The 72,089-nt window shown below is 39.6% G+C and overlaps 1 non-coding gene and 1 pseudogene across 1 annotated transcript; one reads left to right on the forward strand and one right to left on the reverse strand.

The window, feature by feature from the left end:
- Positions 1-15,775: 15,775 nt before the first annotated feature.
- On the reverse strand, positions 15,776-21,344 carry LOC138837907 (F-box-like/WD repeat-containing protein TBL1XR1 pseudogene; annotated as a pseudogene).
- A 9,609-nt stretch (positions 21,345-30,953) lies between these two features.
- On the forward strand, positions 30,954-31,058 carry LOC138837923 (U6 spliceosomal RNA). Its single transcript, XR_011375507.1, has one exon. It is a non-coding gene; the product is annotated as a U6 spliceosomal RNA (small nuclear RNA).
- Positions 31,059-72,089: the final 41,031 nt, after the last annotated feature.

The raw sequence follows: 72,089 nt of genomic DNA on the forward strand, positions 1-72,089 counted from the left end.
CTTTTTAATTTTCTTGGTCATGGGGCTTGAATTCTGGGTCTGGGCACTGTCCTTGGGGCTTTTCAGATCAAGGCTAGCAGGTTACCAGTTGAGCCACAGTGCCATTTCTGGTTTTCTGGTGGTTAATTGGAAGTAAGTGTGTCATAGGTTTCCTGCCAGGGCTAGCTTTGAACTACTATCCTCAAATCCCAGCTCCTGAGTAGCTAAGATTACAGGCATGAGCCACTGGCACCCACCTAAAAATGTTACTGATTTAAAGTTCTGTGATTTAGTTGAGGGAGTAACATGAGTGTGTATAAAGGTAACATTCATTTCCTAAAAAATGGGGAAATGTCATTCTTTCTGATGGAGGCAAATTATATTAAGTGAAGTAAGCCAGGCCCAAAGAAACATAGGTCCCATGGTTTCCCTTATTTGCAATATCTAGTATAGGTATGAGTCAAGCGGAAAAGGTCAGATAATGTGATGTTACGAAAACGAACCCTTAAATATGTATTTTAATGTTTTCGTTTCTTTCATGCATGTGTTTCTAACGCATTGATAAGATTATTTCTTTGTTGCTTTGTATGTCCCTCCCCCACAGTGTAACCCCCGCTTTCACTTTATTTGATGTCAGTATAACATGTGGAGGAGATGGGGACAAACAAGTCGTTTAAGGATTTAGGTGGACCTGTTGCAACAAGGAGAATTACAAAATGTCATGTCAAAGCAAGCTTTACATTGTCGGTGTGTGGGGGGGAGGGGGGTATGATTGGGTGGGGGGGAGGGGGAGGCTGGGAAGGGAGGTGAAGCGTAAACAAAGGAGGAGGTTGCAATGCTTGGTAAGAAATGTATGCATTATCCTGCCAATGTAATTGTAACCCCTCTGTACAGTATGTTCTCAAATAAAATTAAATTAAATTAAAAAAAAATAAAGGTAACTTTCAAGTTACATCTCTAAATAATTTCAGAGTTTCATTTTCATATTTATTTCAGTTATTAATAACAGAAACTCCCAAAGTAACAGAATAATCCTTCATTTTCTCCTTCCCATAGGTACTATTGGAAGAGAATGAGTGTGATTTAAGACAATATGTACTTGAAATTATAAAAAAATTATTTTAATGATACATAAAGAGCCAGATAACACAACGTGCTTTTCATTTTCTAAAGAAAGGAATGTCGAGAAAGTATATTTATTGGCAGGCTTTTCACCTGAAAAACAAAGAAAAAAACAATATCATAAAAAAGCTGAAGGGGATCAGCAACCATGTAACTGTGATATAGCATTGGAGACTTTAAGACATGAACTGGTTCAGGTAAAGTAATACGTTGGAAAAGTTATCTGCTCACTAAATTTATTCATTATACATTTTTTCATTTTATTTATATGTCACTTAATATATAAATACACACATGTTTGTGCAATATATATATCAGCTGTATTTGTCCAGTGAAATGTATGGTTATGTATGGTTAGGTAATTTCATCATGTCAAGTTCATGGACTTCCATAAACCTTAACAACCCTGCAACAGCACTGCATATGCAAACTTAAGTGTTTAGCATTTTAAGCTAGATCTGGGTTTTACCAAAGCTTTATATATAGGGTGTCATTTTTTTCATTTAGTCTTGACACAAAATGTGTGTATCCTAGAAATGATGGTATTAATAGCTACAATAATTTAGTGTAAATCTTTACATTGAACACATGCTCAGTATGAGTTGTTCTTTCTTTCCTTGTCTTATTTTATCTTTAGGAAGTTGATTTGAGTTTTGATGTTGTGTTTCTCAGAAAAGTATTCCACCACTGGAGTCACTCCACCAATCCTGTCTTGTTTAAGTTACTTTACTCACAGAGTAGCAATTTTTACACCCAGCCCAAAAAAACAGGGATCATGATTGCATTCCAATATCCCTACCTAGTAAGTTGATATGGATGATACTTTCCTTCCTAGACTGATTTAGAACTGTGATCCTCTCAAATTCTACCACTTTAGTTAATTGTGTGAGCTCCAGTTCTCCCTACTTCTAGAAGATAGGAAAGACATAAATGATTACAGGTAATTTGAGTGAATCATTGGCTAATATAGGTGATTTGATATTAAAGTGTAGGGTAAGTTTGAAAGTATAATCACAGTAGTCAGATATTTTGCTAAGTAATTTTGTTTCACATTAATAAAACATCTTGACTAGAATTAAGGATTTACTTTTACTGTCTGTCAACTTGTATGTCATTTGGTAAAATAAACTTCACGTCTTCCCGGTGGGATAAAGAACTTTGAATAGTCTGATGTGCTGGATTACATCTATAATCATGGTTAGCAATCAGAAATAAATAGATCACAATTTGAACAAAAACTAACCAAAAATTTAGGAAGTCCCAATCTCAACAAACTAGTGGATCATGTTGAATCATGCCATTAATCTCAGAACCACAAGAGGCTAAGTCTCTGCCTAGTACTAGTGTCACTTGGGTAACTGGGACACTTGGAGGCAGTCACCTCTACTGATCCAGAAACTGGGCTGAGTTTTAGCAAGAGGAGGGGGGAGTCTGCCCCACATTCCTAGGGTGGACCTCACAGAATGTAGTGAGCATGCTTGCTTTCCTCCTCCGAATGGCTTAAGATGCCACGCTACGGAGTGTTCATTATTTGATCCCAGTGACCTGTGTTAGAGGTGTAAGGAAACATTAAATAAATTTCACATATGCCAATTAAGCTGCTCTCCAAGCCTGTGAGTTCAACTCAGCAAGTGTTCATTATTTGAGAGTTGAGAATACTGAGGTAGGGGAGAGAGGGAAGGTGAGTGAAAGAGGGGAGAGAGAGAGAGAGAGAGAGAGAGAGAGAGAGAGAGAGAGAGAGAGAGAGAGAGAGAGAGAGAGAGAGAGAGAGAGAGAGAGAGAGAGAGAGAGAGAGAGAGAGAGAGAGCTGGGCACTGGTGGCTCACACCTGTAATCCTAGCTACTCAGAAGGCTGAGATCTGAGGATAGCGGTTCAAAGCCAGCCTGAGCAGGAAAGTCCGTGAAACACTTATCTCCAATAAACCACTCAAAATCCAGAAGTGGCGCTGTGGCTCAAGCAGTAGAAAGCTCGCCTTGAGCTCAAGAGCTGAGGGACAGTGCCCAAGCCCAGAGTTCAAATCCCACAACCGACAAAAAAAATAAAAGTGAGAGAGGGTAAGGAAGGACGGAAGGAAGGAAGGAAGGAAGGAAGAAAGAAAGAAAGAAAGAAAGAAAGAAAGAAAGAAAGAAAGAAAGAAAGAAAGAAAGAAAGAAAGAAAGAAAGAAAGAAAGAAAGGAAGGAAGGAAGGAAGGAAGGAAGGAAGAAAGAAAAGAAAAGAAAGAAAGAAAGAAAGAAAGAAAGAAAGAAAGAAAGAAAGAAAGAAAGAAAGAAAGAAAGAAAGAAAGAAAGAAAGAAAGAACGAGAAAGAGAAAGAATGAAAGAAAGAAAAAAATAAAGAAAATGATTGAGAATGAATTGTTTGGAGTCATTATTCATATGTCAGAGGTACTACCTGTATTTGGTGTTAGGTCTGCCCCAGGCCATGCAGACCCTATTCAGACACATTCCCACTTCTTGGCTAAGTTTCAACCCTTCATGTGTTGCCTAGTATCTGGCACACCTGAAGGCAGCCACCTCCCCATCCTGTTAAGTCACAACCTGGTCAGCCTCTGGTCACACTTTCCTTCTGACCAGAGGTGAGTCCCAGAACTTGAAGTCACATCCAGATCTAGTGTGGTCAGAGTTTCCCTCAAATGGCCACACCTCATCTGGTCCTTCACATAGATACATCCTTGCCTGAGGTTAGGTCGCCCCATTTTTTTTACATGCATTTCCATCATGTATGGCATGGGCAGCAGTTCAGTAAATAAACTACTTTACCTGAGTGAATACTGTGTGGTGTTCTCTTCATTGGGTACCTAATGAAACTCACTTAATTAATATACTTTACACTTCAGAGTTTCTAGTTATGAATCCATGGTTATTTTTGTGACACATGTGAGATCAGTATCTACAAAACATATTTACTAACATCATTTAACAGTATAATTCTGCCTGGAATCTTTAGTACCAGCTTAATTAACCATAAAGTCTATTTTGTTTGCTTTGCTTTGCTTTGTTTTTGCTTAAAGTAATAGAAGAGTTGGTGAGACAATCTGTGTGAAGCCTCAGGGTCTGTGTTGGAGGGGCAGAATGATGCAGGCTCAGGCCTCAGGATTATCTGAGGACTGTATTTGTGTATGTGGAAAGCTCTTGGCATGCCAGGCTAGAGAGGGAATATGTTCTCTCACCCTATCTCAAAGCTCATGTCAGACTCCTGGGAGATGAGGAAGTAGCTCTTCTGCTTACTTAAGTATAGACGAACAGCTAGTCAAGCATTTTCCTGAGTACAGGGAAGTGGCTGGACCTTGCTCTAAAATAGTTTAGATAAAAATATACAAAGACATTGTCTCATAGTTTAAGCAAAATTGTAGCTGTTGAAATTCTTTGTGTGAATGTCTCCTGACTAAATCTTGGCAAAGATAATACTTGCTTGTCTTGAAATATCCACGAGCAATAAATCACAGCATGCAGTGGCAATTGCTGTTTGCACTCTGCATCCCCTGTCTCCTGGTGATTTTGTGACCCTTACTCAGGGACCCCAATGCCTTAGACATTGACAACTGGCACCCAAACAGGGAACCTGCAGTGTTGAATTCAGGAAGGTATATTCAGGTAAATACTTTTTAAATTACAGGGTGATGGGACAAGTTAAGTCTACTCCGTACTTACATATGCTAAAACATTTTCTTGCTGATTATGGTGTAACTATTTCTTCTTTTGACATAGAAATGTGTATTAATGTAGTTAGGGAATGGAATCCTTGGTTCCCCGCTGAAGGGAAATTAGATGTTGATAATTGGAAATGAGTAAAATACAATGTAGAAATAGCTGTTCGAGAAGGGGAAAGGATTCCTGTTAGATTTAGGTCCATTTGGGCTCTTTTACATACCTTTTTTAAAGCTTTAAATGAGAAAAGAGGCCACCCCTTCTATTGTAGATTTACAATTGCACTCTGAGGTTAAGGACGCAATAGATAAGGATGCATCACAATTAATGGAGAAAAAACAAGAGGTAAAGAAGCCTGAAAAGGAACAATCTGAAAGCGTAAATAGAATGTCTGAACAAATGGAATTGATTTTTATCAAGATTACAACATATGGAGTTAGAAATTAGCAGAGTGAAAGAGAATCTGAGGAAGTGAAAGTAAAACAGCCTTCTGCTCCTCCGCTTGCCAAAGCAATTTTTACCGTGTTACTCCCTCACAAAACAGAAGGCTTAGACTGTGAGTTTGATGATGAAATGCATATTTTTTCTTATCCTGTAATTTGACCACACCCTGTGAATGGTTTAGCTCAACCAGCCAGATATGAGGGTGTTGCTGTCAATGATATTGGTAAACTTAAGAAGGCAGTGAGGTTGTATGGTCCTCAGTCTCATTATGTTAAAGAATTGCTTAAGGGGCTTGCCCGACATTACAATAATTTTGCTCTCGAGGATTGGAAGATGCTTTGTAGAACCTAATTAAGGATCCTGAGTACCTACAATGGCAAATGTGGTTTACTGAGTTATGTACAGAAAGGACTAGACAAAATCCACAAAGCAATAATCCGCGCCTGTAGGTCATAACCTTTCCCATGTTGAGTAGAACAGAACAATATGCAGATGCTCATATACAAGTGAACTCTCCTGAAGAGATCCATGAGTAGTTACGAGACATAGGTATTTAGGCATGGGAGAGGATTCAGCTGGTAGGAGAGCATTATGGCTCCTGGACGAAAGTAATTCAAAAACTTAATAAATCCTATATTGAATTTTTATCATGATTGAAACTGACCTTGGAACTTACTGTTGTGGAAGAGGCTGCACAGCAACAACTGCTGGGCATGTTGGCTTATGTGACTGTTAATGAGGACTGTAGATGAACCCTATTGCCTATTAAATATGGGGATGTAAATACATATTTAAGGGCGAGTAAAGACATTACATCTGAATCCCGGCTTATGCAGTTGTTTGCTGAAGCTATGCCCACTACCTGCCATGCTTTACAAACCAAACCCTCAAATCTAAAATGTTTTGGATATGGTCAAATGGGACATATAAAGAAGAATTGTAAAAAGGCTACTGACGTTAACAAGAGAGGAACAGGAATTTGCCCTAAATGTAAAAAAGGAAAGCACACTCTTTCCGAGTGTGTAGATCAAAAATAGGAAATAAAGGAATAACTATAAAAATGCTTACCCTATGCAGAGAAATTCTCCGTCTGGCCAGCCCTGGGCCCCAGGATTAATAACCGAGGGCAGCCAACCATTTTTCTTCCTCGTCCCTGCCACAGCCCACAGCGCCACAATGAACATGCCGATTCATTCATCTACTGAGAGGAATATTGGTTTAAAACATGCTTGCATGTAAGTATCAATTATGGTCATTCAAAAATGACAAATGTCACCTCCCCAGACATACTAAAATCATGATTTCTAAGTAAGATAGGATATTATGGTGGTACAAGTGTTGAGATATATGGATGAGTCTGATGTGTATCTTGCACTGAATTAGACAGGAAGATATCCAATATCATATACGATAAAAAAAAATGGTAGTGAAAATATATTCCCTTGAGAAAGATATAGGAAGCTGCGAGAAGTATGGAGAAATTCAGATAATTTTGAAGGATTTAGAAATGCAAGCTCAATTATGTCTCTTTAAGTGGAAGGGCGAAAGAAGGGGAAGAGAAGAAAATAACTGAAAGCAGATCATTGTCCCAACTTAGGGTACAATATAACTTCCAAGTTAAAGAGAGACCAATATAATATGTCCCACTTAATTTAGATACATGCAAAATATTTACTTGGCGTTTTCCCACTTTAATGCTCCAAAATAAATGAAGACTTATAAGAAACTTTATGTGTTGTCGTTACTTCAACCTGAACAATAATTGTGATGAGTCCTCTTTTTCTCAGTATGCTCTTGGAAAATACTTCCTAAATTAATGATGTTGTGACTGATTAGAGAGTCAGTTTAACAGGTTTCTACTTGTATGATAATCCCAGAATAGTTTAATGCAGTTTTTTCTCAAGGTATCCAAGTATATTATCTGAGGCTGTACTTTGAATACACCCTCACACCTGAGCACATTATTTGAAATTGTACATCAGCATTTTCTTGGCACATTCTACTTTGTACCTTTGTCTCTTTGCATGTTCCTTTTGATTTCACAGTTGCTCTATTTCCATTTATTATGTACAAACTGCTAAGAACATTGTTCAACTACCACTTTTTGTTTGCAAACACCCAGTCTATGTATGAAGGTACTTTGTCCATGTTAACTAATAGGGTAGTACTCACTCTCTGAGGAAAAAAATTCCACAGTATAACTCTATGCCCATATTAGAGGGTGTAGAATTTAAGGCATTTTAATACAAACAGTGATATCTGAATTGAAAGGCTCCTTATGGATATTTTCTTGGAGCTCATTAGATTACCCAGGAGAAATATAAATATCCACACACTTTGGAGCTAATTAGTAAGTAACTGAATTAACACTAGATCCTAGATGTTGTGTTATTACAAGTCACCATTGTATTATTGTTACATCAGGATCCTTCCCTAAATTCATATGTGTATCAGAAAATGAAAGAAAGGCATTAAAACAAAATGTCTTATCTTTTTAGGCATTTAGTCCTTGTGGTGAGTGTAATGTCTGAACTCTTCCATTCAATGAAAGCTTGAAGTTTATAAGAGCACTTCCTACATATAAGAATTTGTGGCAGGTTCATTGAGAGGGTTATTTCAGCATGGAGATATCCATAACAAGAATTATATTTAAATAGAGTATATGACAGTTATGACGTATCAATGGTTATTAAGGCATTTTCTATTCTAAAGAAGAATCAATTTGTGGAGTCTTCAGTAACATCAGTAAAACTGTATGTTCAACCTTTACTTGGTGGTACTTGTCCTACGTTTATAATGAATAGCCTGATAAGATAACCAAACATATCTAACAATATTTCAATAAAATTCCAAACTGATGTAGATACATGAGTCACTCATTGGAACTGTAGGGCAAATTAGGCTTGTCTGTGCTATAGTTCAATCCATAATCTCCTGGTTAAACAGTCTTCAAAAATATTCACAGAATATATCTAAGTAAAGGTCATGACAGTTACATCTGTATAATACTTCTAAGGTCAGGATAAAAGCATTTGTTCCCAACATTTAAAATCAACAGGATCTGTTGAATTCATGGATCTAGAATTTGATGGCTTCACATTCATATCTCAAAATTTCATCAATATGACTTACATCTCTACCAGTTCACCAAAACACTGTTTTTATTGAACTTGTCTATCGGGCTAGGAAGTTGGCTCACTGGTAGATTGCTTGCCTTGCATGCCTGAGGCCCTGGGTTCGATTCCTCAGCCCCACATAAGCAAAAAAAAAAAAAAAAAAAAACGGAAGTGGTGCTGGGACTCAAGTGGTAGAGCACTAGCCTTGAGCTGAATTGCTGAGGAACAGTGCCCAGGCCCAGAGTTCAGGTCCCATGACCGGAACTCCTCCCCCCCACAAATAAATAAATAAATAAATAAATAAATAAATAAATAAATAAATAAATAAATAAAAACTAGTCTATGTCCTTTTAGTTTTCAAATCCAAATAGCATATTTCCTTCAATGTCTCTGTAACAGTTTTGACCTTTTCTTCCTGCAAATTCTTTCCTTTCTTCACTTCTGTAAATCTGTTTTTTATTACTTTCTTGTCTCCTTATCTCTTTCTTCCAATATTGTCCACATTGGTACTCACATTGCTACACTTATGTCATAACTTTTCTTTTCCTCTTCCCTTTAAAAATGCCCCCAATTTTATCATTCTTTTTCATATTCATAGTCATGGATATTTTGATGATATCTAGACAGACTTATCTTTGTATCTGTTTAATATAAACTTTAGAACTATCAGAGAGTTTCTTCCCATACTCCATCATTTTCACCTGTAATCCTTATCCCCAAGAATATCACTAACACATTTGCCTGGCCATAAATGTAGAACCCTTTAGATTTCTTCTTACCCTTCTACTCCACCCATTATATAAGATGAACGTTCAAGATTTTCTCAGTTTCTGTTACTAATTTGATTTCTTTTTTCTTTTCTTTTCTTTTTTCTTTTTTTGTTGTTGTTCGTGGGGCTGGAACTCTGGGCCTGTGTGCTGTCCCTATGCACTTCAGCTCAAGGTGAGCACTCTTCCTCTTGAGCTACAGCATCATTTTCGAGTTTTCTAGTGGTTTTCATTGGAGATCAGAGTCTCATGGACATTTCTGCCCGGGCTGGCTTTGAACCGTGATCCTCAGATCTCAGCCTCCTGAGTAGATAGGATTACAGACATGAGCCTCTGGGGCCCAGCACTAATATCATTTCTATGTACTCCTTTCTATGCCACTGACACAAGTCTATTTCATGTACTCATCACTGGTCACCTAGTCTTAAAGAACTATTTGCAAAGTATGTTTTTTCCCCATAGTCTTTTCATATTAGTAATATCCATCAACAAATAACTGCTTCTTGTAAGTATGCAGAGGGAAGAGCTCAGACACAAATTCTAGTATCATTATTTACTCACTACATTGACTGTTGGCCTTACATTTCTCATTTGTAAATGGATGTAATCTACCAGAAATATTGAAGAATACATTTGCTTACTCCTAGAGCAAGAAAAAAGAAAAGTGAAGAGTCCTTACATTTTCCACCTTAGCTTACAAATAAGGAAAGAGTCAAATTCAGTTTGTTGGTATAAAGTCACAAATTGTTTCATGCAGAAATAAAAATAAATTTTAACTCCTGGCTCTAAGGGCTGTGTCTTTTTAAGGCAACTACAGATATGTAAGTGTATTATGTAAATTGGGTCATGTGTCTACAGTTGCATTGAAGAACATACTCAACATATCACTGGAAAACATTCATTATTGAATAGTATCTATATGAGAATGTTACTTGAAATAATCACACTAGGTTGAAAACTAATCTTAGTCCATCAAAATTTTCTTATTGCTGTATGTGTTGCCAAGTGTTCTTCATAAATTTATACATAGATTTTCTTCAGTGAACTGGATAGGAACTAAAACTGAACAAGGATTTCTGCCTAATGAGTGAAGCATGCTTGACGTATGTGTTGTTAACTTCTAAGGATATATAACTAAGCCACTGGCTATGTGGGTGGTGAAAGGCTTTCTCCTAAGTTCCCAAGGCTAGAACAAACAAGATCATTTGATAACAAAGCACTCAGCTTATTATATTTTATCTAAGTGGGATAATAAACATGTGGAAATAAACGATTTTATTTATAAGCAAACAATACCACCAAGAAATGTGAATATACATTAGAGAGACTGCAAGAATAACATTAGGGATTTACTGTCTCACCTGATTATGTGATTGTATTTCTTGATATTTAAACTCTCCTCTTGTTATTCTTATTGTATGTAATCCAACTCTGTTTATTGTTATGTATTCAATGTGGGAAATCTAGCTTCAAAGATGTCTAAAAATTTTTCTTTTTCAATCATAACATTGTCATTATCAGGGTCACTGTGGTCACCATCATCTTCAACAAAATTACTATTAACATGATAAGTGCTAATTATTGAAAGCCTGGTATGTGTCTATGATTTTGTATTATTTGTATTTTGATTAATAATTTTAATATTACCACTGTGCATGCATCCATGTTAAAATTTTGAATAAATTAAGAAACAAAAAAACTAAGCCATGTCAGGTAGCTTGACTATGTGATTATAACAAATTATTGAACAGATTTTTGAAGCATTGCACATTCCTAACCAGTATGAACTAACTTCCTCTCTCCCTGTCATTACACACAAATAGTTAATGGTTTGAACAGAATTTTTTCAAGTAATATACTATAAATATTACTACAAGATCATGTGTATATCTAAAATTACCTTGAAAATAATATATTCTACTTTCTATTGATATATTAGTCATTTTAATCTAGGAAAATTTTGGAAAAATAGACTATATATCTTTGAAATTAAAAGGGTAAAAAATAGTAGCATAAAAGTTTTTAAGGGAGTCTATATATTCAGAAATATATATGTGTGTGTGTGTAAATGTTATGGGTAGAAATTCATACATTTTTAGAGGGATTTTGTCATCTCATATATATATATATATATATATATATATATATATATATGGAATTGTGTAACAAACATCTTAAAACATAATTAAAATTAAAAAAAATCATCAAACCAAGTGCCAGTAACTCAAACCTATAATTCTAGCTCCTCTGGCTGCTGAGATCTAACAACTGTTTTCACATCTAGCCCCAACAGAAAAGTTCATGTTAGATTCTTATCTCCAATTTACCACTCCAAAACAGCAATTAGCCCTTTGCTTCAAGTAGTACAGTGCTGGCCTTGAGCACAAAAAGGCTTAGGGACAATGTCCAGGCCATGCAAACAACAACAACAACATGCATCACATTAATTTCACAAAACATGGATGCTCATGAAGAACCAGCTTATGACATGGAAACCTTTCAGAGAAGGTTATACTTGAAACACCCTAGACTTCAGGATAATAAAGCTCTGAATTTATAGTCTTTAAATGTATGTCCTATCTTGGCTATTATGATTTAAGTAAAATAGCAGAAGAATAAAAAAACAGAAAAGATGACAATATCATAAAAATGTAGCTGTCTATTTTGGCAGCTATATTGCAGAATTTCTTGACTATCTTTTAAATCAGCTGGGAAAAAGTCATTAACTGTATCCAAATGAATAAATTGTCCATATCAAAATAAAATTACTATCAATAATCACAGCTGACTTTCACATTTATTTTCAGTGCAATTGGCCATGCATCCCTAAAGGAAAATGCAGCTTAAAAATACTCAAAACATTTGTGTATATTCCTGGGAGCATGTTTAAAAATTATTGCACAGATTTTTTTATTTTTATTTATTTTTTTAAACAACAAGAGAAGTCAAACACAGATGTGGATCTCTAGCAATAAAAGCAGGATATCAAGTGCCAGATACTCAGCATATTAGGTTTCCTACATAAGTCACAGGGCTGTTAAGTTCTAAATAACTCTAACGTGATCCAAAACCCTAAAAACAACTGGCACAAAACCATCGTGAATGACTATCTCCCTGGATGTAAATTTTTAAAAACATTACAGTATCATAGTATAGTGAAATTATTCTTTTCACCAATAGCAAATGCTACCCTACCTTAGTAAACTAAGACTTGCTTCAATCAATGCTATTTTGTAAAATAACAAAACAACAGATGCTGAAAATAAAGAGTTGCATTACTTGGGTTAAATCAATTTATAGTTCAACTTAGAACATAGGTTAAACTTTTACTAGTAAAGCCCTCAAAATAATTAGTAACAGAAGTAGTGTTATAAATTTGCTAAGCTTGATTCTTAATTAAAAATTTTTAAGATAAAAATTTGACAACTACTTTCTTTAAAATTGATAGTCCTGGATTCATATGCAGATCATGACAAACCTTCTTAAATCATACACATAGGCATGGATCATGCTAACATTTATCTATTTCTTTACTTTTAGCTGCATGAGCACAAGAGGAAATTTGATTTTATACCTATATTTTTTAAGAAAATACTTGATATAAACAGAGTAAGGGACAGGATATAGTAGTGATTTCTGGGGAAAAAAATAGCGTAAATCTATCTATATATAGACATATATATGTAGTCACGAGTACCAAAAATGCAGAGTCAAAGCATCAGTGAGGTTAGTGCAATCACTTTTTTTTTTCTTTTTCAAATTCTGAATTACTGCTATTTAAAAACACCTTGAAGCAAGTCTTTTGTCTTAAACATTGTTTTGAAACTAAGGTAGCAAACATTTTTCCATGTAATGGCAGTTGTTATATGCCATTATCTTGCTTTGTATAAAAGAAAATAACATGAGAGATTTTTAATACTGGAGTTTGGTTACATTACATATTTAAGCTTCTATACAGAATGATGGACACTTTGAGAAGCTATTCCTCATCCAGAAATATTTTACTCTCTTAAAAATCAAAGCAAAACAATTTTTTAAAAGCCCCAAACTACTTTGCTCCTTTTTGCAATAGTGCAAATTTTATCCATAATTTACTTATGGTTACAAAACATCAGAAGATTTTTTTGTATCTTCAATGGTCCTTAAAGAAAAGCAAAACATTTGTGCCCCTCTAGATTTTAATTGGCAGAAATATGTCCCCCAAAATAACCTATTGTATTTAAGCCACATCACTAAAATAAAATATAGTGAGACAGAGAGAGAGAAAGAGAAAGAGAAACAGAAACAGAGCATAATATCCTTCTTAATGGATGTCTCATCTAGATTGACATGACCAAAGTCCTATGCTTTCATTTAATGTCCAATGCCACTCTCCACAATATGCACCAGTTGAACATATGCTCTGGGAGCCAAAAATGGACCAAAAATCTACCTCTTCTAAAGAACGCTTTAAATTATTTTTAAGAAAATTTTTATTGTTTAAAAGGTGAAAAAAAATATAAACAAGAAACTGATTCACTCCCATACTTCATGAATCCATAAACAAACCAAAAACAAAATTTGGCATAAGAACAGACCTCAGGACCAATGGAATAGAATTGAAAACCCAGAAATGAACCTACAGACCTATAGCCATCTAATCTTTAATAAGGGAGCGAAAACAATAGAATGGAAGAAAGAGAGCCTCTTCAGTAAATGGTGCTGGCAAATTGGTTAACTATTTGTAGAAAACTAAACCTCGATCCTTATATATCACCTTGCACCAGAATCAACAGCAAATGGATCAAAGACCTCGAAGTCAAAGCAGACACTGTGAAAACAATACAGGATGGAATAGGAGAAACCCTAGGTCTCCTTGGTGCAGGCTGAAATTTTCTTAATAGAGACCCGGAAACAACAAATCAAAGAAAGGTTGGATAAATGGGATTGCATGAAGTTGCTGAGCTTCTGCATGGCAAAGGACATATATAGCAAGATCAATAGAAAGCCCACGGATTGGGAGAAGATCTTCACTAGCCATAGAACAGACAAGGGTCTCATATCTAAAATATACTTGGAACTCAAATAATTAAATCCCCCAACAACAAATCCTCAAAGAACCAATTGCCCAATAAATAAGTGGGCTAAAGTCTTAAAGAGAAACCTCTCTGAAGAAGAAAGAAGGATGGCCAATAGACACATGAAGAATTGCTTAACCTCCCTAGCCATAAAAGAAATGCAAATCCAAACAACATTGAGATACAACCTCACACCAGTTAGAATGGCAAAAATCAAGAACTCTAACAACAACAGATGCTGGAAGGGATGTGGACAGAAGGGAACCTTACTTCATTTTTGGTGGGATTGTAAACTTGTTCAACCACTTTGGCAAGCAGTATGGAGGTTCCTCAAAAGACTTCACATAGAGCTCCCTTATGACCCAGCAATCCCACTTTAGGGCATATACCCAAATGTTTACAAACAAGACCACACTAAAGCTACCAGCACAACTATGTTTATTGCAGCATTATTTACCATAGCTAAGATATGGAACCAACCCAGATGCCCCTCAGTAGATGAATGGATCAATAAAATGTGGTATATATACACAATGGAATTCTATGCCTCCATCAGAAAGAATGACATTGCCCCATTTGTTAGGAAATGGAAAAACTTGGAAAAAATTATAGTAAGTGAAGTAAGCCAGGCCCAAAGAAATAGGTCCCATGGTTTCCCTTATTTGCAAGATCTAGCATATGTATGAGTCAAGTGGAAAAGGTCAGATTAGGTGATGTTAGGAAAATGAACCCTTAGATATGTAATTTAATGTTTTTTTTTTCTTTCATGCATTTGTTTCTAAAGCATTTATAAGATTATCTCTGTGTTGCTTTGTATGTCCCTCCCCCACAGTATAACCCCTGGTTTCACTATATCTGATGTCAGTATAACTTGTGGAGGAGGTGGGGAAAAACAAGTCTTTTAAGGATACAGGTGGACCTGTTGCAACAATGAGAAGTACAAGTTGTCATGTTGAAAACGAGCTTTACAATGTTGGTGCGGACGGGGGGAGGGGAGGAGGATTGGGTGGGGAGGCGGGGACCATCTGGGAAAGGATGTGAAGGGTAAACAAAGGAGGAGGCTGCAATGCTTGATAAGAAATATATGCATTATCCTGCCCATGTAATTGTAACCCCTCTGTACAGTATGTTCATAAAAAATTAAATTAAATTAAAAAAAAATTAAAAGCAAGAACAAACTACTGCTGCAAGTTTTGTTACATCCATTTTCTCTGTACATACAAACTGCTCACTAATGAAGGGAAAAAAGAATACAATCAATGGTGTCTGCTGATTGATTCAAAGAGGAGAAACAAGGCTGTCATTAGTATCCAAACTCTGGTACCTATATGGTCTGCTTTTATAGCGTATATTTATTTCTCTCTTCTGTTTTTTTTTTTATCCCAACTTCTAAATGCTATTTTAGGGGCACAGCAGATTAGATTCCAGCACTTGGTGAAAATAATTCACAAGCTGTGACAAAACTCTGTCATCTTCAGAGTGCAATTTTGTATATATACATTGCATGGTTATACTTCTCTTAGATTTGTCTGTAGTGGAATGGCCATGGTTTAGGTGGGACTGTAGCAGTATATGGGCCACGGACAGTCATTTTGGCTATGTACACATTCATAGTCAGTCCATGGCTTCCAACTAGTAGCGCTATTTCTGAAGGTCTAATACACAAACTGAACCAGCTGATGCACTGGCTCAAAATTTGTCTACTGCTGCATTCCAGCAAACTTCAAAAATTCCACCTGTTCCCCTATAGCTGTGAACTAGAGCAACTGTCTGTGTTCCAGATGTGCACACATTTGTCAAAAGAACCACTTGCCAGATGCCTGCCATCGGGACTGAAAGCAACACTGTACACAGGTTCTTGGTGTTTTGTCAAAGTATGGATGCAAATCCCTAGTTCTACGTCCAATAACATAACAGTAGAATCAAAGGACGCACTTGCTAACATAAGGTTGGCATTTGGATTATTTGTCCCTGGTCCTGTTGGACCATTTGATAGTATAAATTTCTTTATTATGTGCTTGCAAATCATGTACACAATTATTTTGTTTCATGCTCCATATCTTCAAAGTTATGTCATCAGAACAGGAGGCCAGAAGATTGACAGTGGGGTTCCACTTGATAGCATTTACTTTATTTGTATGTCCCTGGAATGTTTTAATAGATATCTGTTGTCCTAATTTGCAGACATGAATGGACATATCTGTACTACATGAAGCAAAGGTGTTGTTGATCTGCCAGCAACATCCAATGCTGGTGCCCAATGAAAAGGAAACTGATGCTTCGCTTCACAATTATTTGGGTTTTCAATTCTATTCCATTGGTCCTGAGGTCTGTTCTTATACCAGGACCAAGCTGCTTTGATTGCAGTGGATTTAGTAGTAGAGTTTGAAATTTGATATTGATATTCCTCCAGCACTGTTCTTTCTGTTGAGGATTGTTTTTGCTATTTGGGGTCTTTTATTATTCCATATGAATTTTTGGATTGCCTCTTCTATTTCCTTGAGGAATGATGTTGGAATATTGATAGGTATCGCACTGAATTTGTAAATAGCCTTGGGAAGTATTGCCATTTTCACGACGTTGATCTTTCCAATCTAGGAGCATGGAAGTTTTTTGCCAATTTCTAAGTTCTGTTTTGATTTCCTTTTTCAAGTTTTCAAAATTTTAATCACCGAGGTCCTTCACTTCTTTGGTTAAGTTAATTTCTGGGTATTTTATTTTTTCTGGGGCTATTACAAATGAAGTTGCTTTCCTAATTTTAGACACACTTTTCTCATTGTTGGCATACAGAAAAGCCATTGCTTTTTGAGGGTTAATTTTATACCCTGATATTTTGCCAAAGTTTTGAATCACCTTGAGCTCCCCTATGACCCTCCAAACCCACTTTTGGGCATTTACCCAAATGATCACAAACAAGACCACACTAAAGCTACCAGCACGACTATGTTTATTGCAGCATTATTTATCATAGCTAAGATATGAATCCAAACCAGATGCCCCTCAGTAGATGAATGGATCAAGAAAATATGGTATATATACACAATGGAATTCGATGCTTCCAACAGAAAGAATGACATTGCCCCATTTATTAGTAAATAGAAAGACTTGAAAAAAATTATATTAAGTAAAGTAAGCCAGGTTCAAAAAAAGATAGTTTCCATGGTTTCCCTTATATTCAATAAGTAGTATATGCATGAGTCAAGCAGAAAGGTCAGATAAGTTGATGTTAGGGAAATAAACCCTAAGATATGTATTCAAATGTTTATTTTTTTCCTGTGATTGTTTCTAACACGTTTATAAGATTATTTCTGTGTTGCTTTGTATGTCACTCCTCCACGGTATAACCTCTGCTTTCACTGTATTTGATGTCGGTATAATTTGTGGAGGGGAAGGGAAAAAATAAATCGCTTAAATAAGGATACAGGTGGACCCATTGCAACAAAGAGATGTACAAGTCGTTATGTTGAAAACGACCTTTACAACTTTGGTGGGGGGGGGTAGGAAGAGAGGAGGTTTGGGTGAGGAGGCAGGGTAAGATGGGAAGGGATGGGAAGAGGAAACAAAGAGGAGGCTATAATGCTTGATAAGAAATGTACTCATTATCTTGCCCATGTATTTGTAACTCCTCTGTACAGTATTTTCACAATTAAAAAAACATTAAGAAAAATAAATAATTAAAAATAAAATTGGATAAAAATCAGCCCAGTTTAGTTTCAGGCTCCCCCCCCCCCCCGCGCCCCACATCCTTCCTCCAACAGAAGGGATTCAAGACCAATTGGTGAAATGCCTTGCTAACAATCAAGCCCTGGGAAAATGAAGCTCTAAAAAATTACTTCAGTTAAAAGAAATATTGTCTTAAATTTTTGTTTGAAAACTTTGGAAAATGTACATACAACTGATTTTGATTTTGGGGTGCTTAAAGATTTGAGTGTGTTTTGTATGTGTTTGTGAACATGTTCATGATAGAAATTGTTAGCATTTTGTAAAAATTGTGTGAGTTTAAGTTTAAAATTCAAACGGTTATGAGATTTGGACATTACCAAAACATTTTTAAAGCATTTTCACATTGTTTAAAATAGGTTTTTTAAGGATTCTTTAACTTAAAAATTAGAAAATCTGGTATTTTCAAATGCATAAAGCTGTTTATACAGTAATCAATATATCTGGCTTAACAAAAAGGAGAAACTTAGAAGCTAACAGAATACCTATCTTTAGGAGTGAATGGTGAACAGGCAGAAGTGCAGTTTAGCTGGTCATGCATGGTGGAACAGGCCATGGGAGGAGTCCACGCATGGTGAAACAGGACAAGCTGGCAAAAACACAGTTCATCTAATGCTAAAGAGTCAGATTGGGTGCGTGCCCTTTCCACAGGAAGGGCCAAGTGGCCCATCTTTATTCTGTCACTATTTCCTGCAGATAGACACTGGAGACATGATGGTAAAAATGAGTGATGTGAAGATCCGATTAGCATTGCTAAAACTGCCCCTTGGATGTGTTAAAATTAAAAGTAAGAAGGGCTTAAAAAGAGGGTTAAAAAGTTTATTTGTTCAACGTGATTTGCTCTCAATGATATTCTGCCATTGGATATGTTTTTTTTTTAAGGCATAAAGGTGTTAAGGCTAGATTCTTGGTAAAATGATGGTGATTGTAATTTTTGATTAAGAAAATATGTTATTTGAGTTTAAACGATTTCATGTGTATCTGTTTTAAAACAAGCAGCCAAGAGAAAATGAGTAACACACCTAGCCTTTAGAGTTCAAGGGATTTTTCAAAGTGCAGCTAAAAACTAAAGTACAGAATATTAAAACAGATTAATAGGAGGCTCATAAATTAGGAATGGATTTCTGTATATAAAGTTTAAAAGTAAAATTATTCTAAACATTTCCCTCAAAGTACAAAAAGGAAAAATTAGGATTACCAAAATAATTGCTTAATTACTATTTCACTTTGCTCTCATAGGTATTTTTTTTAACAGTTCCCAGCAGGCTCACAAAAAGAAGTGAGGATTCTTGTAAGTTTGTCAGATGTAACTTTGGTTCTTAGTAAGTTTCAGGTAAGGATATGCTTAAAAGCTACTTCTATGTTGATCACCTTCTTGCTTTTAATTGGAGTAAAGTGGCATTTTTGCGACTCATTGATTTGCAATTGGTTTGAATCCAGCCCGGGCAGGAAAACGTCCGTGTGAGACTGTCGCCTCTATTCAGCCAGCAGAAGGCTGAAAGAGTAAGCAGAGCTGCTTTAGGATTTAAAGTGGCAGAATGTGAGCCTTGAGCTGTAGAGCTTATGGACAGCATTCAGGCCCTGAGTTCAAGTCCAGCAACCAACTAAGGGAAATGCCAATGAGGCATTTTTCCCAGTGTGGAGAAGACACTCCTGGGACAAAAGCAATGGAGGAGCATCCAGAGATTGTAAGCCACTGCTTGAATGGCAGAAATAATGTCAGATCATAGAGTCATTTGTATGTGGCCCTTCAAAAATTGGTTAGAATCAGGAGGTCATGGGAAGATAGTTTGTAAGCATGCCTAAAGTCTATGACTACCTTGTAAGGGACAGGAACTAGTCAGTCATCTGTGATAGCACTAAAAATCTAAGGTTGTAAAATGTGGAGGATAGTTTAGATTCCAACATCTGTATGTGCCCAAAACTCTAATTGGCAGTAACTTTTGAGCTGACTCCAGCTACATGAAATTCATCTGCTCAGGAAAAAGTTTGTAAACCTGAGAGTGTGTTTCTATTGATATCTGTCTGAAGGCCTGCATAGGTAACTCAGACATTCTTAGGTTACTAGAGATCACATTACTAAGCCATCCAGAAAGAGCCTTTTGCAAACCAGAAGACTAAATAATCTACTCTGCTGTAGTTAGAAAAAGGTCTGTGAATTTGTCAAAAGTTAAAATGTTGTTCTTAATGACATCTAATCCTGGTAACCTCTTTGTAAAATAGGCTAAGAATATAGGTTCCTGGTTAGGTAGGATCAACACCCCTGAGTCAGCTTGAAGAAGTGACAGAAGATGAATCTTTGCCAATCATCCCCTTTTAAGAACAAGAGATCACAGTCACTTTTTAAAAAATGTGGCAAAATAGACAGAAGGAAAAGACATGGGAAAGAATAGTACAAGCCTGAGCTCTCTATATCTGCCTAGAAAATCCTAGCCTTATTAAAAGAACTATCTCGTTTAAAAAATTGTTATCTTGGTCAATTGTCCTGGGATATTTTCTAAATAGTCTTAAAAACTAGTGGGGTCATAGCCTGCCAAACCTATGCAATGTATCCATAACAGGTCTGTGTAGGAATTTGTAGCCCAGCATGAGGTGTGACAGTCCCTTGGAGCCACTGAGAAACCCTGCTACTGCTGCTGCTGCTGCACACCCTAATGAGTAAAGTTCAATGACAACTTGACAGTCACCTGGAGGAAATCTATATCATCACCCAGACCACCCCCACCCTGGTAAAAGTAGACTCAACTCCTGCCTGATTCCATCACCTGAAAATGTTTCCTGGTTGAACGCTGCTGATACTAAAATCTTGTGGGACATTCTTTTGGTGATATCCAGTAACCTTTCTATTCCCACAGTGGATATTGGGGTCAAGTATATCACTGGCTTGACTTACATACATAAGGGTCACAGCCTAGTTTGGCTCAGGTATGGTAATAACCTGCTTCCTCCTGGGTGTGTTTTAAAGATAAAAGAGAGATTTTTTTTAAATCAATGGAAGTAGGAGGAGGAATGAGAACCAGCCCTAATCTTAGCCTTAAAATCTAGTAAGCTTTTCATCCCATTGGTGCCTTGAGGCTTTCTGAGATAACTTGGTTCCACAAGTTGAAGGAAATTGGGCAGTTTTAAATTCTAGCCACAAAGGAGCTCAAGGAATTGTAAAGAAGCGGAGTGTAGTAAAGAAAGACTTAGGAAAGGAATTAGGGAAAATTGGTATCCTCTAGATAAGAAAGGATTTAAAAAGTAAGGATTGTCTTAAAATGTTCATAAAGAAGACAAACATTAGAAAGTTTAAGTATGTACCAAATGGTGTGAATATGTATTAAAATTGGAGCTTACGAGTACAGCTGGTATAAAGGTAAGTTAGGTGTGGTATACGGAGTGAGGATTGCTGGAAGAAAATGTAAGGGCCTTTGTTATTGTTAATTTTGTTACTCACAATCGGACCTTGTAGACTGGTGTTCTTTGTAAAAACAGAATCAGCACAGTCCATCTATTAGTTATGAGATCCCAATACCAAACTTTAAATATAGAAGACTGTGCCAATTAGGAGACCATGATTGGTCCCCGATGTTCTAGAAGAGGAGAGAAAGAAGAGCCAAAGTAACTCCAATTTGAGATTAACCACACCATATTGTGCTAAGCTGCCCTCAGAGTAACCCCAAGATAGAGAAAAAAATACAGGATGTCACCAACCCTGCCCACACTTAAGAAAGAAGAACAGTTGCCCAAGTGTTCCAGGAACAGGATAAACCAATAGTTCAGAAAGAGGGCAGAGCAGTTAGGGTGGATTCAAACCAATCATGTAACTGCTTGTGTGCAAATTCCCTAAACTTGTTTGTTCAGTACTATAAAAGCTGTGCTGATTTTGTGCTCAGGGACTGATGTGTGGAGGAAACAAGCTTGAGCTTGAGCTTGCAAATAAATGTCTCTTTTGCTGTTTGCATTGGTCGTGGTCTCTGGTGGTCTTTCATGGGTCCCAAGTCCATACAACAGGGCTTGATACAAAATGTCCCTTCCCAGGGAATTAAATGATGGCATTTATAACTAAAAGTATTTAGGGTCATTATTAACATCTAACACCTGCTGAGGTTTTTATTTATACTTCTCTTTCTTCCTTTCTTTCTTCCTCCCATTCTTTCTTCCACCCTTTCTTTCTTTTCTATTCTTTTTTCCTTCCTTCCTTCCTTGCTTTCTTTCTTTCTTTTTTCTTTCTTTCTTCCTTCCTTTCTTTCTTTTTTTCCTTCCTTCCATCCTTCTTTCCTTCCTTCCTTCCTTCTTTCCTTTCCTTCTCTCCTCCTCCTATTCTATTTTTCTTTCTTTCTCTTTCTTTTCTCTTTCTTTCTTCGCTTTTTTTCTCTTTTAGGAAATGAGTGTGAATTTAGATATTTTGTTGGCTGAACAAGTATTCTACCATTAGAACAATCCTTTTTTCAATGTAGTAACTTTGCTCATAGATTATCAATTATGCTGAGGGCTGAACAGATGCTAAGTTGTTCACCTCTGTCTGCAAAGTAACTAGTATCACAAATGCATTCCAACATGCCAGGCTTTAAGATGTTATGAGAATCTTATTACTTTCCTTGCACACTGGTTCTGAACAGTGATCTTCTCAATTTCTACCCCTTTAGTTAGTGATGTGAGCTCCAATATCCTGCCTTCAGTATAGATTGTCTATGTGAATGATTGAAGGCAATTTCACTTTAATCTCTTTTTTTGCCAGTCCAGGGGCTGTTATAATTTTATTTCTAGACAATTTTTGTGTATATGTGCACATTAGCATTAAAATGTTGCTTTTCCCTCTTTTATTCCTTTTTTATGTTTCTTGGTCATGGGGCTTGAATTCGAGGCCTGGGCGATGTCCCTAAGCTTTTTAGATAAAGGCTGGCACTTTACCATTTGAACCACAGTGCCACTTCCGGTTTTCTGGTGATTAATTGAAGATAACAGTGTCACGGATTTCCTGCCAGGGCTAGCTTTGAACTACCACCCTCAGATCCCAGTTCCTGAGTTGCTAGGATTACAGGCATAAGCCACTGGGTCCCAGCTAAAATGTTACTTAAGTTCTATGATTTAGTTGAGGGACTAGCATGAGTGTGTAGAAAGGTAACTTTCAAGTCATCTCTCTTAATAATTTCAGAAATTCATTTTCATAATAGTTATTGCAGTGATTAATAACAGAAGCTCCCAAAGTAACAGAATGATCCTTCATTTTCTCCTTCCCATAGGTATTATTGGAAGAAAATGAGAGAGATCTAAGTCTAAGTCAATGTTTACTTGAAATTATGAAAGGTGATTTTGATTACACATAAAGAGCCAGATTACACAATGTGCTTTTCATTTTCTAAAGAAAGGAATGTCATACAAGTATAGTTATTGACAGGCTTTTTCATCTGAAAAACAAAAAAAACCCAATATTATAAAAAAGCTGAAGGGGATAAGAAATCATTTAAGTGTGATATAGCATTGAAGACTATAAGACATGGATTTATTCAGGTAAAATAATTATGTGGGAAAGGTTATCTGTTCACTAAATTTATTTATTGTAAATTTTTTATTTTTATTTATATGCTACTTAATATATATATACATACATATATATGTATATGTATATATATATACATATATGTATATGTATATATATATATATACGTATATGTATATATATATATATATATAAAACAGCAGTATCTGTCCAGTGAACGGTATGGTTAGCTAATTTCATCATGTCAAGTTCCTCAAAAGGATGGACTTCCATAAACCTTAACAACCCTGCAACACCACTGCACATGCAAACTTAAGTGTTCACCATTGTAAGCCAGACCTGTGTTTTATGAAAGCTTTGTAAATACTGTGTTATTTTTTCACTTAGGCTTGACGTAAAATGTGTTTGCCCCTAGAAATAAATGATGGCATTATAACTACAATAATTTAGTGTAAATCTTTGCATTGAAAACATGCTCAGTATGAGTTGTTGTTTCTTTATTTTTCTTATTTTATCTTTAGGAAGTTCATTTCAGTTTTGATGTACTATTTGCCAGACAGGTACTCCACCACTGAAGTCACTCCACCAATCCTTTCTTGTTTAAGTTACTCTACTCATAGAGTAGCAATTTTTGCACCCAGACTAAAAAGCAGGGATCGTGATGGCATTCCAATATCCCTACCTAGTAAGTTGATATAGGTGAAACTTTCCTTTCTAGACTGATTCACAACTGTGATCTTCCCAAATTCTACCACTTTAGTTAATAGTGTGTGCTTCTGTTCTACCTCTAGAAGATATGACAGAAATAAATGATTACAGGTAATTTGAGTGAATCATTGGCTAATAGGTGATTTGATATTAAAATGTAGGTTAAGTTGGAAAGTATAATCACAGTAGTCAGATACTTGGCTAAGTAATTTTGCTTCACATTAAAAACACATCTCGACCAGAATTAAGGACTTATTTGCTGTCTGTCAACTTGTATGTCATTTGGGAAGCTTCATGTCTTCCATTTGTGATAAAGGACTTTGAATGGTCTGATGTGCTGACTCACATCTATAATCATGTTTAGCAATCAGATATAAATAGATCACAATTTGAACATAGCCTAACCAAAAATTTAGAAAGTCTCAATCTCGACAAACTAGTGGATCATGTTGAATCATGCCATTAATCTCATCACAAGAGGCTAAGTTTCTGCCCAGTACTTGCGTCACTTAGGTAACTGGCTCACTTAGAGGCAGTCACAACTCCTGATGCCGAAACTGGGCTGAGATTTAGCCAAGAGGAGGGAAGAGTCTGCACCACATTCTCAGGGTGGACCTCGCAGATTGCAGTGAACTTTCTTGCTTTCCTCCTCCAAATGTCTTGAGATGCCATGCTGCTGAGTGCTCATTATTTGATTCCAGTGATCTGTGGTAGAGGTGTAAGGAAACATTAAATTAATTTCACATTTGCCAATTGAGCTGCTCTTCGCAGCATGTGATTTCAACTCACCAAGTGTTCATTATTTGAGAGTTGAGAATACTGAGGCGGGGGGGGGGAGGGAGGGTGAGTGAAAGAGAGGAGAGATAGAGAGAGAGTGAGAGGGAGAGATAAAGAAAGGAAGGAAGGAAGCAAGGAAGGGAGGAAGGAAGGAAAAGAAAGAAAAAAGAAAAAAAAGGAAGAAGGAAGGAAGGAAGGAAGGAAGGAAGGAAGGAAGGAAGGAAGGAAGGAAGAAAAATAGAGAAAAAGAAAGAAAGAAAGAAAGAAAGAAAGAAAGAAAGAAAGAAAGAACGAAAGAAAGAAAGAAAGAAAGAAAGAAAGAAAGAAAGAAAGAAAGAAAGAAAGAAAGAAAGAAAGAAAGAAAGAAAGAAAATGAAAATGAATGGTTTGGAATCAGGAGTCACATGGCAGAGGTACTACTTGTATTTGGTATTAGGTCTGCCCCTGCCATGCAGACCCTATTCAGACACTTGTACATGTCTTGGCTATGTTTCCACTCTTTATGTGTTACCTAGGTATCTGGCACACCTGGAGGCAGCCACCTCCCCTTCCTGCTACACCACAACCTGGTCAGCCTCTAGTCACACTTTCCATCTGACCAAAGGAGAGTCCCAGGCCCTGAGGTTACATCCAGATGCAGTGTGGCAGAATTCTCCCCCACCTGGCAATAACTCATCCAGTCCTTGGCCTAGATACTTCCTGGCCCAAGGTTGGGTCACCTCCCCCCCAATTTTTTTTATATGCCTCTCCACCATGTATGGCATGGGCAGCAGATCAGTATATAGACTATTTACCTGACTGAATATCATATGGTGTTCTCTTCATTAACTATCTAATGAAACTTACATAATTAATATACCTTATCCTTCAGAGTTTCTAGTTATGAATCCACGGATATTTTTCTGACATATGTGAGGTCAGAATCTACAAAATATATGTACCAACTCATCATTTAAACTATAATTCTGCATAGAATCTTTATTTTTAAATATTTTTATTAATGTGAAAATACCATAAAGAGGGGTTACAATTACATGGGCCAGATAGTGAGAACATTTCTTATCAAGCATTGTTGCCTCCTCCTTTGGTTCCCCATATCATCCCTTCCCCTCTCCACCCCCCCAAAACCCCACACCCCCCCCTACAAGTTGATGTTAGGCAAAATGAACTCCAAGATAAGCATTCAAATGTTTTCTTTTTTCTTTCTTGTAATTTTTTCCAACATATTTATAAGATGATATCTTTGTTGCTTTGTATGTACCTCCCCCAGGGTGTAAGCCCTGCTTTCACTGTATTTGATGTTGATATAATTTGTGGAGGGGAATGGAAAATAGGTTTTAAATAGGGTTACAGGTGGACCTATTACAACAATGAGATGTACAAAACGTTATGTCAATTTTTATTTAATTGTGAAAATAACATACAGAGAAATTACAATTCATGAGCAAAGTTATGAGTACATTGCTCATAACGCATTGTTGTCTCCTCCTTTGTTTCCCCTTCCCATCTCACACCACCCCCACTAAAGTTGTAAAGATCGTTTTTTGACATAATGTGTTGTACATTGTTGCAATGGGTCAAGCGCTGTAAAACCATCTGCTCCTGGGCTTTTCTTAGACGGGAGGTCTCATTGCTGTTTCTATTACAATGCTTGATTTAGGCTTCTTAAGATGGTTTAACTCATCTTGGTTTAGTTATGGCATGTCAATATTTGCTAGGAAAAGGTCCATTTCTGCCAAGTTCTCGAACTTATTACCATAAAGTTTTGAGAAGTATTCCCTTATAATGTTCTGAATCTTGGTTGTTTCTGTGGTGATGTTTCCTTTCTCATCTCTGAGTTTATTTATTTGGGTGTGTTCTCTTCTTCTGATAAGATTTGCTAAGGGTCTGTCAATTTTGTTAATTTTTTCCAAGAACCAACTCTTTCTTTTGTTGATTTTTTTCTATGGTTGTTTTTGGATTCTAATGCATTTAATTCTGATTTAATTTTAATTATTTCTTTCCGTCTAATGGATTGGGGTTTATCTTGCTGCTCTTTTTCAAGGAGGCTCAGATGTCTCATTAAATTGTTGGTTTCAGATCTCTCCAATTTGTTGATGTAGGAACTCAGAGCTATAAACTTGACCCTGAGTAGTGCCTTTGCTGTGTCCCAGATGAGCTGGTAATTTGTGTACTCATTTTTGTTTAATAACATGAACATTAAATTTCCTGTCTAATCTCTTCCCTTACCCACGGTGGTTCATCAGTGTGTTGTTCAGCCTCCATAAGTTACAAGACTTTCTTTGGTGGCTTTTTCTGTTGAGTTTTAATTTTATGCCCTTGTGGTCTGAGAGAATGCACGGCATAACTTCAATGTTTCAGAATTTGGACAAGTTTGCTTTGTGGCCTAAAATGTGGTCTATTTTAGAAAATATTCCATTGTTTCTGAGAAGAACATGTACTCTGATGCTGCTGGGTTAAATATTTGGTAGATGTCTGTTAAATCTAGTTGATCCATGCAGTTGTTTAGATTTGCACTTTCTCTGTTGAGGTTTTGCCGAGTTTATCTATTTAGTGAGGAAAGTGGTATGTTAAAGTCCCCAATAATTAATGTCTTTGGATCTATGTGTGATTTGAGGGAAATTAGTGTTTCTTGGTTGAATTTGAGTGTTCTGTTGTTTGGCGAATAGATAATTAGAATTGTAATATCCTCCTGAAGGAGAGATACCTTAATTAGTATGTAGCTACCTGCTTTATCTCTTCTCACTAATTGTAATTTGAAGTCAATTTTATCTGATATTAGGATTGCAACTCCCGCCTGTTTATTGGGGCTGTATGCTTGGTAGATTTTGTTCCAGCCTTTCACATTCAAAATGTGTTTGTTTTTATGGGAAGATGTGACTCCTGAAAGGAGCAGATAGATGGATCTTGCTTTTTAATCCAACTAGACAGTCTATGTTGCTTAATTGGAGAGTTAAGTCCGTTAATGTTGAGAGATAAGACTGAGAGGTATTTGGGAGTTCCTGCCATTTTATACATCAGGTGGTATAATTGTGTTCTACACATTTATTGACTAGTTACCAATTATTCTCAAATTTTAATACGTTAAAATACTTTCTTTTTTTCTAATTTTCTTGCCAGGAAATCAGCAACAGCTCAGTCAACATTTCTCTCATAGGACTTTTCACATAGGTTGGTTAAATATTGACCTGAGCTCCAGTCTTCTGAGGACTCACTCATCTGCTTAGGAATTGATGCTGGCTGTTGGAAAAGAACTCAAGGAAGGATGCCATTTAAAGCCTTATATCTTTATTCTTTACCAAGTTATTCTCCTGCTGTTTTGGTTGTTGAGAGTGTATACAAGAGCAAGCATTCCATGGAGAGCAAGGAGACACCATATGAACTTTACTTACTGAGATTTCTGAGTGATTTGCTGTCACATGTACTGCATTTTGCAAGTCGAATCTGTCAAAACCTACCAGTTTTAAGAGATAATAGGAGCGTTAAAAGAACTCTTAGAGACAAATACATCTTCAACCTAATTGGTTCCAAGCATTCAGTCTAATGCATATTCAGCAGGTACTGAAACTTGTGTTGGCTGTATCTATGTGTCTTTCTCATGTGTGCATGTATACATGTGTATATGTATGTGTGTATTTGTGTGTATAACATACATGTGTACATATATAAGGGCAATTGCACACATATATGCATATATAAATAAATGTACATATACAAATATATGTTCATATATATATACATATATATCAGGTGTTCAGTGATTGATTTAATCTAGAGTTTACAGCACATTGTCATTCTCACAAAATGTACATGATAAACTGCTCTGAGGATCTGTGCTCACTTCCCTCATTACCTTATTTTCATCCCTGTGAACAACGTCAGCCTACTTTCCATAGGATAGCTTTGTTTTTGTTACTTGCAGATAATAAAAGAAAAAGGATGTTTGTAAAAGAAAATGAACTTTTAGGTCACAGGTTAAAGTATCTTATCCGTCCCAATGATTCCTATGAGATAAAATTTATAATAGTACTAAAAGTGAAAAAGAATTCCTGGATCTGTTGTTTTGCCATTTAGAATGGCAAAGAATAATTTCACTGCACTGTTATAACTCTTAAAGAATGCAAGAGTAACTGATGCTACCTATCATATTTCCACAAAACCAGTGGATCCTGAAGGATAATAGTAGACCAGCAGATATTCTAAGAAGCAGACATGGAGCATGAAAGAAGAAGAGAAGGAATGAGAGAGAGTGAAAGAGAGAGAGAGAAATGTCATAATTATTAAAGTGCATAACAGATGAACAAGAAATGTATGAGAATATTCATACTGCTATTTTTAAACTCTACAGGTACATTTGAAGATATTTGATATATGATAACCCATCAACATAAAATATAAAGTGATTTTGATAAAAATAAAGATTACTCAGAAGAAATTATAAATGCAAAAACAATCTTCACAGAAGCAAACACTCAGAGATATTTCATGACTTTTAAAAGGACAAAGTGGCTGAAGTTAGTATAAATTTAGAAGTATGACAATACATAAAAATATAAAAAGATATTCATATAGTTCATTATATAACCCAAAGCAGAAAGCAAATGTTGTTTGGATGATTTTTTTTAAATACAGGCTCTCAGGTGCTGGGTCGGTGGCTCAGGGGTAGAGTGCTTGTCTCGCATGCATGAGGTCCTGGGTTTGATTCCTCAGCATCACATAAGGAGAAAAAGACAGAAGAGGTGCTGTGGCTCAAGTGGTAGCACTAACTATGAGCTGAAGAGCTGAGGGACAGAATCCAGGAACCAGAGTTCAAGCGCCACAACCAACAAAAACAAAAACAAAAAACTAAGCAAAACACATTCTTCACTTTTGTGGCCTCAACTCTGTAATACCACTGATTCAGCATAGGGCTAAGATTTTCGGTGTGGACATTTATCAACACTCCTGATTCAGACGCTACTTGAGAAAATTTTTAATCAATATTGCATTAATTTTGCTCTTTGTAAATTCACATGCACCTGTAAAAAATGGTTTTGCCATCCCAGTAACATTCTCAAAGTACCTCGTAATGACAACTTACAAAAATTTGTATTATATTATAACAAGGAAAACAATGCTACAAATAAAGAAAAGCAATAATTAAATATTAATGATTAATAAAATAAAAACCAAATCCCAGTGTTTCCAGTATTTCAAGTGTACTGCATATTAGATTTTACTATTTCTCATATTTCTGTACATTTAAAACTGGCTAAAATTATGATGTTCAACAAGAGTTTTATAGGCTATGAGAAGTCTTTAAAGTTACCCTCTAAGATTACTATTTATGTCTCATCTCATAATTTATATATGGCTTATATCATCATTTGTTCCTCACTAAAATATAAAGAAAGGAAGCCCTAAAGTTTTAACAGAAACTTTGTAGTAAAAGTATTAACTCTTGCTCTGTTTCTTTACACAAAGTCTTTGCAACTTCTCATTAGTATCCTTTCTATAAACTCTGAAATGGAGATACTTAGTAGTATATATCTGCTACCATAAATCTTAAATATTTATGGAAAAGTTTTATGACCTGACAAAAAGTCTTAATTTTGGCATATATAAGCAAATTCCCAAAATTAAACATATTTAAAACATTAAATTTTTTGGAGGGAGGTCCAGTCGTGAGTCCTGAACTCTGGGCCTGGGTACTATCCCTCAGCTCTTCAGCTCAAGGCTTGCACTCTACCACTTGAGCCACAACAGCACCATGTCCGTCTATTTTTTCTGCTTATGTGGTGCTGAGGAATAGAACCCAGGGTCTCATGCAAGCAAGGCAAGTGCTCTACCATTGATCCACCTTCCCAGCCCAAAACATTAAAACTTTTAACAAACCTTAACACTTGCTGCTGTGTTCATTATGACAGGGGGCTTGTATAGAATAACTGAATTCCTCTTGCTACACATCTCTTGAACAACAAATATCCGGAATTATTATGTTTTTGACATATCAATCTTGACTTTATTCTTAAATGTGTGGTTATGTAAGAAATATATGGTTCTAAAATTTCACGACAATACTTTAGAACTTACTTTTTGTTGAATTATCTAGTTTAAGAAAATCAATTCCACCTTATATATAAAAAATGTTCTGTGTACAATTTGGTAGCACATACTCTAAAATTGAACAATATGCAGAAGATTAGCATGGCCCCTGCGCAAGGATGACAAGCAAATTCTGAAGCAGTCTATATTTATACAACAGATGCTGGAGGGGATGTGGCCAGAAGGGAACCCTACTGCACTCTTGGTGGGAGTGTAAACTTGTTCAACCACTTTGGAAAGTAGTATGGAGGTTCCTCAAAAGACTCCACATAGAGCTTCCCTATGACCCAGCAATCCCACTTTTGGGAGCATTTACACACATGTTTACAAACAAGACCACACTAAAGCTACCAGCACGACCATGTGTATCGCAGCACTATTTACTTTAGCTAAGGTATGGAACCAACCCAGATGTCCCTCAGTAGATGAATGGATCAAGAAAATGTGGTATATATACACAATGGAATTCTATGCCTCCATCAGAAAGAATGACATTGCCCAATTTGTTAGGAAATGGAAAGACTTGGAAAAAATTGTATTATGCGAAATAAGCCAGGCCCAAAGAAACATAGGTCCCATGTTTTTCTTATTTGCAATATCTAGTATATGTCTGAGTCAAGGAGAAAAGTTCAGATAAGTTGATGTTAGGGAAATGAACCCTAAGGTATGTATTCAAATGTTTTTTTTTCTTTCATGAGATTGTTTCTAACACATTTATAAAATTATTTCTTTGTTGTTTTGTATGTCCCTCCCCCACAGTATAAATCCTGCTTTCACTGTATTTGATGTAGGTATAATTTGTGGAGGGAAAGGGGAAAAACTAATCGTTTAAATAGGGATACAGGTGGACTCATTGCAACAATGAGATGCACAAGTCGTTATGTCGAAAATGAACTTTACAAATTTGGTGCGAGTGGGGGAGCGGGGAGGATTTTTTGGGGGGAGAGGGGGAAGGGGAAAACAAAGGAGGAGGCCACAATGCTTGACAAGAAATGTACTCATTGTCTTGCCCATTTAATTGTAACCCCTCTGTACAATATTTTCACACAAAAAAAAGATTCCACATAGGGCTCCCCTATGACCCAGCAATCCCACTTTTGGGCGTTCACCCAAATGATCACAAACAAACAAGACGAAATTAAAACTACTAGCACAACTATGTTTATTGCAGCATTATTTACCATAGCTAAGATATAGAACCAACCTCGATGCCCCTCAGTAGATAAATGCATCAAGAAAATGGTGTGTGTGTGTGTGTGTGTGTGTGTGTGTGTGTGTGTGTGTGTGTGTGTGTGTGTGTGTGTGTGTGTGTTTGTGTATGGGAATTCTATCGTCCATCAGAATGAATGCCATCACCCAATTTGTTACAAAATGGAAAAACTTGGAAAAAATTATATTATCTGAAATATGCCAAGTCCAAAGAATCATAGGTCCCATGCTATCCCTTATTTGCATTAAGTAAATATATGTCTGGGATAAGCAGAAATGATAAAAAAAACTATGTGCATATGACTATATAAGATGATGTTAAGCTAAATGAAACCCAAGATAGGAACACGGTTTTCTTTTTCTTTCTTGCTATTGTTTCTAATGTAATTATAACGTACAATGTGATTTTTTTATTTTTTATATGGTCCTCCCACACAACATAACCCCTGTTTTCACTGTATTTGATGTCGTTGTGCCTGCATATTGTATATACACTTCTCTAATTTGGGGAGGGAAAGGGAAAAAAACAAAATGCTTAAATAGAGATACAGGTTGACCCATTGTAACAATGAGATCCACAAGACACTATGTTGAAAAACGAACTTTACAATTTAGGCGGGGTTGGGATGGGGGGTGGTGAGGAATGTACTTGTGAAGGTGGAAGGGAAGGGATGGTGGGGGAAAAATAAAGGGGAGGTAACAATGCTTGGTAGGAAATGTACTCATTACCTTGCACATGTAACTGTAACCCCTCTGTACAGTATTCTTACAATAAAAAAAGTTTAAAAATGTTCTGAGATGGAAGAGTTTACTTCTATTATTTTACCTATATAATATCGTTAACAAAGAAATTAATGCAATACACTGACATGAAGATATTTTGAATGTGTGTGTGTGTGTGTGTGTGTGCACATGCATGCTTGTGCGTGTGCATACCTGATTGTTGGCGTGCGCAGAGTTTGAACTAAGGGCTTCAAGGACTTGCTAGGCCTTTTCTCTCTAGATTGGTCAGCTAATATATTAGCTACATCTCCATTTCTGGCCCTTTTCTAGTTCATTTAAATTTTTGAAAAATAATCTTATGGGTTTGTTTTTTTTTTTTTTTTTTTTTTTTTGCCCTGATTGGCTTGCAACACTTATCCACAGATCTCAAGCTCCTAAGTAGATATGCCGAGTGGACAGGATTACAGGTGTGTCCAACCAGCACACGGCTTTAAGAATAATTTTAAAAGTAGAAGAAACTGTACTTCACGGAGTCCTCTTTTATCATTTCCTACTTTTAAAGCATTTTGGAGTGATAATATGTGAATTTATTTCGTTTTGAGATTCTTACAAGACAATAACTGATGGTATTTAAAAGTTTAATACTTTTTAAAAAGGATACTAGAACCGTGGAACAGAAGAAAATTGGCTCTCTTTGGACCTCAATTTATAATCTCAGTTTGTGCATGATAATCCAATGTCACCAACACAGTCTGTGTTGAAGACAAAATGTGACAAAAAGCAATTACCACGGTCATAATTGTTATGTTATTAGTTATTGGACAATATGAATATTGAATTGAGAGTATAAGAGAATGGAGAGATTTTACCTACCATTTTTGTATTGCTGAAAGGCTTTTGGAAACTTTGACTCATTTCCTTCCTCACTGTGTCTTTAGGCTATGCACTTACTGCCTTTAATTACAATTTTCTCAACACAAATCTCCATCTTGATACAGACAAAGGCCTGGATGAGCTTCCAGCTCCAACTTAGGCCTTGAGAGATAACAAGACAGTCATTTAGCAGGTCAGAGGAACCTGCCCAGACCTACCAGGCTCAACCCCTCCCAGGAAATAGTCACCCACCCCAGGCAGAAGAAATTCTGCCCCCAGGAGTGGCTTTCTTCATTGGGTAAACAGAGCCAGAGGCTGCCCCTCCCTACAGCAGCCTAGATAATCAATTGAAATTCAGTAAACATAATCCTGAGAAAGGCTCGAGGCTGGACTCTGAGAATGTCTCAGAAGCTAGACCCTCAGGGAAGAACTACTGTTTGCTGAAAGGCCTCAACTCAACCCAGAACCTAGCCTTATGTCATCATCTCCAAACTAGAGGGCACAGCCATCTCCCGCTTCTGCGATACTCAAAACAGATCCCTCTCCCACTGAACTAGCCTTGGAGGAGGATCACAAAATCCTGGGTAAAGCAGAGCACTTTTCAGCTTGCCCAAACAAACTGACTTAAGTAACTTGATCAAGCCGCAGGAAAACCAAACACCACAAGCAGACCAGAGACTCCACCAAGAGACTGGTTATGGACACAAGGGAGATACAGAATCTTCCCAACCCCCACCCACCAAAAAATCAAAGACCTTTCTTCTTTTGAACCTTACTTTTAATTTTTTTTAATTTTAATATTTTTAAATTGTTGTTTTATATCTTTTTTTTCTATACTGACGTTTTGATTCCTTTCTTTTTCTTTCTTTTCTCATTATTTTCACTTCTCTTTCATTCTTTTCTGCATGACTTAATTGCTGTTCTGCTCACCCTCAAATATACGCGTCGCCGATTATTAGATCTTATCGTCCATTGTGTATACACTTAATCCAGAAATTTATTACTCAATTCAAAACCTCTTAGACTTAAATTCTTTAACAGCAGTATTACCTCTTCATACCCATATAGTATTTTAAACATTTTTATTTTTCTAGTTGTTCATGTCTCCTTTCTATCCCTCCCCTCCTCTCATCCTGTCCTCATTGTTCTCTGAATACTATCACTGCAGTTTTTAAGGGTTTTACTTTTTAAATTTTGTTTTTCCATTTTTTCTTCTCTCTTTTCTCTTTTTCTTCTTTTTTTCTTTTTTTTCTTTCTTTTTCTTTTTTCCTTTTTTCCTCTCTCTGCTATCATTCTGTCCAATCCATTTCCCTCTTTGATATGAGGACATTGTTAATTCCACTCTCCCTCACCTTCCCACATCCCTCTAATGCTATTTTTCTCCACATTTTCCATAAACCTAATAATTTCTGGTTGCCAAATTGTCCTTTGCTGTTCTTAGGCCATTAAGACATAGTTGTTCAATGTTCAATAGATTGTATCTCTTGAACAAGATTGTATCTGCAGACTTTTGACTGTGCAACTACAGACTTTGTTTGATAGTTACCTTAAAATAGTGTTCTAACACAAAACTGGTGTTATTCTCATCCCAAATGGGCAGAACAAGCTGGAAAAACACAAGAAAAAATGGCAATCCTGGAGATCTCAACTCCCACTCATGACAATCAGGGGACAGAACAGATAATGAACAATCCAGAGGAGAGTTCCCAAAAAGCTCTACAAACACTACAGGTAAAAGGCGTAAATGAAAAGAGTGAAAACATGCAAAGGTCTCAGTGTGAGTGGGAGACAGAGGAGGCAAACCAAAGATCAATACAGGAGTCTCATGAGCATGAGGAAGCTACTCAAAGATTGATACAGGAATTTCCTGAGCAAATTGAGAACATTCAAAGAGAAATAAAGGAATTGTGTGAGCAGGTTCAGATCAGTCAAAGAGAAAGATAGCAATTATGTGAGCTGGCTGAGAACAGACAACGAGCAAGTCAGCAATGGCGTGAACAAGCTGAGAACACTCAAAGAAAACTACAGGAAATGCATGAACGTGAGGATGCTAATCAATGAGAAATACAGGAACTGAGAGATAGGGCTGAGAATAGACAAATATCAATGGAGGCATTAATGGAATACAAAAACAGAGAGCTGAAAGAAATCAGGGAGACATGGGCTGGTAAGGGGACTCAGTGGTAGAGTGCTTGCCTTGCATGCATGAGGGCCTGGGTTCAATTCCTGAGCACCACATAAGCAAAAAGAAAAAATGCCAGAAGAGGCACTGTGGCTCAAGTGGTAGAGTGCTAGCCTTGACCTAAAGAGCTGAGGGACAGTGCTCAGGCCCAGAGTTCAGGCCCCATGACCTGATCCCCCCCCCAAAAAAAAAAGAAATCAGGGAGACTGGGAAGGTAATGCTCACTGGAGCCAATCAGAAGGAATGAGAGTCCAAGGAAACGATAACAAATCAACTAAGTGATTTGAGAATAAACATGGAACACCAAATTAAGGAAGTAAAGAAGTTCGCACAAGATCTAGAACAAAGTTCCAACAAAGAATTTGAAGCCATCAAAGCCCATCAATTAGAAGGGAAAAAAAATAACAAAGTAGTAAGTCTTGGCAGTATGTCAGACCATGCAGAAGATCGAAACTCGTGGATTTAAGACAACCTACATATTATAGAGAAAGAACATACAACCATCCAAGACAAGTCCAATAAATAAGATAGATCTATTCAACACTTGGAAGATATCATCAGAAGGCTTAATGTGAGGATAATGTGTGTAGAGGAACACCTAGAGACAGAAGTTAATGGTCTAGGAAATTTGTTTAACAGGATCCTAGCAGAGAACTTCCCAAACATACAAAAAGATAGGCCTATTCAGATACAAGAAGCTTTTAGAACTCCAAATAGAACAGACCAGAACAAGACATCCTACCATCACATTATAATCCGCAAAGGATAAACTCAGACCAAGGAAAGGATCCTTAATGCAGCGAAGGAGAAAAGATAAATCACCTATAAAGGGAAACCAATTAGAATCCCCTCAGATTTCTCAGCAGGGACAATCAAAGCAAGAAGATCCTGGCATGATGTATGACATGCACTAAAGACAAACAACAATCAACCAAGAATACTTTACCTAGCTAAACTCTCCTTCATAACTTCAGGTCAAATAAAAACATTCCATAGCAAAGAAAAATGGAAATATTATATCTCCACCAAAGCAGCCCTACAAAAGATACTGAAAGATGTCCTAAACATAGAAAACGAACAAGACCACAGTACAGGCCAAGAAACCACACCCAAACTGAGAATCCAAGAACCATAGGAAGAACCCAGGTGCCCCAACTCCCAAGAAGGTGGATAAAATGGTATGCACTCCCAAATACCTCTTAGTCCTATCTCTTAACATTAACGGGCTTAACTCTGCAATTAAGCAACATAGACTGTATAGTTGGAGTAAAAATCAACATCCTTCTATCTGTTGCCTTCAGGAGTCACATCTTGCCCATAAAAACAAACACATTTTGAATGTGAAAGGCTGTAACAAAATCTACCAAGCAAACAGTCCCCCATAAACAGGAAGGAGTTGCAATACTAATATCAGATAAAATAGACATCACATTAAAATTAGTTAGAAGAGGTAAAGTAGGTCGCTATGTACTAATTAAGGGATCTCTCCTTCAGGAAGATATTACAATTCTAAATATCTATTCATCAAACAACAGAGTACCCAAATTTATCCAGGAAACACTACTTTCTCTCAAATCTCAGATAGATCCAAAGACATTAATTGTTGGGGACTTTAACACACCAATATCCCCACTAGATAGATAAACTCAGCAAAAAATCAACAGAGACACCACAGACAAAAATAACTGCATATATCAACTAGATTTAAGAGACGTCTACCGAATATTTCACCCAGCAGCATCAGAATACACCAGCATATGGAATATTTTCCAAAATAGACAACATTTTAGGCCACAAAGCAAAATTGTGCAAATTTAGAAACATTGAAGTCATACCTTGCATTCTCTCAGACCATAAGAGTATTAAATTAGAATTCAACACCAAAAGCCAACAAAGAAAGTCCTGTAACACATGGAGGCTGAACAACACACTGATGAACCAGGAGTGGGTCATGCAAGAGATTAGAAAGGAAATTCAAGTGTTCATGATATTCAACAAAAATGAGCACACAAACTACCAGCTCCTCTGGGATACAGCAAAGGCAATACTCAGAGGCAAGTTTATAGCTCTGAATTCCTACATCAACAAATTGGAGAGATCTGAAACTAACAATTTAATGAGACAGCTGAGCCTCCTTGAAAAACACAAGCAAGATAAACCCCAATCCAGAAGACAAAAAGAAATATTTAAAATTAAATCAGAATTAAATGAATTAGAATCCAAAAAAAAAAAAAAATAGAATCAACAAACAGAGTTGATTCTGAATAGGAGACACCCTAGGACTCCTTGGCCCAGGCCGAAATTTTCTTAATAGAGACTGAGAAACACAACACATCAAAGAAAGGTTGGACAAATGGGATTGCATGAAATTGCAGAGTTTCTGCATGGCAAAGGACATAGCTAGCAAGATCTATAGAAAGCCCACGGATTGGGAGAAGTTCTTCACGGCCCATACAACAGACAAACGTCTCATATCTAAAATATACCTGGAACTCAAAAAAAATAAATCCCCCAACAACAAATCTTCAAAGAAACAACTGACCAACAAATAAGTGGGCTAAAGAATTAAAGAAAAATTTCTCTGAGAGGAATGAATGATAGCCAATAGACACATGAAGAAATGCTCAACCTCCCTAGCCTGAAAAAACCTCCCTAGTCACCTCACCCCAGTTAGAATGGCTATAGTCAAGAACTTTAATAACAACAGATGCTGGAGGGGATGTGGACAGTAGGGAACCTTACTGCATTGTTGGTCGGAGTGTAAACATGTTCAACCACTTTGGAAAGCAGTATGGAGCTTCCTCAAAAGACTCAACATAGAGCTCCCCTATGACCCAGCAATCCCACTTTTGGGCATTTACCCAAATTATCACAAATTAGTCCACACTCAAGCTACCAGCACAACTATGTTTATTGCAGCATTATTTACTATAGATAAGATATGGAACCAACGCAGATGACCCTCAGTATTTGAATGGATCACGAAAATGTGGTATATATACACAATGGAATTCTATGCCTTCATCAGAAAGAAAGACATTGCCCCATTTGTTAGGAAATGGAAAGACTTGGAAAAAATTATATTGAGCGAAGTAAGCCAGTCCCAAGGAAACATAGGTCCCATGGTTTCCTTTATTTGCAATAACCTGTATATGTCTGAGTCAAGCAGAAAAGGTCAGATAAGTTGATGTTAGTGGAATATACCCCAAGTTAATATTCAAATATATTTTTTGTTTTTTTTCCTTTCATGCAATTGTTTCTATCATATTTATCCGATGATTTCTATGTTGCTTTGAATGTCCTTCCCCTATGGTCCATACATTCACTGTATTTGATATTCCTATAATTTGTGGAGGGAAAGAAATAAATCATTTAACTAGGGATACAGGAGGATCCATTGCAACAATGAGATGTACAAGTCATTATGTCGAAAAACGAATTTAACAATTTTGTTGGGGGTTGGGGGGCGGATCGGGTGGGGGTGTGGAGGAGTATGGGAAGGGATGGGAAGGGGAAACAAGTAGATGACAGCAATGCTTGATAATAAATGTACGAGTTATCTTGTCCATGTAATTGTAACTCCTATGGATGGTATTCTCACAATAAAAAAAGAAAGAAATATACTCATTATCTTGTCCATGTAATTGTAACCCCTCTGTACAGAATTTTAACAATAAAAAATAAAAATACAAAAAAGAAATCAGAGAGAGTGGAGGGAAGGATGAAGGGAAAAAAAGAGGAAAGGAAGAAGAGAGCATGGGAATCTTGGTTTTGAGTCCATGGATCAAGAGAGCCAACCATTCACTATTTCTGTGGGTAGCATTTCAGAGCCTAAAGACAGTATGTAGGAGTAAGCCACTGACCCTTTAACAACTTCATGATATTCAGGAGCTCTGTGGTCACCAACTCCTGGGGGAAGCAGCCTCAGGGCTCAGGGTGAGTCACCAGGTTTCAATCATCCTGGCCCCAGCAAGTTATTTTCTGGTCAGATAATAAGAACGTGTCTAAGGGCTAGGGAGGTGTTGGGGTGAGGGAGTGTCAGGGGCAGGGTAAGGGATAAGCAGGAAGATGAAGAGGGAGGACGATCCTAGGTCAGGTGTGTCAGGACATTGGAACCATGACCTCGCATGACAACACAGATCACCAGTTATAGAGTCTTTGACCCAGCCACACTTCTATTAAGAGACCTGGCACCTTGGGTTCACCATTGACTGCCTGGCTGTCGTCCACTGCAGGATATCTGTGCAGTACATCTTTGGGGACTGGGATTTTCAATGGCTGAATCTGAACATGACACCCCCGGTCTTCATTCCTCCACCAGAGACAGAGGTAAGTGGGCCACTGGCACAGGACAGCCAGGGAATGAGAATGGGAGTTGGGACCCAAATTACCTCGAGACTTCCTCTAGGGGGTGCTAGGACCACGAGACTGCCATTCTCAGAGGCAGATGTGGGTCTCTTTGCTGGCTCTGCCTTTAGTTTACCTGGCAGATCTGGGATTCAGAGAGGGCTGACTGAAGTTGGGGCAGGCATGGGGAGGCTGGTGGGAAAACAAGAGGAACTGGGCTCTGAGCAGGGTTGTTTCTTTGAGGATACTCAAAACCCAGGAGCTTTCTTGGGATGGATCAACCCTTTTCTCCTTTTTCCTGAGAGAGAGGGACCTAGAGCCCTCTAGTCCCTTGGCCGAAAAATCCTTTCATTCCCACATCCTGTGGTTGGATAACTAGAACTCACCTTGCTGCCCAGTGTCAAGGCAGGACAGTGAGAGATCCTGAGTCTTTGATAAGGTCAGGGGATCCTCAGTATGAGATGAGATTGTACTTGAACATCATAACTTGGTGCATGGTCAGTCCCATATAAGACTGCCATGGTGTAAGACATAGAATCTAGAGAATCAGAGCAGGATGGGGTCTGTTCTGGAAGTCTTGAGTATTATGTGTGAGCTTTGAGCTCCTGTGTGCCCACCTGCTTCACTTTCTTGGGTGGGTCTTTGCTAGAAAAAGCTTGAAACTAGGGCCTCCTTCTTATCCCTTGTCTTTGCTGCTCAAAGCTAGCACTTTACCGAGCCACAGCTCCACTTGCAACTTTTTTGGGTGTTTAATTGGAGAAAAATTGTTCTCATGGACTTTGCTGCCAAAGGTGGCATTCAACTGTAATCCTCAGATCTCAATTTCCTGAGGGGCTAAGGTGAAAGGAATGGAAGAGTATCTTTGGCCGGGTGCCAGTAGCTCATGGCTGTCATCCTAGGTACTCAGGAGCTGAGAGCTGAGGATCACAGTTCAAAGCTATCCTCAGCAGGAAAGACCCTGAGACTCTTAACTCCAACGAACCACCCAGAATACCAGAAAGGGTGCTGTGGCTCAAGTAGTAGAGTGCTTGCCTTGAGCTGAAGAGCACAGGGACAGCACCCAGGCTCAGAGTGCAAGCTCCACAACTGAAAAAATAGAAAGAAATTCAACATCTTTGCCTGCCAATAATGGTGGAAGTGTGGCGGAGGGGGGGGGGGACAGGGGGGTGTTTTGGTTGAGAGACAAGGTGCTGGCTTCATTGTACAGACATTTCTAAGAACTCCCCATGTTTGCCCCAGCTTCAAGAGGACGTGGCCTGTGACAGGCAGGGAGTGGGCGAATGGTTGCAGGGGTGGGATTGTTGTGTATGTATTCTCTTCATTGAAGGATGGATTTGGATGTTGGGTGACAAAGTCTGAAGTCAAGGCTTGCAAGAAGTTTGTGGCCTGACGAGGATGGGTTTCCTCTGGGTATGTGAAGGTGGCTGAAACCGGAAGCCACTGATGCCTCACAACTCACATCCTCGCTACCCAGAAGGCTGAGATATGAAGACATAGTTCCAAGCCAGCATGGGCAGAAAAGTCTGCTAGACTTGATGTCCAATGGACCACCAAAGAACAGGAATTGGTGCTGTGGCTCAAGTGGGAGAGTGCTCACCTTCAGCTGAAGAGCTGAGGGACAGCGCCCTGGCCAAATTCAAACCTCATGACCAACTACAAAAAAGAGAGGGCTAATTTTTCCGCATAGCAGTGTGTACAGTAGGAACTGCCATGCTGGATTATGAGACATTTCAGATATGTGAGAGGCTTACTGGTTTGTCTATAGTGGGTCTGATGTCTGTAGTGCCACCTTCTTGAGAGTGGGATGTGATCCTAATGGAGAGAGTTCATGGTTCCGTTCTCAGGGGCTGCTGAATCCTTGGGCTGTACGTGTGTGTGTGTGTGTGTGTGTGTGTGTGTGTGTGTGTGTGTGTGTGTGTGTGTGTGTGTCTGTCTGTCTGTCTGTCTGTCTGTCTGTCTCCTCTGTGTCTGTGTCTATCTGTGTTTGGAGATAGAAGACCTGGGCCTTGAACTCAGGGCCTAGGTTCTGTTCCTGAGCTTTTGTGCTCAAAGCTATTGTTCTGATACTTGAGCCACAGCTCCACCTTTGGCTTCTTGGTGGTTCACTGTAAATAAGGCCTCACAGACTTTCTGTCATGGGCTGGCTTTGAACCGTGATCCTCAAACCTCAGCCTCCTGAGTAGCAAGGAAGACAAACATGAACCACCCCTGCCGGGGGTGTGTGTGTGTGTGTGTGTGTGTGTGTGTGTGTGTGTGTGTGTGTGTGTGTGTGTGTGTGTGTGTGTGTTTAGAAGAGGGCTGTAACAATGAGTGCTGGACCCTTTGGTAACTTCTGCCTGCTTTCTTTGGGGGGGGGGTACATGAGCTTTGTGTCTGAGTCTGGGGACCTGGAAGGGAGAGATGTTTGATGGGGACTCAGCACCGTTAAATTATAAGACCAAGGTATCTGTGTGCCCTGGAGCTGTCTACTCCCTTGGGCCTGGTTGGTGGCAAACGGAGCTTGGGAAGACCTGGGGGTTGGGCCCGCAGGGGATGGCTCCCCAGGGGGACAGGCTCAGGCTGGTCTGCATCAGCCTTTCTGGCCAGGCCCTGGTTATAAGAAAATGAATTTACTCTATGTCTATTTTGCTTTTCTGGGGTGTGTCATTTCAGGGAGTGGGGGTGCTGTGAAGAGGAAAGACCCCAGAACTGACACCTCCATGGGGACATTTTTTTGTGTGACAGAGCCAAGTCATTGCTGTGTATGACGAGGAAGCTGCCATCAGACTGACCTGGAACAATGCTCAAAGGTACGTAGGCTGTTGAAGTATCAAATCCACCCACGTCTGCTTCCCACTCACAACAAGGGGGGTGCAGTGCAGGTGGCCCAGCACTGGTCCTAGGGGATTATAGATGGTGGTGGTCATGTGCCGGTGGTTCTCAAATATTCTCCTGGCTATTGGGGATGCTAAGGTCTGATGTACGTGACTCAAAGCCAGCCCAGGCAGGAGAGTCTGTGAAATTCTTATCTCCCATAAACCAACCCCCCCCAAAAAAAGCCAGATATTGTGCTGTGGCTCAAGTGGTAGAGCCTAAGCCTTGAGTAAAAGAAACTCCAGGATGACACCCAGGCCCTGAATCCAAGCCATAGGACTAACAAAAATAATGAAGTAAATGAATAGTGACCACCTGTTATCTTACTACCAAAAAGGATGGATTGAGTCTTTTCTCTGGTACTTGTAGCCAAAGGTAATGGGCTTCTTTTGATGTTCTCTAAACCTCTCCTACTCTCCATTATCTTTCCAGGCTTCACTTGCAGCATAGAATTCAGATCATTCCACTCAAAATGACTTGATGTACCCTCCCCTACCTGCCTTTCTTGGACTGGGGATCCTGGATGTACTCACACACACACACACACACACACACACACACACACACACACACACACACACACACACACACACACACATGCTCACCCAGGCCAACTCAGACTAGCCTTTTCAAAGACACTTTATCTCCTTGGATTAACTGACCCAGGAGAGGAACTTGATCCCCTGTAACTGAGTATTTTAACTAGGGCTTGCTGGTTGACATGAGATAAACAGAAGCTCAAAAGAAAGGCTCTGGTGCCAGTCTCCTCTGGCTCATGCTCACACCTGATGTCCGGGCTACTTGGGAGGCAGACATTTGAGGGTCAGAGATTGAAGCCAGCCATAAGCTGGAAAGCTGGTGAGACTCTTCTTTCCATGGAACCACCAAAAATTCAGAAGTGGAGCTTTGGTTCAAGTGGTAGAGCACCAGCCTTGAGCACGAAAACTCATAGAGAGTGCTCCCAGATCCTGAGTTCAAGCCCACACAAAGAAATGGACCTATCTTGTTGCCCCCAGATTGCCTGGGCCTTGAGTGCCTTCTCACAAATTGTGATACAACACCGGTCTCTGGGTAGTGTATCAGAGCCTTCAGTAATTGAGTGGTGGAAGCCAGGCCTTCCCCTTCATGTGATCTCAACCCACACGAGCAGGAAGGCAGAGCGTGACAAGGCCAACAGCCTGCAGAGCAGAGAAGACCCCACTCTGCTAGGGTGATTGGAGCAGGCTTCTTAGAAGCAGCACTTGAAAAGGGGTCTTGCTTAACAAGGAGGATCTGACAGGAAGCACAGAGAGCAAAGATGCTGTACATAAAGGACAACATAGAGGAGCATGTTCATTTCAAGCCAGGGCTGCTGCTGAGAAATACAGTACAGATGTGCAAGACTTTCCTGAGACAGGCCCGAAGGGTTACAGAAGAACAGCTATCCAGGGTTGGATCCAGGGTTGTCTTAGCAGTAGTGGGCACGCCTAGCACACATGAAACCCTGGGTTCGATTCGTAGGTCCCGCATACACAGAAAAAGTTGGAAGTGGCACCGTGGCTCAGGTGGAAGAGAGCTCATGTAGAGCAAAAGAAGCTTAGGTACAGAGCCCAGGCCCCGAGGTCAAGCCCCAGGACTGTCAACATAAAACATCACTCCCAGGGACCTTGGTGACAGGTGGATGGTTATGCCCTCTAGCTCTTGGTAGAATTTTTTGTGTCTCCATCTTTGACAGAAGGGAGCTGGACACTCCTTCTGCCTTGGGATCCCCTGGACCCAGTTATCAGAAACCCTCCCTTCATCTTCCACCAGGACATGGAGCAACTTGCACCAGAAATCCTTAGATACAGGTTGAGTTGGGCGGGGGCATACAGGGCAGAACTCAGAAGTCCTAGTGGGTCTGATCTGCCCCAGATGACCAGGCCATCCAGAGGAGGTGGATGGGAGCTTAGAGAGGGTTAATTATGTGGAAGGGGCCCTTAAATGCCTATGGCCCTACCCAGATTCCGAGCCTCCCTTTGCTGTCCCTGAGGGATCTAGAGGAGTGACTAGGTGGTAGTGTCTAGAGGAGGACTAGTTGGAAATTCTAAAGAATGACACACCATAAATCATGCGCCGATGGCTCATGCCTGTCATCCTGGCTACTCTGGAGACTGAGATCCAGAGGATCTTGTTTCCCCAGCACCTGCAGGAAAGTCTCATGAGAGTCTTATCTTCAATCTCCAACCAAAAGTGACACTATAGCTCAAATGGTAGAGCACTGGCCTTGAGCAAAATTCATCATCAAGCCCTGAGTTCAAGCCCTCCAACCAAAAAAAAAAAAAAAAAAAGACAAGAATGAAAGACACCCTTGCCTGCAAGATATGGTGAAGGAGTGGGGTTTCTATGGTTGGGAGACCAGCTGCTGGCCTCAGTGTACAGACATTTCTAAGAACTCCCCAGATTTGCCCAAGTGTGAAGTTACAGCATGGTGGGTGTTGCCTTACCAAGAACTCCAGAGTTCGTGGCCTTTCTTAGGCAGGGAGTAGGCGAATGGGAATAGGGGTGGGTGGGTAGTGTCAATTATATTCTCTCCATCCATGGAAGAATGGTTTTGTATGCTGGTGTCAAAGTCTGAAGTGAAGGGTTGCTTGGGGTTTGTGGCCTGACAAGTTCGGTTTCCCTGGGTGTACGAAGGTGTCTGAAGCCAGATGCTGCCAGTGGCTCACAACTGTCATACTAGTTACTCAGGAGGCTGAGATCTGAGGATCGCATTTCAAGGCCAGTTTGGGAAGGAAAATCTGTGAGACTTTATCTCCAGTGAACCAACAGAAAACCGGAAGTCGCTCTGTGGCTCCAGTGGTAGACCGCGCACCTTCAATTTAAGAGCTGAGGGACTGCGCACAAGCCCAAATTCAAACCCCATGACCAACAACCAAGAATAAGGTAGCTGAGTTTTCTACATAGTGTTCTGGACCGTAGGAAATGGTATGCTGTATCATGAGACATTCCAAACATGTGAGAGTCTCTGAGTTTTGTCTACAGTTGGTCTGAGGATGATAGTGCCATCTTCTCAAGGGTTGGGATGTTTAGATGCTCAGGGACTGCTGAAGCCTTGGGTTACCCGTGTTTGGTGTGTGTGTGTGTGTGTGTGTGTGTGTGTGTGTGTGTGTGCGCGCACGCGCGTGTTTGTGTGTGTGTGTGTGTGTGTATTTTTTCCTCATCTTTCTCTGTCCCCTTCCTGGGTGCCTATCGGCCTCTTTCTGATGCCCCTCCTCTACAGCAATCTTGCCTTTAGCCCCCTATCAGGGTCTAAAATGAGTCTTAAATTGCCACAGACCTGCATATTCCAGCTTTTCTTTGGGGCTCAAGTCTGGTTATCCATATCTTTGGCTACCTCCAGGGGATTCTGGGTTAACAGGGCCGGCTGGCATAGGTTCTCCCCTTCCACAGGGTGGGGAGGGTACAGGGGTTCAGTCATGCAATGCCCTGTTCTTTGCCTCAGCTGGGCCTCTGGCTGCATGTCCCTCTTTGGAGGCTGGCAGTGGAGTTGGGGAAGGGTGGTTGCCAGTGGCTTTGGCCAAGTCGAACATGATAGCTGACTGAAGGCTGCCCAACCAAGGAGCTTCCGGGACTACATGGGAGATGAGGCCAAGGTGGCTTGGAAGTATCCGTCAGTGTCTAGGAAATATCAACGTACCTTACAGGAAAGTCTATCTTCTGGCCCCAGCTGGGCCTCTCTAGTTCCTTTAGACAATTGCAGATGCTCAGAATACAGACGCACAGACTTCAGATTCCAGGGCCAGGGAACTGGGGGTGAGAGAGTGGTATGGCCAATACCTCAATGTTCTGGGGCATTAGCCTTGACCTGGCTATGCCCCCTTGTGTATATTCACTTCTTAATCCAGTGCTGGCCACACACAGGCCATTTGTGGCAGTGCTGTGGAAGTGGCAGTAGCGGAAGTGAGATCTAGGATGACCAAAATCTGGATTTCTGGCCTGTGGGGATGGGGATGGCAAAGGGTGTCTATTAAGAAAAAACATCTCAGGGCTGGGAAGATGTCTAAGTGGTAGAGCGCTTGCCTTGCATGCATGAGGCCCTGGGTTCGATTCCTCAGCACCACATAAGCAGAAAAAAAAAGCCAGAAGTGGTGCTATGGCTCAAGTGGTAGAGCACTAGCCTTGGGCTGAAGACCTGAGGGACAGCGCCCAGGTCCAGAGTTCAGGCCCCACGACTGGACCTCCCCCCCCAAAAAAAAAACTTACAAAGAAAAAAACATCTCAGAGCTGGAACTCAGGGCCGAGGCACTATCCTTCAGCTAACACTCTACCAATTGAGCCACAGATAACCTTTCATCTTTTTTAGTAATTTAGTGGAGAGAAGAGTCTCATGGACTTTCCTGCCAGGGCTGGCTTCAAGCTGCCATCTTAAGAGCTCAGCCTCTTGAGTAGCTGGTATGAGCCATTGGCAACTGCTAAAGATATTACCATGTGTATGTGCATTTATGTGCACATGTAACTGTGTGTGTGTGTGTGTGTGTGTGTGTGTGTGTGTGTGTGTGTGTGTTTACCGGGGCTTGAACTCAGAGCCTAAGTGGTATCCTTTAGCTTGTTTGCACAACGTTGGTGCTGTACCACTTGAACTATAATAGCTCCACTTCCCAGCTTTTTGGTGATTTATTGGAGAGAAGAGTCTGCCCAGGCTAGCTTTGAATCTTGATTGATCCTCAGGCATCAGTCTTGAGTAGGTAGGATTATAGCCATGAGCCACTGGCATCTAGCTACAAGGATGTCTTCTCATACTCTCTTCTGTTGTAACACATTGTCTATTTGCCCTGCCCTAGATCCTCTGACCTCCACATCAGCTCCCAGCAGCCCCTGACGGTGTGGAGAACATAAAACTCAAATTTGATCTTATTTCTTTGTCCCCAGGGGAGGGAATGTTTCCTCTGAAGCCTGGCATAGGAGGGATAGCTGCAGATGGGTACTGGGCTAGGAGAGAGGTACTCTGTTTTAGCCAAGAAGGAAGTGTGGCCAGATGCTAATAGCTGATGCTGTCCTATTCCTAGCTCCTCAGGAGGCTAAGATGTGTGGATTAACATGCAGAGCCAGTCCAGTTAGAAAAGTGTGTGAGACTCTCGTCTGCAAATAACCACCCAAAAGCTATAAGAAAAGCAATGGCTCAAGTGGTAGAGTGATAGCTTTGAACGAAAAAACTGAGGGACAGAGCCCAGGTCCTGAGTTCAAGCCCTAGCACCAAGATGTACGGCTGCACGTGCACACACACACACACACACACAGAGGAAGGTGGTAATGATAAGCTGAGCTAGATCTGGGGGCAGTCCTGAGGCATAGTCATAATAAACTCTCAAGGCAGATCAAGTGGTTTCTTCTAAGTCCTTCTTGGGCTGAGTGGGTCTGGTCCATGGCAGTAAGGTCCATGGAATCTGCCCTTCCATCCGTGCACAGGACCATATAGGACCAAGGGAAGGACACTATGGATGCTCCTTTGTAGTCGGTCCAGGATTGCAAACCTTCATCTGCCCCCAAGCACTGGAGAGGAAAGCAGGGTTCCAAGACCTGGGACTCCTGGGATAGCAACTGCTACAAGCATCAGCCAGCTAGCTGTGGATTCCTGATCCTACAACTCTTTCATGAGCCCAACTCAACACCTGCCCAAGGTGTGCCTGACAGATTCACACTCTTGTGATACCCGGATGAGTGGGTGTTACCTGGTGTGCCATCTTGCAGCTCCTGCCCCTCCTGGCCAAGTAACGTGGTTTGAGACATCGGTTTACTGCTCAGATGCACACTGCACCCATTACTGATGCCATTCTGATGACCCGGCTGATAACCTCCATGCCCCAAGGCTGGACCCTTCTCTGATACTTTGGCCCATCCCATACACAAAGGCCAACAAAGAGGCTGCTCTGAAGACACCTAGACATTGGGAGACCCGATCCTTGGGGTCCATTAGAAATTACTCTGTCTAGAGCCACAGAGTGAGGTCCAAGTAGGTGTTGGTCATGGGGCTCGAACTCTGGGCCTGGGCACTGTCCCTCAGCTCTTCAGCTTACCACTTAAGCCACAGCACCTCTTTTGGTTTTCTGGTGGTTCCTTGGAGATCAGAGTCTCCTGGACTTTCTTGCCAGGGCTGGCTTTAAACCATGATCCTCAGATCTCACGCTGCTGAGGAACTAGGAGGACATGTGTGAGTCACATGCACTTAGCTGATCTGGCCTTTCACCACAGTGGGCTAGAAGCTTCTGAAAGCTTTTCTTTATTTTTTTTTTTCTGTGCTAGTACTGGGGCTTGAACTCAGAGTCTTGGCCCTGGTCTCTTAACGTTTTCTCAAGGCTGGCAGTTTACCACTTGAGCCACATTTCCATTTCTGGCTTTTGGTAGTTCATTGGCAAGAAAAGAGTTTCACTAATTTTCTTCCCCTGAGTTGTCTTTGACCCACGATATCTGATCTCAGTCTCCTGAGTAGCTAGGATTTACAGAGGTTGAGCCACGATTGGCATTGGGCAAGAAGATTTTCTTACAAAAGAGTTCTTCCCTGCATTTGCCCTGACTCCTAAATGCAAAGGAGGCCTCTGAGGGTCAGGAACTTTGAAAAATAGGGTTCCAGCCACTGGAAATGGATAGGGTCCTTTGTGAAAAGCCAAGTTAATCTTCCCCCTGGGCCTGATTCTGGGACCCCACCCTCTTCCCTACCTGTGACTCAAGTACAAAACTTGACCCAGCCTTGAATGTCCTGCCACACTTGTCTGAAGCAAAAGAACCTTAATTCCACCCACACCACCTGCTCTAAACCCCACCTCAGGACCTTTGCCCATGCTGCACCTTCTGCCTGAGGCCCTTTGTCCTGAATCCACATCTTAGAACTCCTGTGGAATTTTGGCACTGGTTATATCACCTCCTGGAGTAAGTCTTTCCTTCTCTTTTCGGTCTTTTTTTTTTTTTTTTTTTTTTTTTTTTACTGAATATCTGTATGGAAGTATAATTCCTGTTTTTATTTATTTTTTTTAATATTATTTTATTTTATTTGAGAACATACTGTACAGAGGGGCTACAATTACATGGGCAGGATAATGCATACATTTCTTACCAAGCATTGCAGCCTCCTCCTTTGTTTACCCTTCACCTCCCTTCCCAGCTTCCCCCCTCCCCCCACCCACCCAATTATACCCCCCTCCCCCCCACACCGACATTGTAAAGCTGGTTTTGACATGACATTTTGTACTTCTTATTGTTGCAACAGGTCCACCTGAATCCTTAAACGACTTGTTTGCCCCCATCTCCTCCACATGTTATACTGACATCAAATATAGTGAAAGCGGGGGTTACACTTTGGGGGAGGGACATACAAAGCAACAAAGAAATAATCTTATAAATGCGTTAGAAACATATGCATGAAAGAAACGAAAACATTAAAATACATATTTAAGGGTTCATTTTCCTAACATCACATTATCTGACCTTTTCTGCTTGACTCATACCTATACTAGATATTGCAAATAAGGGAAACCATGGGACCTATGCTTCTTTGGGCCTGGCTTACTTCACTTAATATAATTTTTTCCAAGCCTTTCCATTTCCTAACAAATGGGGAAATGTCATTCTTTCTGATGGAGGCATAGAATTCCATTCGGTCTTTTTAAAAAAATATTGAATTGCTAGATATGGAACTTGTGAAGGCCGACTGGCAAATGCTCTATCTTGGTGTGTGTGTTTGTGCCAGTCTGGGGGTTTGAATTCATCACCTTGACAGTATCCCTGAGCTTTTGTGCTCAAGGCTAACACTCTAGTACTTGAACCATAGCTCTACTTCTGGCTTTTTGAGTGTTTAATTGGAGAAAAGTGTCTCATATAGTCTTTCCTGCTTCTAATTTGGTCCTCACATCTCAGCCTCCTAAGTAGCTAAGATTACAGGGCTGAGCCACCATCACCTGACCTCTACCTCTTACTTTTATCCTCAGCCCTCCTCTGAGTCCCAGAAGAATATGTCTCACCAGGGTTCCTTTTTTTTTTTGCCAGTCTTGGCCTTAACCTCAATGTCTGGGCATGTTCCTGAGCTTCTTTTGCTCAAGGCTAGCACTCTATCACTTAAGTCACAGTACCACTTTTAGCTTTTTCTTTTTCTCTGTTACTGAGGAATTGAACCCAGGGCTTCATGCAATCTAGGTAAGCACTCTACCACTAAGCCACATTCGCAGCACAAGGCTTACTTCTAACAGGAGATATGAGGATTGGATTTATTGGCTTACCCCTTTTCGGCACAGAAATCACTGCCTATTTCCTATCTTTGCCAGAATTTGGGACCAACTTGAGACTCGGCAATCAGGAATGATGAATGAGTGATTGCCACCAGGCCCCACATCCTACAGAGGGATCTAGAATATGGAGCCAGAACCTTGGACAACTCCCAAAGCCTAGGAAGTGTGGTCTTTCTGGAGGAAGTGGCTGGCTTCTAGGTGTCCTGATGGGACATCTCACCCAGAACATAATGCACCCGTTGCACACACCAGCCCAGGCAAAGCCTTTGGGGTTTCAGTACTTAAATGACAGAGAAGGATGCTTTGTTCAAGCTGCTGGCTCAGACTTAGTATTGTCTGAGTGCTTGTCTGAGCTTGCTCAGGTTTTGGGGCTGGGCATGGGCAACCTGCTGAATGCCCATCATCCATACACCATCCGTCCATACACAGAGACTTAGAATTACTGCCTCCTTTTTTTTTTTGGCAGGTCCAGGAATGAACTATGAGCCTAGGCCCTGTGTCTGAGCTCCTTTTGCTCAAGGGTAGTGCTCTGCCCTTGAGCCACAGCCCACCCATGTGTGTATTTCTCCCCCTGTCGTCTCTTAGAAATAAGAGTGTCAGGAACTTTCTTGCCCCAGCTGAATTCAAACTGGCATTCTCTATATCTCAGCCTCCTGAGGAACTAGGATTACAGGCAGATGCCGCTGACACTTGGCTTTGTTTTTCTTGTTGTTCTTTTTTTAATCCTGACAATCTGAAGTCTTCACAGTGCCATTCAAATAGTTTGCATTCAAAGCAAACTACCCAGGCCTGGAGTTCGAATGCTAGGACTGCCCCCCACAAATGGAGGGAGAATCTGACAAACTCATTCTTATTCATGTGAATGCTAATGGAATGTTATAAAAGTAATAATTTGAAGTTAATTCATGATTTTATTTTAGAATGCCACACACAAATTATTGGATTTATATCTTCCATTCTAGCACCTAATAGAAGGATATTGACTAATTTATGTTAATATTTTTGTAAGTATTCAACCATGATACTTCATTAAATGGAGGCATAATGTAATCACTAATAATTGGTTATATATATATAACAATATCCTTACATTCCCTCTCTGTATATATACATATATATATGCAGATATATATACACACACTCATATATACATATATGTATACATCTATCAATGTATATATACTGGGCACTATTGTGGCTTGATCACAGGTCCTCAGAACTTCCTGGCAGCTCTTTTAAGACTGTGACCCCATTTATGGATTGGGCATTGTGAGTTGAAACCCCAGCATGGCCAAAAATTTATTCGTGGAGTACTAAGATAATTTTGATACATTTTATTCCTTCTCTGTGAAAGTCCTGGGTCTCAGTATCATGTATAATCCATATGCAAATATATTCTAGTTCATATCATGTAACGAATCATTATATGTGTAATAATACTAAATTAATAAGGGTAATAAACATCATACGCAGTAAACCCATGTAATATAAATGAATCTCATATATAAATATTAATTTTTCCAGTGCTGGGGCTTCAATTCAGGCCCTGGGAACTGGTCTGAATTTCTTGATTTCAAGGATTGGGAGAATACCCTTCACCAACAGTTTCACAGATTTACCCAGACCCCGAGTTCAAATCAAAGGTCGGACAGAAAAATGGTACAAATTCCAAGCCAGGGCCTTATTATTATTATATTTTTGGCCAAGCATGGGGCTGGAACTCAGGTCATGGCATCTCTGCCACAACTGACCCTGGGATCCCAGGACATGAGTTCAAATCTCGGAGCTGGCAAAAAAAAATCAAAAGAGAAGGATAAAACTGAGATTGGAAGGGTAAACAAGAGGAGGCAACAATGCTTGATAAAAAATGTATTCATTATCTTGCCCATGTAATTGTAACTCCTCTGTACCGTATTCTCACAATAACAAACAACAAAAAAAACCCTGAGTCATTCAATAAGGTGGTTTTACATTTTTTTCCCTTTGTATTGTGGCCATCCTGGGTCTAAATGACAAAGCCCAGAAAGTGTACATGACCTTGCATTGCTGATGTTTGGCGGGCTATTAGGGAAGCCATAGCCAAAAGAGGCAACTTAGTCCTGGATGTTGAATCCTGGTACTGCCACTAATGAATGGTGGGAGAACCTAAGACGCATTCTGATATATATCCATACAAATGAAATGTTATAAAAGTAACAAATAAATTACTAGTTAGTGTATGATTATAATATAAAACTGTATACAACAATTATACTACATTAATTTTCAATTAATACTTTATTATGTATTCAATCATGATACTAAAAAAAGGAAAGAATAATTTAATTGCCAATAATCGGTAGTAATATCATGTATGCAATTTCATAATATACAGACATCTTTTTCTTGTTTTAAGCATATACCTCTCTCTCTCTCTCTCTCTCTCTCTCTCTCTCTCTCTCTCTCTCTCTCTCTCTCTCTCTCTCTCTCTCTCTCTCTCTACCTACCTACCTACCTACCTATCTATATACCAATCTACACATTTATCTGTTTGTACACTTGTCACTCCTGGGGGTCAGTGGTAGTGTGCTCACCTAGGACATGCAAAGCCCTGGGTTCGATTCCTTACTACCACATGCACAGAAAAATCCTGAACTTTTGTTGTCTTGCTTAAGCAGTCGAATACTAGCTTTGAGCATAAAAGCATACGGACTGTGTCTAGACCCTTATTCAAGACCCTAGGACTGGCACCAAAAAAAAAGATAAAATGTTCTGACTGCAATGATTAAAGATAGGACTGCAAATACCTCATCAGGGAGCAAGCTGGGGGTCTGGTGTTGACAGGTGACATCTAACCTGACTTAGCCAGACGTAAACCACTACAACCCAGCTCTATGGAACCAGATGCTGCTGGCTCACTCACACCTGTCATCCAAGCTGTTCGGGGTCTGAGATCTGACACTGGTGGGTTTAGAACCCAGCCCTGGCAGGATGTCTGTGAAACTCTGACCTGAGGCTCAAGGTGGTAGAGCACTAGCCTTGAGCTAAAGATCTTAGGTTAGTACCCCAAACCTTTGAGTGCAATCCACGTGGCTGACTCCCCCCCAAAAAACACCTCTCTAAATCATTAGATGTGAACTTTGTGAGGTTTGTGATGTGTTTCTGAAAGAATGGTGATACTGTTGATAGCACCCTAATTCTAATGACAGCATGTGGGATACAGCCATGTGATGAGTTCTACATAAGCTGTTGTGTTCTTAGTCCTTCATGGGGTTCATTCTTTCATCTGGTCCTTGTAAGAGATCCACAAGTAAGTTGATTGCACAGATGGGAAAGTTGAGGCTCAGATATGCCCCCATGTCAGAGCCAAAGTGATGTATGTACTGAAATCTAGTGAGTTTTCTCCTGTAGACAATTATTTTGGTTTAGTTTTCTCCATCATGAACCTTGAACTCAGAGCCTAGGCTCTGACTTTCATCTTGTGCTCATGGTTAGCACTCTACCACGTGGAGCCAAGGACCCCTTGCAGCTAGGTGTCACAGCTTAGGTGTCTTTAGCTGAGGTCTGTCATCCTGCCTACTCAGGAAGCTGAAATCAGATGATCTGGAATCTAAACTATCCCAGACACAAAATGTCCCATGAGACTGTTATCTCCTATTCACCATTTAGAAATTTGAAGTGGAAGCTGGGCACTGGTAACTCGCGCCTGTCACCCTAGCTACTCAGAGGCTGAGAGCTGAGGATCACAGTCCAAAGCCAGCCTGAGCAGGAAATTCCTTGAGATGGTTATCTCCAATAAACCAATGAACTGAAGGGGCTCTTTAGCACAAATGGTAGAGCTCTAGGCTTGAGCTGAAGACCTCAGAGACAGGACCTAGGCCCAGACTTCAACTCTCCAACTTATAAGAAAAGAGAACCGTGAAGTGGAGTGCTGGGAATGTGTCTTAGGGGTAGAGTGCTTCGCATGTATGAAACTCTGGGCTTGAATCCTCAGTACCACATCACTAGAAAAAAGAATCTAAAGTGATCTGTGGCTCAAATGGTAGAGTGCTGTCCTTGTACAGGAGAAACTCAGGTACAGTGGTCAGGTCCTGAGTCCTTCAGGACTGGTGTATGCACACACACAAACACTTTCACACACACACACACACACACACACACACACACACACACACACACACACACACACACAAGGCCAAAAATGAAGCTGTGAACCAAATGGGAAAGCATTGAGCTTCTGCTTTGAACTCATGGTCAGCACCTTCGCCCTGTTCAACCCCAAAACCTAGCCACCGAGGGCCCAAAAGTTTCAAATTCTTATGAGCTTCACCAGCCCTAGATGACAGGAAGCATTGTGATTTTGCACAAGTGCTTAGATTTAGCAAACTTCCGGAAACCTAGGGAGGCAACACTGACAATAATGAATAATTTCATTAGATTCAAGGCCTTAGTTGTCTGCCAGAAGGACTCTTTAATTAATTGTAGCAATTTGTCTCAACACTGGAACATAGTGTAACAAAGACAGGATGAGTGCAGGGAATGTGGCCTGCCACAAGAGGTGGCACAAATGAAGAGTCCTGTCAAAACAGAGCACTGGGGAGAGAAATAGCTTGGGGTACAAAGAGGCCTTTTTCTCCTGACCTTCAGAGCCTGCCCACACTCATCCTCACTAATTGGCCAGGATGGATTGTTTGTTACACAGCTGTACAGGAGTGAGGCCTTTTGTCTGCCTGTTCCATCAATGAGGCAGACTTCCCCCTAGAGCAGGGGGTGTGGAGAAACCTTCAGGGTACACTGGGAACAGTGACGGGAGCTCTGGAACATGCACTGTCTTGAAAGCACTCTCTGTGCTATGAAATCATTCTGTTCAAACTTATTTCCTAGCTGAGTTCCATTCTTCATCGTAACTGAATTTTCACCGATAGAAATACATTCATACATACACAGATACGTGGAGTTAATGGCTCTGTTTTTGGTGGCAGGTCCTGAATCTTGAACTATGAGCCTAGACATTGTCCCTGAGCTCCTTTTGCTCAAGGAAACATTTTATTGTGCCTTAAAACATGATACATCGTTAAATGGAGGCATAATTCAATACCTATTAATTATTAGTAATACATTACATGTACTTTAATATATAGACATTTCACATTCTGTAATTATTTTTATGTATTTAAATATACAATGGAATAAACCTGTAAATCTCTCTCTCTTCCCTGGCCCTCCCCCCCCTCTCTCTCTCTCTCTCTCAATATATATATATATATATATATATATATATATATATATATATTTGCCATAATTTACACACCTATCTATTTATACATTGGGGACTCCTTGGGCTAAAACTCAGGTCCTGGGAACTACCTGGCAGTGAGTATTTTGAGACTGCTGTGCGTATACTGACCACTTGATGAATTGGGCATTCCAGGCCCTGAGTTCAAATCCCAGCAATGCCAAGTCAATTGGTGGAGTAAGAAGCCAATGTTGAACTGTTTTCCTTTCTGTGAAAATCTTTTTTTTATTTATCTATTTATTTCATTGAAAATACTGTACAGAGGACTTACAATTATATGGGCAAGATAATGAGTACATTTTTTTTCTTTTTTAATTTTAATTTTTAATTTTTGTGAACATAGTGTACAGAGAGGTTACAATTACATGGGCAAGATAATGAGTCCATTTCTTATCAAACATTGCAGCCTCCTCCTTTGTTTACCCTTCACCTCCCTTCCCGCCCTTCCCCCACACCCCAACAAATCCACCACCACCACCAAAGTTCGTTTTTGACATGAAAACTTGTACTTCTCATTGATGCAACAGGTCCACCTGTATCCTTAAACGACATGTTTTTCCCCACCTCCTCCACAAATTATACCGACATCAAATATAGTGAAAACAGGGGTTGTACTGTGGGCGAGGGACATACTAAGCAACAAAGAAATAATCTTATAAATACATTAGAAACAAAGGCATGAAAAAAACATTAAAATACATATCTAAGCTTTCATTTCCCTAACATCACATTATCTGAACTTTTCTCCTTGACTCATACATATACTAGATATTGCAAATAAGGGAAACCATGGGACCTAAGATATTTGTGCTTGGCTTACTTCACTTAATATATTTTTTTCCAATCCTTTCCATTACCTAACAAATGGGCCAATGTCATTCTTTCTGATAGAGGCATAGAATTCCATTGTGTATATATACCATATTTTCTTGATCCATTCATCTACTGATGGGCATCTGGGTTGGTTCCATATCTTAGCTATAGTAAATAATGCTGCTATAAACATAGTTGTGCTGGTAGCTTTAGTGTGGTTTTGTTTGTAACATTTGGATAAATGCCCAAAAGTGGGATTTCTGGGTGGTAGGGGAGCTCTATGTAAAGTCTTTTGAGGAACCTCCATACTACTTTCCAAAGTGGTTGAACAAGTTTACACATCCCCTCCAGCATCTGTTGTTGTTAGAGTTCTGGATTTTTGCCATTCTAACTGGAGTGAGGTAGTATCTCAATGTTGTTTTGATTTGCATTTCTTTTATGGTTAGGGAGGTTGAGCATTTCTACATGTGTCTATTGGCCATCCTTCTTTCTTCTTCAGAGAAGTTTCTCTTTAAGTCTTTAGCCCACTTATTTGTTGGGCAATTGTTTCTTTGAGGATTTGTTGTTGGGGGATTTATTTTTTTGAGTTCCAAGTATATTTTAGATATGGCTAGTGAAGATCTTCTCCCAATCCTTGGGCTTTCTATTGATCTTGCTAGCTATGTCCTTTGGCATACAGAAGCTCGGCAATTTCATGCAATCCCATTTTTCTAACCTTTCTTTGATTTGTGGTGTTTCCGGGTCTTTATTAAGAAAATTTCGGCCTGCTCCAAGGAGACCCAGAGTTTCTCCTATTCCATCCTGTAATGTTTTCAGAGTGTCTCCTTTGACTCCAAGGACTTTGATCCATTTGGAGTTGATTCTGGTACAATGTGATATATAAGGATCTAGCTTTAGTTTTCTACAAGTAGTTAACCAATTTTGCCAGCACCATTTACTTAACAGGCTATCTTTCTTCCATGTTATTTTTTTTAGCACCCTTATCGAAGATTAGATGGCTATAGGTCTATAGGTTCATTTCTGGGTTTTCAATTCTATTCCATTGGTCCTGAGGTCTGTTCTTGTGCCAGTACCAAGCTGTTTTCATTACTATGGCTTTATAGAAGAGTTTGAAATTTCGTATTGATATTCCTCGAGCAGTGTTCTTTCCGTTGATGAGCTTTTTTTTACTATTCGGGGTCTTTTATTGTTCCTTATGAATTTTTGGATTGCTTCTTCTATTTCCTTGAAGAATGACGTTGGGATTTTGATAGGTGTCGCGTTGAATATGTATATAGCCTTGGGAAATATTGCCATTTCCAGATGTTAATCTTTCCCATCCAGGAGCATGGGAGTTTTTCCCATTTTCTAAGTTCTGTTTGGATTTCCTTTTACAAGATTTTAAAATTTTCACTATACAGGCCCTTCACTTTTTTGATTAAGTTAATTCCTAGGTATTTTATTTTTTGTGGGGCTATTACAAATGAAGTTGCTTTCCTAGTTTCAGCCACACTTTTCTCATTGTTGGCATACAGAAAAGCCATTGATTTTTTAGGGTTAATTTTATACGCTGCTACTTTGCCAAGGTTTTGAATCAGCTTGAGTAATTTGGGAGTGGAGTCTATGGGATTCTTTAAGTACAAGATTATGTCATCTGCAAAGAGGGAAGGTTTTATTTTTTCTTTCCTTATTTGGATCCCCTTTATGTTTGCATCTTGTCTTATTGTTGTAGCTAGGCATTCTAATACTAGATTGAAGAGAAGTGGAGAGAGTGGACTTCCTTGTCTTGTTCCTGAGTTAAGAGGGAGTGGTTTTAGCTTTTCACCGTTAAGTATAAGGCTGGCTGTAGGTTTGTCATATACAGCCTTTATTGTATTGAGGAATGTTCCATGGATTCCTAATTTTTCCAAAACCTTCATCATAAAGGGGTGTTGGATCTTGTCCAATGCTTTTTCTGCATCTATTGAGATAACCATGTGGTTCTTATTCTTGCTCCTGTTGATGTGATGAACAATATAATTTGATTTGCATATATTGAACCAGCTTTGCATCCCTGAAATGAATCCTGTTTGATCGTGGTATATGATTTTTTGGATGGATTGTTGAAGTTGATTGACCCAAATTTTGTTGAGAAGTTTTGCATCAACATTCATCAAAGAAATGGGTCTATAATTCTGTTTCTTTGATAAGTCCCTGCCTGGTTTTCAGATGAGAGTTATGATGGCTTCATAGAATGTGTTTAGTAGTGAACTTTCTCTTTCAATTTCATTGAAAAGTTAGAGGAGTATTGGTGTGAGCTCTGCTTTGAAGGCCTTGTAGAATTCCGTTGTAAAACCATCTGGTCCTGGATTTTCTTAGCTAAGAGGTCTCTTATTGTTTTTTCTATTTCAGTGCTTGATATGGGCCTGTTAAGATGGTTTATCTCATCTTGGTTTAGTTTTGGCATGTCAATATTTGCTAGGAAAAGGTCCATTTCTGTCAAGTTCTCAATCTTATTAGCATAAAGTTTTGAGAAGCATTTCCTTATAATGTCCTGAATCTTGGTTGTTTCCGTGGTGATGTTTCCATTCTCATCTCTGAGTTTATTTATTTGGGTGTGTTCTCTTCTTTTTCTGATAAGATTTGCTAAGGGACTGTCAATTTTGTTAATTTTTTCGGAGAACCAATTCTTTGTTTTGTTGATTCTTTCTATAGTTTTTTTTTTTTGGATTCTAATTCATTTAATTCTGATTTAATTTTAATTATTTCTTTCCGTCTACTGGATTGGTGTTTATCTTCCTGCTCTTTTACAGGAGGTTTAGATGTGTCATTAAATTGTTGGTTTCAGACCTCTCCAATTTCTTGATGTAGGAGCTCAGAGCTATAAACATGCCTCTGAGTACTGCCTTTGCTGTGTCCCAGAGGAGCTTGTAATTTGTGCGCTCATTTTTGTTGAATAGCATGAACATTTGAATTTCCTTTCTAATCTCTTCCATAACCCACTCCTGATTCATCAGTGTGTTGTTCAGCCTCCATATGTTACCGGACTTTCTTTGGTGGCTTTTGGTGTTGAGTCCTAATTTTATGCCCTTGTGGTCAGAGAGAATGCAAGGTGTAACTTCCATGTTTTGGAATTTGGACAAGTTTGCTTTGTGGACTAAAATGTGGTCTATTTTAGAAAATGTTCCATGTGCTGCTGAGAAAAACGTGTATTCTGATGCTGCTGGGTGAAAACAGGATCAACTCATACAATTGAAATGATCCTTAAAACATTGAAGGAGAAAAGATTAATCACCTATAATGGGAAACCAATTAGAATCACCTCATATTTCAAAGCAGAGACAATCAAAGCAAGAAGAGTCCGGAATGATGTATGCCATACCCAAACATCAAACAACTATCAACCAAGAATACTGTACCCAGCTAAACTCTCCTTCATAACTGAAGGCTAAATAAAAACCTTCCATAACAAAGAAAAATTGAAACAATATATCTCCACCATACCAGCCCTACAAAAGATTCTTAAAGATGTCCTACATATAGAAAACCAACAAGACCACAATAATGGCCCAGAAACTGCAACCAAACTGAGAATCCAAGAACAATAGGAAGAACCTAGTTTTCGCAGCCCCCAAGAAGGTGGATTACATGGCAGGAACTCCCAAATACCTCTAAATCCTATCTCTCAACATTAACGGACTTAACTCTCCAATTAAGCGACATAGACTGTCTAGTTAGATTAAAAAACAAGATCCTTCTATCTGCTGCCTTCAGGAGTCACATCCTGCCCATAAAAACAAACACATTTTCAATGTTAAAGGCAGGAGCAAAATCTACCAAGCAAACAACCCCCATACACAGGTGGGAGTTGCAATCCTAATATCAGATAAAATAGACTTCAAATTAAAATTTGTGAGAAGAGATAAAGAAGGTCGTTACATACTAATTAACGGATCTCTCCTTAAGAGGATATTACAATTCTAAATATCTATTCACCAAACAATGGCACACCCAAATTTATCCAAGAATCACTACTTTCCCTCAAAACCCACATAGATCCAAAGACATTAATTGTTGGGGATTTTAACACACCACTCTCCCGACTAGATAGATCAACTCGGCAAAAACTCAACAGAGAATACTCAGATCTAAACAGCTGCATAGTTCAGACATCTTTCTGTGAAAATCTTGTGTCCTAGGTACAATGTGTAATATCTATGTGAATACATACATATATGATATCCCTTATAAATGTATACAAATATTATTTTTGGCAGTCCTGGGCCTGGAATTCACGCCTTCGGATATGTTCCTGAATTTCTTTTCTTCAAACGGGTGAGCTCCGATGTCACCCAGATCACAAGAGAGTTACCCAGCCCCTGAGTTCAAATCCCAGATACGGCAGATAAAATGGTCCAAATTCCAAGCCAATGCCTTAACACTTTGGGGAGGGGCAGGCATGGGTCTTGAAATCAGGTTGTTCTAACTCTGCCTCAGCCTTGATTACTCTAGGCTGGGGTGCAGCTTTTACACCCACAGATAATCCAAGGATTCTAGGACCCGAGTTCAACTCCTATCACTGGCAAACAATCATAAAACGAACAAAAATGGAGGATGAATAAAACAGGAAGTTTTCCACAACAGTTAGACCTTTGTTTCCTTTGCACTGTGACCATCCTGGGTCTCAGTGACTAGGCTAGAAAATTGTATGTGACTTTGCATAGCCGAAGGCTGGGGGGCTGTCAATAAAGCCTGAGCCCAATCCAGGCACAGAGGCCCTTAGTTCCATCCTGTGACTGCCACCTACACATGGCTGAAGATCCTAGGAAACACGTTCCTAACGATAGGAACACTAATAGAATGTTTGACATGTACTAATTGAATCACTAATTAGCTAGTCATTGTAGTATAAGATTGTACACAATAAATAAAGATCATTGATTAATTTAATTAATATGTATTAAGTCTTCTACCGTGATTAATTAATGGAGGCATAATTTTATACCAAATAATTGGTAGTAATAGAATATATATATATATATATATATATACAATATAGACATCACTCTTTATATGGAGTTATACACTAGAATCTACATAAATGTCTGTCTCTTGCATACATTTATTTATAGATGCATATACATATGTAAATACCCACATACTTCAGTCTACACATCTGTTTATATATTGGCCACTCCTAGGACGTGAACTCAGACCCTCAAATTTGCCCGACAACTTTACTTCCATCAAACGGTTGTGCTAACATTGACCCATTCATGAAGTGGGCCCTTTAGGCCCTGAGTTCAAATCACAGAATTGTCAAAAACTTAATCCTGGTGGAAGAAGCCAATTGTCCCACATGTTTTCCTTACTGGTGAAAGTCCTGGGTCTCAAGTATGATATACAATACACCCTGGATCTGAATGACAGCTGAAAAAATGTTCTTAACGTGGCATTCCTGAAAGCTGGCGGGCTCCAAGGGAAGCCATAGGCCAACACGGAAACATAGCCCCTGAGTTCGAAGCCCGGTTCTGACCCTTACCAATGGCAGGACATTCTAAGAGTCTCGTTCTTTTTCATAGGAATACTAACAGAAGGTTTTGAATGTCAAGATTGAATTAGTTCTTCCTGAATTATACTACTGTAAAATTAGAGTGATTTTAGGAAGCCAATGGATTTTAATGAATATTTTTTGAAACATTAAAAGAATACAGTCAATTACATGGACACAATAATTTCAGGACAGTGGTTGATTTAATTAATAATTAATTAAGGATGAAAACAATAATATTAATTACATGTAGTCATAATAAATATTCAAGAATTTGTAGGAATATAGCATTTATAACTGAATAATGTATAAACATCTCTGGCACTATAAAGATCTATATTTATTTGTGTACTACCAACTGCATTCCAATCTGTTCTTATTTTGTCAATACTTGGGGCTGGATCACAGGTGCTTGCTAGCACTCATAAAAATTGAATTGTGGATTAAGAAGCCCATGGTGACACATGTTATCCTTTTCTGTGAAAGGCCTGGTGTCAGGTGTGAAGTTTCATACACAGGCAAATCTATACCCTATGTAATAAATGTAATAAATATTCCATGTGTAATAACAGTCAATAAAATAAATAGTAAATAAATGAATAATACAAAAAACAAAATGAATACACTAAATGCAATATGGAGTCAACATATGGGGCCCCCTGGGTAACCCCCCCGAAAAAATACCTCACAAAACATCCAATTAAACAATTAGATGTGAACTTGTTTGTTTTGTGAAATATTCCTAAAGAATGGTGATACTGATGAAAGCACCCCAATCCTAATGACAGTTTATGGAAGAGAGTTATATGCTGAGTCCTTCATTGGGTGCTCTCAGCTGAGTCCTGCAAAGAATAAGATGTGCTGTGTCCTTTATAAGGTGCATTCTTTCATCTGGTCCTCGAAGAGCTCCACAACTCAGATGATTATGCAGATAAGAATATTGAGGCTCAGATATGTCCCCATAGCAAAAACAAAATTATGTATTACTGAAGATTAGTGAGTTGTCTCTTGTGGACAATTGTTTGTTTTTATTTTTCTCAGTCATGAACCTTGAACTCGGGGCCTATGCGCTGACCCTTACCTCTTGGGCTCATGACGAACACTCCACTACGTTGAGCTATGTACCCCCTTGCAGCAGAGTTGCCACGGCCTAGGATTTGATAGCTGAAGTCTGTCACCCTGCCTTATACAAAGCTGAGATCTGAGGATCTGTGATCCCAGCTATCCCAAACACAAAAGGTTCCATGAGAGTATTATCACCAATTCACCACTAAGACATCTGAAGTGGAAGCTGGATGCTTGTGACTCATGCCTGTCATCCTGGTAGTCAGGAGGATGAGATCTGAGGATCATGGTTCAATGATAACCTGGGCAGGAAAGTCCTTAAGACACATAGCTCCAATGAACCACCAGAAAACCTGAAGTAGCTCTGTGGCTCAAGTGGTAGAGCACAAAATTTGAGCTGAAGAGCTCAGGGACAGCACCAGGCCCAGACTTTAACTCCTAAAACCGACAACAACAACAATAAAGAAAGACAGAAACACACTAACAAACCTGCAGGAGTGGGCTGGGAATGTGCCTTAGAGCTAGAATGTTTTACATGTATGAACCCCTGGGCTTGATTTCTCAGGACCACATCACTAGAAAAAAGCCTGAAGTGGCTCTGTGGATCAAGTGGGAGAGGGCTATCCTTGTATAAGAGAAACTAGGTACAGTGCTCAGGTCTTGAGTTCAAGCTCCAGGACTGATGTATGCACACATGTGCACATGCGTGCACGTGCACACACTCGCGCACACACACATAGACCAGAAGTGAAGCTGTGGCACAAAATGGTAAAGGTCTGGGCTTCTGCTCTGAGCTCATGGTCAGCACCCAGGCCCTCTGTTCAACCCCAAAACTTAGCCACCCAGGGCCAATTAGGACAAGTGAAACGTTTCAAAATCTGCTTAGCTTCACCAGACCCATATGACAGGAAGCTTGGATTTCCCAAGCTTCCAGAAACCTGGGAGAGGTATCATAGGCCCATGATTGCCCACAATGAAATATTTCATTGGAATCAGTGCCCTAGTTTTCTGCCAGGACTTCTGAATTATATTGAGCACTGTATCTGAACACTGGAATACAGTCTCACAAAGGCAGGATAAGTTCAGGGAACTTGGAAAGACACAGGAAGTGGCACAAATGAAGGCTTCCTGTAAAAACAGAGCACTGGGGAGAGAGATCACTTGGAGTACAAAGAAGCATTTTTCTCTTAGCCTTCAGAGCCCGTCCACACTCATCCTCACTAATTGGCCCAAATGGACTTGTTTGTTACAAAGTTGTACAGGAGGGAGGCCTTTTGTCTGCCTGTTCATACAATGAGAAAGGGTTCTTCCAGCAGGCCTGGGATGCAGAGAAACCCTCAGGTTACACTGGAAACAGTAAGGGGAGCCCCAGAACATGTACTGTTTTGAAAGCACTCTCTGTGTTATGAAATCATTGTATGGAAAAACAAATTTCCTAGCTTGGCGCCACTCATCATAGCTACTCTGGAGCTTTACCTATAGGAATACATCCATACATACACAAAGACATGGAGGTACAGGCTCTTTTGCACGGGGGGGGGGGAGTCCTGTGGTTGAACTGTGAGCCTACGCGTACTCCCTGAGCTCCTTTTTTCAAGGGTAGTGCATTCACCTTGAGTCACAGCCTCACTTCTGGGTTTTTCTGTGATCTATTAGAAATAAAAATGTCATGGACTTTCCTATGCTGGCTGGATTCAAACTAAGATTCTCTACATCTCAGGCTCCTCAGGAGCTGGGATTACAGTCAGCAACCACTGGTACCTGCCTTTATTTTCTTCTTCATTTTTTAATCTGGACAATGCAACTTCTTTTTTTTCCTTTTTTTAAATTTAATTTAATTTTATTTGTGAACATACTGTACAGAGGGGTTACAATTACATGGGCAGGATAATGCATACATTTTTACCAAACATTGCAGCCTCCTCCTTTGTTTACCCTTCACATCCCTTCCCAACCTCCCCCCTGCCAATCCAAATCCCAATCCCAATCCTTCCCCTCCTTCCCCTGCCCCCCACTCTCCCTCACTAATGTTGTAAAGCTCATTTTGGACATGACAACTTGTACTTCTCATTGTTGCAACAGGTCCACCTGTATCCTTAAACGACTTGTTTTTCCTCATCTCCTCCACAAATTATACTGACATCAAATATAGTGAAAGCATGGGTTATACTGTGGGGGAGGGACATACAAAGCAACAAAGAAGTAATCTTCTAAATGCATTAGAGACACATGCAGGAAAGAAAAAAACATTAAAATACATATCTAAGGGTTCATTCTCTTTTTTTTAGCCTTTTCTTTTCTTTTTTCTTTCTTTCTTTCTTTTTTTTTTTTTTTTTGCTGGTCCTGGGACCTGAACTCTGGGCCTAGGCGATGTCCCTCAGCTCTTCAGCTCAAGGCGAGCACTCTACCATTTTGACTCACAGCACCACTTCCAGCTTTTTCTGCTTATGTGGTGCTGAGGAATTGAACCCAGGGCCTCATGCATTCAAGGCAAGCACTCTACCACTGAGTCACTTTCCAAGCCCCTTGGTTCATTCTCTTAACATCGCATTATCTGACCTTTTCCGCTTGACTCACACATATACTAGATATTGCAAATAAGGGAAACCATGGGACCTATGTTTCTTTGGGCCTGGCTTACTTCACTTAACATAATTTTTTCCAAGTTTTTCCATTTTCTACCAAATGGGGCAATGTCATTCTTTCTGATGGAGGCATAGAATTCCATTGTGTATACATACCACATTTTCTTGATCCATTCATCTGCTGAGGAGCATCTGGGTTGGTTCCATATCTTAGCTATGATAAATAAGGCTGCAATAAACATAGTTGTGCTGGTAGCTTTAGTGTGGTCTTGTTTGTAAACATTTGGGTAAATGCCCAAAAGTGAGATTCCTGGGTCATAGGGGAGCTCTATGTGAAGTCTTTTGAGGAACCTCCATACTGCTTTCCAAAAATATCCCTAGTCATAAAAGAAATGCACATCAAAACAACATTGAGATACCACCTCACTCCAGTTAGAATGGCAAAAATCCAGAACTCTAACAACAACAGATGCTGGAGGGGATGTGGACAGAAGGGAAGCTTACTTCTTTGTTGGTGGGAATGTAAACTTGCTCAACCACTTTGGACAATGCAACTTCTTAACAGGGTCATTCCAATGGTTTGAATTTATAAGTTAATTACCCCAATGTTCTTTATAGCTGCTTTCTCTAAAAATGATTTTCTCTCCTCATCTTCTCCTTTGGTCACAGGTTTGAAGCCAAAAGTGAGAAATGAGTGTCCCAGGATTTGGGAGCAAATGTCCACAGGACATGCCAGCTCTGTCACTTAGCATTGAGCTGCAGTGAATTTACTGTTTCAGGATGAGAGGACCGAAAGCTGGAACAATCCTCATACTCTCTGCATTTCTCCTTTTGCCTATAAAATGACCTAATAATTATGAGTGTATTGTGTCTCCAACTTTAAGTATCTAGAATATACTAGAAGCGTCTTCATGTTTCTGTTTTTCTCTAGTACTTCTCGAGATTTAGACCAAGGATTTGTGTGGAGCAGCTCATTGGAGAATCCTTGAGGAAAGCCGCTTGAAGCCTCCTAAGGAGATCACTGTTCAAAGCCAGCCCAAGCAGGAAAGTATTTGAGACTCTTATCTCCAAAAACCAACAGAAAACCAGAAGTGGAGCAGTGGTCCAGAGGGTAGAGCTCCAGCTTTGAGAGAGAAAGCCCAGCAGGAAAAACAGGCCAGACCAGGCAAGAATGTTCGGAAGGTGCTTTTGTCTAATTAATGACCAGATGGCTTGAAGTGGAGCTGTGAGGGTGGTACAGCCTCACCCTTGAGCAAAAAAGCTGAGAAATGCATTGGGCTTTGAGTTTAAGCCCTGGGATGGCAACAAAAAAAAATCAAAAAGAGAAGACCAAGTTATGTATCAGTGCCCTACTTATTTATCTGTGTATATTACCACCCTGAGTGCAAACAGAGCATATTCAATGCTTCTGCTTGTATTTACTGATTTATTTTTCAGATATAGTTGTTGCACATACTGCATCATTCTCTTCATTTCAGGTACATGGCTTTTCTCTTCCAGGATTCCAGGCCTGTGTCTTTATATGATTCACACTTAAGCTCTCAGCAGCCTTTATTTACATTTTATTATGAGGCCAAGGCAGGAACAGTCACAAATCAGGCAGGGGAAGAAAAATTCTGGGTTCATAGAAATAACCAGCATTCAGAAAATTAAACTTGGGGACATAAAATGGTAGCATACTTATGTAAAAACTACCATTAAGAAAAGGATGAGGTTGCTGGGAATGTGGATTAGTGAGAGAGTGCTTGCCTAGCATGCAAGAAGTCCTAGGTTCAATTCCTAAGTAGCATTACACAGAAAAAAGCCAGAATTTGTGCTGTGGCTCAAGTAGCAGAGAGCTAGAGACAGAGCCCAGGCCTTGAGTTCATCCCAAGAACTGGTAAGAGATAGCTAGCTACGTAAGTAGGTAGGAAGGAAGGTAGGAAGGTAGGTGGATGGATAGATCTTGGACATCAGGAGGAAAGAAGGAAACACTTCCCAGTGATGAGGACTTCTACAGGGTGCTAGGCCACCACATTGCCTTCACACAACCACAGATCAGGAAGACTGTCTCTGTCCCACTTCTCAGGCAGCCGAAGTTCCCAGAGCCAAGAGGGCAGAGCCAGGTTCTAACTCAGGTGCTTGGAGACAGAAGAGAAAGGGCCCTGCCTCTCCTTGGGGTGGGGATTTGCATTAATGATGTGCAGATTGAAGGAAGGAGAATGGACTGGCAGAGGTAGAAGAATGGTCTTTAAATCTGACAGATGGAGAGTCAAATCCCCACTCCTTAAAACCAGAGGGCAGATTTTTCTTCTCTGTTCCTCCCCTCTCTGGCTCTCTATTGTTAACCTAAAGATAGCCTGAGGCTCCCTTCACTTGAGGGAGGAAGGTTAATTAGTCATTGCTTGAAGAGGCTGAGAAATGCCTGACCCTGATGTAACTAACAAATGTTTCAGGGTTCCCCCCATTGCTGGCTGTGCCTGGAATTCATGAAGTGCGATTGCAGCTCACTTCCTTGTTCAGTATGTACATTCTGCCTCCTAATCCTGCAGGCCTAGGTCTTTTCACCTAGTATGGCTTTTGAAATTCTTTTCTGTCCTTTAAATGCAGTGTTACACTGGAGTTCTTCCAGATAACAGGACTAGGCTTGGATTCTGAGATTTTCATTTGAACCCAGGATGGGTCAAAATGTTTCCTTCCTCTTTCTATAAGAGCTCAAGAATTCTAAGAACATTTAGAGTGCAAGTAACTTCTCATCACCAAGATAAACACAGGGTGCTCTTGAACATCTGACCTTTCAGAAGTGGAAGTCAGAGTGTCATAGACTTTCCTGCCATGGCTGGCTTTACCCTGTGATCCTCAGATCTCAGCCTCCTGAGCAAGATGACGGGTGTGAGCCACTGCTGTTCTGATAGGTTCAGAAGTGTAATTACATCGACAAAACAAGTCAACTGTTCATCACAAAAAGCTTGGGGAGCATATTAAGTCTTTCAACATTGGACCTTTCAGAATGCTGTAGGACACAATGTTATAATGCTAGGGTCTGAGAGGCTGGGCATATGGATCGGCTACACTTGAACCCTGAGCTCTGACTCCAATTCTGCTGTACAACAGTGTTCATTTTCCAGAGAATGGTCTCCTAATTAGCAAATAGGAAAAGTACTTTGATTAACCCTTACTTTTTTCCAGTGGTGTGTCCTGAATCAAGCGTAGCCACTGTCCCTGAGCAAGGCGAACACTGTAACACTTGATCCACAGCACCCGATGGGTTTTTTGGTGGTTCATCGGAGATAAGAGTCTAACAGGCCATTTTCACGATGTTAATCCTTAAATATGTATTTTAATGTTTTCGTTTCTTTCATGCATATGTTTCTAACGCATTTATAAGATTATTTCTTTGTTGCTTTGTATGTCCCTCCCCCACAGTGTAACCCCCGCTTTCACTATATTTGATGTCAGTATAACATGTGGAGGAGATGGGGGCAAACAAGTCGCTTAAGGATTCAGGTGGACCTGTTGCAACAATGAGAAGTACAAAATGTCATGTCAAAACCAGCTTTACAATGTCGGTGGGGGGGGAGGGGGGTATAATTGGGTGGGGGGAGGGGGGAGGCTGGGAAGGGAGGTGAAGGGTAAACAAAGGAGGAGGCTGCAATGCTTGGTAAGAAATGTATGCATTATCCTGCCCATGTAATTGTAGCCCCTCTGTACAGTATGTTCTCAAATAAAATAAAATAATATTAAAAAAAAAAAGAGTCTAACAGGCTTTCCTTGCCTAGGTTGACTTTGAACGGTGGTCTTCAGATCTCAGCCTCCTGAGAAGCTAGGGTTCAAGGTGTAAGCCACTGGCATCTGGCCTATTGTTTTTTACAGTCTTAGGGCTTCTTTTTCTCAAGACTAGTGCTCTACCACTTGAGCCACTCCACACCTTCTGGCTTTTTCTGAGTATGTGACAATGAGGATTCAAACCCTGGCATTCATGGATGCTGAGCGAGCTCTTTACCACTAAGCCACATTTCTAGTCCCACCCTTACAATTTTATCCCTCAACTTGCCTATCCTCAAGAAAATGCTTCTGACTATAAATCGTCTAAAGGATTCACTATAGTAAGGTGTCCAAAGGTAAGACACAGCTCATACTTGGGTGAAACTTTAAACATGTGACGATTGTGACAAATGCCTCCATTTAATTATGTATCATGTTTCAACACTTAATAAAGTATTAATAAAAATGAGTTAATGTCCTAAATTATTTTGTATAATTATATAATGTACGTTCAAAATGTAATAAATATTATTTGTATAATAATAAAACAATAAATTAATGAATCAAATAAAAATAAAATACAAAATCAATAGTAATCATAATATGTAATAAAATACACATGTAAGTATATATCATATATTACACATGTAGAGAAAAAATATTTTTTCCATTGAAGGGCCTTCATTCCTGCCCTGGGAATTCTAGCCTGAATTTCTTTTCCTCAAGGACAGTGAGTTTCACCTTCACCCATGGTGCGATAGAGTCACCTGGACAGTGAGATCAAATCTGAGCAATGGCAGAAATACTTGCCCCAGTTCCAAAACTGAGACTTAATTTTTTAAAGGAAGAATTTATGTTTATTCAATTTCATACTGAATGTTAAACAAAAATACAGTGGAGAATTTTGTACAGCTATTCAGACATGCTTCCTTTACCCCTAAATTGCTTCTCTGAGAACTACATCATTTCTTTGTTTTGTACAATTTTATTGCAAAAGTGTTGTACAGAGGGGTTACAGTTACATGAAAAAGGTAATGAGTACATTTCCTATTAAGCATTGTTGCCTCCTCCTTTGTTTTTCCCCTATCATACCTTCTTTCCCATCTCCACAACTACTCCCCCTGCCCAGGTCAGTGACTTATTTTTTTTATTTTTGGCTTGGCACAGGGTTTCAATTCAAGTAGTGACAACGCTGCACCTTCCCACACATTGCTACAGATTTACCAAGACCCTAAGATCAAATCCCAGGCTAGGAAAAAACCAGACAGAAATTCCAAACAAGTGAGTTTTATTGTTGTAATTTAATTAAATAATTAATTAATATTTTATTTGTTCTTTTTTGGCCAACCATGGGGCTAGAATTCACGTCGTGGTAACTCTGCCTCAGCTTTGATCTCCCTAGGCTGGGGTGCAGCATCCGGACCCATATTCCATCAGGGGATCGTACGCCCAGAGTGCTTGCAGAAAGAAAAAAAAAAGCTAGAAAGCACAAATAGTGGCGAGCTACAGAGGGCTGGAGAGTTTTAGGATTTTTTTTTTCTTTGCTAGGTGATTATTCTGGGTCTTAATGACTTGGTTGCAAAGTGGACCTGGCCTGCCATTGCTGAAACCTGGAGGGCTATCACGGAAGCCATAGACAACCCTGTCAACATAGGCCCCTGGTTGAAACCCGGTACTGACACCTACCAATGGCAGGAGATCTCAAGGGACTTGTTCCTATGCATACAAATACCAATTGAAAAAGTAGTTCATGCATTGGTCCAGTCTAA

This window comes from Dipodomys merriami, unplaced genomic scaffold (genome assembly GCF_024711535.1).
Source record: "Dipodomys merriami isolate MVZ:Mamm:240054 unplaced genomic scaffold, mDipMer1.0.p SCAF_279, whole genome shotgun sequence".
Lineage (NCBI taxonomy): Eukaryota > Metazoa > Chordata > Mammalia > Rodentia > Heteromyidae > Dipodomys > Dipodomys merriami.